The sequence below is a fragment of the Rattus norvegicus genome, chromosome 6 (genome assembly GCF_021556685.1).
Source record: "Rattus norvegicus strain SHRSP/BbbUtx chromosome 6, alternate assembly SHRSP_T2T, whole genome shotgun sequence".
NCBI lineage: Eukaryota > Metazoa > Chordata > Mammalia > Rodentia > Muridae > Rattus > Rattus norvegicus.
In genome coordinates this window covers 129,550,984-129,622,870 of record NC_141539.1, presented here as the reverse complement: position 1 = coordinate 129,622,870, position 71,887 = coordinate 129,550,984, and the positions used below count along the sequence as shown (strand labels likewise).

General features: G+C 48.0%; 1 long non-coding RNA gene across 1 annotated transcript; it reads left to right on the top strand.

Annotated features, from left to right (window-relative positions):
- Positions 1 to 30,077: 30,077 nt before the first annotated feature.
- LOC148005445 (uncharacterized) lies at positions 30,078 to 47,989 on the top strand. Its single transcript, XR_015622551.1, has 4 exons — positions 30,078 to 30,340; positions 30,808 to 30,908; positions 45,040 to 45,115; positions 47,137 to 47,989. It is a non-coding gene; the product is annotated as an uncharacterized LOC148005445 (long non-coding RNA).
- Positions 47,990 to 71,887: the final 23,898 nt, after the last annotated feature.

Here is a 71,887-nt window from a genome sequence, read left to right as displayed (position 1 = left end):
TTAGCTGGGTCTTGAGGTAGAACTATTCCCAGTTTTCTAGGAAACTGCCAAATTAATTTCCAAAGTGGTTGTACAAATTAGCACTCCCACCAGCGATGTTCCCCTGGCTCTGCATCCTGACCAGCATGTGCTGTCATGTGGAGTTTTGACCTTATCCTTTCCGATGGGTGTGAGGTGGAATCTCTGAGTTGTTTGGTTTGCATTTCTCTGATGACTAAGGATGTTGAACATTTCTTTAAGTGCTTCTCAGCCATTAGAGGTGACTCTGTTGAGAATTCTCTGTTTAGATATTTACCCCATTCTTAATTGGGTTACTTGGTTTGTTGATGTCTAGTTTTTTGAGTTCTTTATATATATTGGATGTCAGCCCTCTATCAGATGTGGAGTTGGTCAAGATCTTTTCCCACTCTGTGAGCTGCCATGTTGTCCTTTTGACAGTGTCTTTTGCCTTATCAAAGTTTTTTAGTTTCACAAAGTCCCATTTATTAATTATTGGTCTTAATGCCTGGGTTATTGGTATTCTGTTCAGGAAGTTGTCTCCTGTGCAAATGCATTCAAAGATTCTTCCCCACTTTCTCTAGTGTAGAGTTAGTGTATCCCGTTTTATGTTGAGATCTTTGATCAACTTGGACTTGAGTTTTGTGCAGGGTGATAGATATGGATTTGTTCACATTCTTCTACCTGGAGACATCAGCTAGACTAGTATCATTTGTTGAAGACTTCTTTTTTCTGTTGTATAGTTTTTGTTTTTGTTGTTGTTGGTGGTGGTGGGGTGTGTGTGTGTGTGTGTGTGTGTGTGTGTGTGTGTGAAAAATCAAGTGTCCATAGGTGTGTGGGTTTATTTCTGGGTCTTCAATTCAATTCCACTGATCAACCTGTCTGTTTCTGTACCAATATCATGTGATTCTTATTACTATTTTCTGTAGTATAGCCTGAAATCAGGAATAGTGATTCCTTCTTTTATCGTTCAGGATTTTTTTTTATCTATCTGCAGTTTTTATTTTCCCATATGAAGTTGAATATTGTTCTTTCAAGCTCTGTAAAGAATGGTGTTGGAATTTTGATGGAAATCGTGCTGAATCTGTAGGTTGCCTTTGGTAAGATGGCCATTTTCACTGTGAATCCTACTGATCCATGAGGATGGAAGGTCTCTTCCAATATCTTCTTCAATTTCTTTCCTCAAAGAATTGAAGTTATTGTCATGCACATCTTTCAGTTGCTTGGTTAGTGAGTTATACAAGATATTATATATTATTTGTGGCTATTGTGAAGTATGTTGTTTCCCTAATTTATCATTTGTATATGGGAGGGCTACTGGCTTCTTTGAGTTGATTTTGTATCCAGCCACTTTGCTGAAGGTGTTTATCAGCTGTAGGAGTTCCCTGGTAGAAATTTTGGGTTCACTTATATATACTATCATATCATCTGCGAATGGTGACATCTTGACTTCTTCCTTTTCAATTTGTATCCTCTTGGTCTCTTTTAGTTGTCTTTGCTCTAGCTAAAACTTTAAGTACGTTATTGAATGGATAGAGTGAGAGTGGACAGCCTTGACTTGTCCATGATTTTAGGGGAAATGCTTTAAGTTTCTCTCCATTTAATTTGACGTTGGTTATTGTCTTAATGTAAATTGCCTTTATTATGTTTAGGCATGTGCCTTGAATCCCTGAACTCTCCAAGACTTTTATCATGAAGGGAGTTGGATTTTGTCAAAGGCTTTTCCAGCATCTAATGACATAATCGTGTATGTGTATGTGTGTGTGTGTGTGTGTGTGTGTGTGTGTGTGTGTGTGTGTGTGTGGTGTCTTTCAGTTTGCTTATATGATGGATTACATTGACAGATTTATTTGTATGTTGAACCATCCCTGCACTTCTGGGATAAAACCTACTTGATCACGGTGGATGATGTTTTTGATGTGTTCCTGGATTTGGTTTGTGAGTATTTTATTGAGTATTTTGCATCACTCTTCTTAAGGAAGATTGGTCTGTAATTCTCTTTCTTGCTTGAGTCTTTGTGCAATTTAGATATCAAGGTGACTGTGGCTACATAAAATGAACTTTGTAGTGTTTCCTCTGTTTCTCTTTTGTGGAATAGTTTGAGGAGTATTGGTATTAGCTCTTATTTGAAGGTCTGGTAGAATTCTCTGCACTAAAACAACCTGGTCCTGAGCTTGTTGTTGTTGTTGGGAGAATTTTAAAACCTGCTTCTATTTCCTTAGAGGTTATAGATCTATTTAAATTGTTTACTGAACTTGATTTAGCTTTGGTAAGTGGTATTTATCAAGAAAACAGCCCATTTCATTTAGAAATTCCAGTGTTGTGGAGTACAGGTTTTTTGAAGTGAAGTAAGATGTAGTGATTCTTTGGATTTCCTCATGTCTGCTGTTACGCCCCTCTTTTAGTTTCTGGTTTTGTTAATATGGATATTGTCTCTCTGTCTTTTAGTTGGTTTGGCTAAGGGCTTGTCTATCTTGTTGATTTTTTTCAGCCCACCGACTCTTTGTTTCATTGATTCTTTGGCTTGTTCTCCTCGTTTCTAATTGATTGGTTTCTGCCCTGAGTTTGATTATTTCCTGGCATCTACTCCTCTACGGTGTGTTTGCTTCTTTTTGCTCTAGAGCGTTCAGGCGTGCTATTAAAGTCACTAGTATGAGAGCTTACTAATTTCATCGTGAAGGTCCTTAGTGCTATGAAATTTCCTGTTAGCACTGCTGTCATTGTGTCCCATAAGTCTGGGTACTTCGCGCCTTCATTTTCATTTAATTCTAGAAATTCGTTAATTTCTTTCTTTATTTCTTCCTTGACCCAGTGGTCATCAAGTAGAGAGTTAATTGGTTTCCATGAGTTTGTAGCCAGTTTTCTCTTTCTTTCTCTTTATTTTCTCCCTCTCCTAAGTCCCTGACTGTGGATTCTAAACCTCAGAAGATGTGGATTCTTCCATACGTAGAACTGGATGGGGAGAGCGCTCTGTGAATCAATCCTCCTCTCTACATGGGTTGCGTAGACAGAGGTGGGTCTGACCACACAGGGTGTCCTAACCAAAGACCCCTGCAAATTGGCTTTCCTTGGGAAAAGGGCCTTTGCTGATGTGAATGATAATGAGATAGTATCGTCCTATATTATCTGGGGTGGTGTCCCCTGAATCTAATGACCAGTGTCCTTATAGGATATCTGAGAAAAATACGCACAGAGGAGGCCCTGTGATCATGGAGGCAGAGCTTGGAGCCATGCCAGCATGGGCCAATGATCACCCGGGGTCATCAGGAGCTAGACAAGGCTAGGTAGAGCACCATGACCTCCTCAGGGAAACATGGTTTGCCAACACCTTGATTTCCGGCATCCCTGCCTGCTACTCTAAGACGCCAAGTTTGTGCTTGTGCAGAGCAACCATGAGAACTGAACTTAAAGTTCCAGATCCCAGCTTGGCATCTGCTACCCCCAAATCTCCTGCCAAGGCCCCTCTACAAGGGCGTCACCACCAGATGAGGCCTTTCCTGGTCCTTCTCGTGGGTGAGGTTGTGGTAGCGCCCCCAGCCCAGCCCAGCTGCACTGTGTGGGTGTCCTTGGGCTCCTCCTGCCCTCCCTCTCTTTCCCCACACACAGTCAATTCCTGCTTTCACCCTGGGCAACCCTATCATCAGAGAATTACGGAGGCACTAGTATAATTTCAAAGAAACCAGAACTTCCTTGGATGCTAGGGATCTCGGGGAGAACCTGCCACCCACACGAATTCTGCTGAGCACGGGCTAGCCCAGACACTGGGGAGGACAGGGGCTGAGCATGGGCTAGCCCAGACACTGGGGAGGACAGGGGCTGTATGGCCACTGTCTTTGGACTGTGGGTCTTCAGGAGGCATCTGGGTGATCCTTACACAGGAAGTTCCCAGCCCTCAGACATACATCGAAGTCTCCTGGGGAGACATTTTCCAGTGACGATCGGTAGCTTTTATTTAAGCCACCAAACACTTTGAATGTACACTGACTTAAAGGGACTCTCAAAGCATGGTCCCTGGATGCCACCAGGGAATATGGCAGCCATGATATATTCTCAGGTCCCATGCAGGAGTCTTGGGCTAGATATTCTGGGCAGGGCCCTGAGGCTGCTTGAATGGAGTCTTTGTGAGCTGGCTCTGTCTGGTGAGGATGGAAGGTTCCTTTTCATTCATCACTTTTGAAGTGGTGTGAATGGGTTCATGAGAGGTGGCCCTTCAAGTGCCTTGGTTAATTGTGACTTTATTCATACTGTGACGTTGCCGTCTTTCCGGTAGATCCTCCCCGTACTTCCTTGCTCAGCATTCATTACATGGCGGCACTGACATGTGGTGGAAGTCCGTGGCTGTCCCTCTTCTGAAGGCCATGTACGTATTCGTTTCGGAAAATGCATTAAGTTCTTCTGATTTCGTAAACAGATTTAAATGTTACATCCCAGAGAAATAATGGCCACTCTGTCCCGCTACAGAACATAGGCTGCAGGGTCATACTGTCAGAGGCCAAGCATTGTATGTGTGCCTCATGACAGCCTTCAGAAGCTGTTCTCTACCCATTCCTCAGAGGAGTAAATGGAGGCCTCTAGAGAATGAAACGGCTCACCCAGGACCACGGTTAGGGAGCAAGAGTGCCTGTAAGAGAAGCCAAGATTGACTTCGAAGTTCCCACTCAGTCCCACCAGGATGCTCTCACAGCTGCTGTGCTACTGTGCAGGGAGCCCACAAGGATTCTGGCTATTTAATCAGCTGCAATTTGCTCTGCCTCCAAGCTTCCCAGTGCTCCCCAGCTCTGACTCTGTCAGACTCAACAGTATCGTTAGACACAACCTGTCCTCTCTGGGGTCTCATCTTGACCTAGAGGCTTACCTGGGACCCCCTAAATCCCTTCCTCTTTGCCCAGATCACCAGCCTAAAACAGACAGAAGCTTGGCTTCTGCGGTGACTCAGCCCTGTGTGTGCCCTGGGCCCTACTTGTTGACGGGGACACATTGGACTCTTTTCTGTCACAATCCTCCAAATCTGGAGCCAATTGAAAGCACAGATCGCCCTGAGCAGACCTCAAGGCACACCGTACAGGCCCGTGGGTCAGGGGGCTGCTGTCGGGTCTGGAGCCCCTGAGCCAGCCGGAGGACGGCATTCCCTGTCACCTAGCTGCCCCTGTAATTGCCATGGGCTCTTTTGTTATTAAGCAGACCCTGCCCAAACAAAAGGGACACTGTTTCTTTTATGAGTAATGTGTTAAGTCGCCCTGGCAAAAAGGAAGAAAAAAAAATGTAGGTCCAGTGTAGGGAGCAAGACAGCCTAAGATTTATTACGATGGCTGGGAATTATTCCGCTTTCACAGCACTTAAACTGTCTAATTATTTACAACTGTTTCCAATTTGGCCCTTGCTGTTAACGAAGGGGTGTGAGTGGGTCTTCCCCTTCTTCAGTCACCTGAAGCCTCCCCAGGCACCACACAGAGGGCCCTGGCTGTGGAAACCTCCACGCAGCTGCTTTCTGCTTCTATCCAAGAGGAAGGGGACGCTGGGGAGACCACAGTTCCTTCCCAGCTAGTGAGAGATGCTGACTAAAGAGACCCCCAGAAGGCAGCTGATCTCTCCGTCTCCTCTGTGAATCCAGGGGACCCCTGATCCCTTGGGTGCCCTTGGGAACAACATCAGGAATGTCTTTGGGGGGAGGTGGAATCAGCGGGACCAGTGGGTCTCTCCATTCCTTGTTGGGGCCTGACACAGAAGTGAGGGAGTCAGACTTTCCTCCTCCGTCCCCCAGCACCTTCCCACCCTGTTCCATACAGCAGCCTTTGAGACTCTTCCCCTGCGCTCTGACACAACCTGGAGTTTTCTTTTCTCTCTTATCTACAATTTTTGAGCCAGGTTGGTGATTATAACCGGTTTGTTTGACAAGCAATACGTAGATGCCTGCTGTGTTCATGGTGTGGGTCCGGACAGCAGGGTTTTAAAATGGGTTCATCGTGTTCTATCCCCCTTTAGATCATAAGCTGTGAGATGCCGTATCTCGGTTTAACATCTCAGCTAGACCTAGCAGATGGGCTAGTATCCAGCAGGTGCTCAATAAATGCATGAATCACAGGTTGTCCTGGCTTGGAGACTTTGATGAGACTTTGATATAGTCCTTAGGACTATATCTCTTAAGGAGCCTAGCTTTGAAGAGACTTGAAGATCCAGGGTGGGGGGAATACCCAGGAGGGCTCCTACCCACTCAGAGAAGAAGGGGGAGGGGTTTGGGGGAAGGATTGTGGGAGGAGCTGACTGAGAGGAGGGCAGTGAGTGGGATGTAAAGTGAATAAGTAAAAATATGAAATAATTAATGTTTAAAAAGATGAAAAAAGCTTTTAAAAATGAGACTTACATCCCTTAGATGAAAACACTTGACCTTTGCTTCCTGTTGCAAAAGCATCCCTGGTGAACAACAGGGTGGTGAGGCCACTTGCAAGCTGAGGCATAGCTAGCTCCCTGCACCTCAGCAACCGTGCCTAGGTGTTGCGGTAAATATTTAAAAATGCCTGAACCTGGGCTGGAGAGACGGCTCAGCCGTTAAAGGCTAGGCTCACAACCAAAAATGCCTGAACCTTTTATCCCACGCTAACGCTGGCACCATTGGGCCACATGGCACTTCGGGGCACTTTTATCTCAGCGGCTCCACACTGCCCCCAAGTACTCTCAGACTAGGCAGCGCTCGAGCTGTCTCAACATGGCACTTTGCCATGCTGGTACCTAGAATCAGAATTAGTTCCAGCATCAACCTAAAATCAGGGCTCTCCCTGCCACACACTCTACCCACACTCCCAACAACCACCCCCTGGTAGTTAAGGTAAAAACTCCCAACTGCCCAGTGAAATCAGGACTCAATAAACTGCATCTTAACAATCAGATTTATGTGTTAAATTCTCAATCCACACAATATATCCACACAATAAACTCACTACCAATTGATAAGGATATAAACCTCCCACCTAGATAAGATAAATTTTGCTACAGAAAACCGTTCCCTTACCACATACCTAGGGCCATTCAAGACCACCCGGGTCTGGGTCGTCCTTTTTGGTCTCCATCTTGATTGTCCCACTTTCCCTTCTCTCTCACCTTACAAAAAAAAAACTTTGACCCGCCTTACTTTTTTACTGTCCAATCATGGCCTTGACCTAACTTGTGCCAGCCTTCACCTGCATATACACATCAACCTACACCTAGGTTTTGCAGGACATAACCTGGTAGGTATTTGGTTTTGCCCCTCATGAGCTCTGTGCCGTGGTCTTTACTGTCAGCCCAAGCCTTTGCTCTCATCTGCTTGGTAGCCCGGGCTCCGAGTGGGCCTCGCATGGCTCCCACTTCTCTCCGGCAGCCATCTTACTCTCCACCGTTCTCTCTGCTCGCTTTAGTCTCACTCAGCACAGCGTGACCTCCAGATTCCAACTCTCCATTCGCCTAGATCACGCATCTAACACAGCCACAGCGTCTGAACAACAGGACTCGTGGGACCTAACTCAGAGTCACCCCAGTTAGATCTCAGGGGTTCCAGGAGCCCTCCTCCCCTGTGTCATGCTGAGTCTTGCTAGGCTCAGGGGATCGGAGAGCCTCCTCTGTCTTGCTTGGGGGACCTGCTCTATGGAAAGTTTAAACCGCTCACCCTACTTTCCAGGTCTGTTTGGTTAATCCAAAATCCAGGGAATACCTCAGCGTGACTAGATTGGATCTCTGTTTATACCTTGGTCCCTCACCCACGGTTCCAAACTGTCCATTCTTAAGAATACACTCTTATGGGTTCGGTCCCCAGCTCCGAAAAAAAAGAACCAAAAAAAAAAAAAAAAAAGAATACACTCTTAGCCTGGCTGCAGACTAATCTCAGAGAGTTCCGCTTAAGAAACCTCAGACTCAGTTGTTTGACTCTTGGTCCAGTTCTGGCCTCACCTCACACTGGACAAAGGCCACTGCTGGCCCAAATTTAATTCTATTTAATATCTAAGTTGATTTATCTATTTAATTAATTTCTATTTAATATCTAAGTTGATTTAGGTAACTTCATAAAATGAAATGGGTGTAGCTCAAGGCCCCTCCCCCATGCCTCCCCCATCACCTTTAAGCCTCTCACCTCCCAGCTTAGTCCTTCTGACCCCCTGCCTCCAACTTGCAACCGTACCCAAAGCCAGAACGGTTTCTAAGTGGATCTCCGCGATGCTCTCCTTAACTGAGACAGAATAATTTTTATTTCCACGGTCTGTATGCTTTTGTTTCTGCCCCACCAAGTCAGGATATGTCCTTATAAGACAGAAAAAAAGTTAGTTGTTAAGCTTTTCTGGTTGTCTGTCCCCACCTGCAGATACACACAAGCTGGCTGCGGCCTTACAGATCATTGGGTTCAGTTTTACAGAGATCCACAATGTCTTTTGGACATGGATACAGTGGAAAATTGTCACATGCTATTTTACTTCGTGGCTCTGGAGAGGGGATTTGGCTTGCCCACTTTGGACCCAAGCATGTTTGTCTTACAGTTTCCTCCAAAGCCTCTGTCCTGACTCTGTGAAAGGGAACAGGAAAAGAACAAAACATCCCAGGGAAAAGACAGAGTGTGTCTGAGAGCAGCTAAGAGCAAAACTATTTCCAATAAAGGTTACGAAAGAGGTGATTCCATAGTACTTAATTTGTTTTTAATCAAGAGAGATTTATATATAAAAACTAAAATAGCAAAGTGCAATTACGGATGTCTTAGTTTGGATTTCCATGGCTGGGAAGAGACACCATGACCACAGGAACTCTTAATAAGGAAAACATTTCACTGGGGCTGGCTTACGGTTTTAGAGGTTTTAGTCCATTGTCATCATGGCGGGAAGCATGGCGGCATGCAGGCGGACAGTGTTGGAGAAGGAGCTGAGAGTTTTATATCTGGATCCGCAGGCAACCAGGAGAACAAGCCACTGGCCTTAGTCTGAGCTTCTGAGACCTTAAAACCCAACCTCCTCCAACCAGCCAAACCTACTCCCAGAAGGCCACACCTCCTAATAGTGCCACTTCCAATGACACACTTGGGCCATTTTTATTCAAACCACCATGACAGATGTCTGGCTCTTTGACCCCCCCCCAAACCTCCACTTCTTGGTTCTTTATATCAAAAAATTTGTCCATTCAAGGTCTTGGGATATTATAACTAAATATAAAATATAAATATAAAAACTATAACTAAATTATAGTTAAAAGTCTACACACAAGTAGGTAATCTTAATTTATTTCGGCATGCCACGTATGCAACTTGGATTCTACTCTTGCTTAGGAAGACAGAAACAGTAAGTGTGTTTGAGAAAAATGTTTAAATGCATGCAAAATATAAGGTTATGTGTCCGTTCGGTTTTGATGGGGAAAGGTTGTAAGGGTCCACCTCTAATCTGTGAGATGTAGGGATACCACAGGGACTCATGCCTCAAGGGAGATGGAGTCACCTTGAACAAAAGCAATCATGTGGCTTGCTCCTGTCTTGGTTGATGACCTCATCAAGATGGGAACAACTGTGTGGTTGACTGGGAGCCTGGGACTCAGTTCAGGCATTTAGTGCTTTAATTGCGGAGTTCTGGTGTGGGTTTTTGTGTTGTTTTGGGGTGGTGGTGGAGCGGTTCTGTGTCTTTGACTGGGAAAGGAGAAATTTGCCTCAGTTACATTCCTAAGGGACCTGATGGTTGGTGACATAAGACACACCATGGGCCACATGAGAGACCAAAAGGACAGTGAGTGGCTGCAGTATTGGTGCCTGAAAACATTGTCAACAACAGCAACAGTAAAACCACATACATTGAGGGACGCATTCTCTGGACTTTCTGCCTGGGGCATTTGAGCCACGTCTCTCAGTTCGGGATGTTTTAATAGTTCGATCGCTGTCAGGGAGATGCCATCAGATGTCTCACATGAGGAGGTGCTTCTGGAAATGACATCCTGGCATGGCTTCTCAGTTTCAAGCCCTCTGTGAGCCTATGGTCTCCACTGTGTGCAAACAGTGTGGCACAGAACTAGTGCCAGCATGCTGGGGACATGGACAAGAGCAAAGCCAAGGGCCTGGCTCTGGGGGCCACCTGCCTGCCGGGCAGAGTATGAGGTAACGAAAAGAACCCTTGGTAAAGACAGACAAAGAGTGTCAGGGTGAAGGCTGGGGAGGCAAGCAGGTGAATTTTCAGATTGGAAGAGGTGCATCTGTGGAGCAGAGACTCAGAAAGGGACAGAAGGAGCTGAGGAACCCAGCCATTACTTTCAGATATGGTGACATTCCAGTTTCCCCAGGATCCTTTCTGTCCATATTCCCTGAAAAGCCCCCACCCCCTACTGAGCACCAGCTTCCTCTGTCCTGTCTGCCCTGTTCCTTGCTGTGCGGTTGGGAGTGAGTCTACCCCAGCTCTATGCCCAGAGGGAGGGCAAAGGAACCAGGAAAGGGTGCTGGCTGGAGGTGGCCTAGGACAGCTCCCTGTGATAAAAAAGTGAAGTGGAGAGGAGACAAAGATGAGCCAGGCCTTTGGAGTGTTGCCAGTCTGAGGGTCTGTGGTGCTGAGTATCTTCCTGTTGACCTCATCTGCACCCTGCTGGCTTTAGGCCAGGTCAGGGTTTATCCAGAAGGTGCCTACAGTCAATTCCGAGAAGAATGCCATCCAATTTGGCTCCCATGGCGGTGTGCCTTCGGTTTTGGTGTGGTCATGCTCCGAGAAGCCCAGCGATAAAGCAAACTATTGAGGTAGCATTTAAACTAGTGTTTTCTAAACTTAGGTGGCAGTAAAGGTCATGCCTCTGTGGGTCATCCTGTCAACTACCACAGAAACACTTCTAGGCAGGGCACGAAGGAGACAGGGTTGACAGACAGGGGTGCTCGCTCATGACGTCCAGGGGGAATGACTAAATGTTTATACTTGTATCCCTTTAAATCTCAGCCTATGTTAGAGTCACCGTTACATATAAGACAGAGTTTTTACAGTTCTAAGTCATCTGTGGAAAAAGAGCACAGATGACAGAGTTTTGAGTGCTATTTTTCCCTCTGTTATTGTTGTGGTTTTGTAGTGCTCAGCAAAAAGCCAAATCTTTACCCACTGCCATCCCTCTGCAACCCAGATTTTTAGGTCCAGGAGACAGTGAGTTCCCCGAAAAGGTAGCCTAGGTGAGCCAAGGGGAGAGAAGACAGGAACTCCTCCCAAGACCCTCCCCAGTGCCCAGTAACCAACTGTAAGTTAAGGCCTCTTAGGGTGGGGTGTAGTTTGTGTATCTATGTGTGATACAGAGTCTGACATAAAGGAAGGATGCATGGGCGTTTTGAAGAGAGAACCAACAAATGAACCTCCTATTTCCTCTCTCTCTGTGTGTGTGTGTGTGTGTGTGTGTGTGTATGTATAAGTGTGTGTGTGTGTAGTGTATGTGAGTGTGTGTGTATGTGTGTAGGTGTGTGTAGTGTATGTATGAATGTGTGTATGTATATGTATGTGTGTATGTGTGTATAGTATATGTCTGTAAGTGTGTGTGTATGTGTGTATTTGAATGTGTGTGCATGTGTAGTGTATGTCTGTATGTGTGTGTGTGTGCATTTATGTGAAGTGCACTCATGGTCATACATGTGGAGGTCAGAAAACAATCTCAGCTGTCATTCTCTGATGCTGAACACCATGGTTTTTTGTTTTTTGTTTGTTTGTTTGTTTGTTTGTTTGTTTTGAGACAGGGTAGGTATCTTATTGGTAGTAAGATAGCTTACTTAGCTTAGCTTCCCTGGGCAGCGAGCCCCTGGGATCTACCTGCCTCCATTTCCCTAGTGCTGGGATTGCAAGCTCACATCACCAAGCCCAGCAATTTTTTTTTAAAAATGTGGGTTTGGGGAATGAACTTAGGTCCTTGTTCAAGAACTTTATTGACAGCCATTTCTCTCCAGTTCCTCTGGCTTCCTTTTACGTCCTTGTCCCTTTGTTCACCTAAGAAATATTTACAGCACCCCTACTGTGTGCCATTTTGATGTTAGAAGTGACTGATTCAAAGCCCCTTCCTCACCGATCTCCCAGTTCTGTCATTTGTCATACTTCATCTGAGGGATCCCTTCCGGTTCTGCATTCTACAGCTCTAACAGCCTGCCATCCTCTAATCCTCAAACTCCGTGTTACTTCAAGAAACCCCATTTGGCCACTCTGCTCCCCGGCCCCAGCCATCTGCCTTTATTTTAGAGCCTCAATTGGACCAGTTATCTAAATGGGAATCTTCTCAGTTCATTGATTTGTGAATGTGTATCAAGCGTCGATGAAGAGGTCACCCCGAAGAAATTTGTAGATTCGGTTCAAGGTCAATTGAAGTTAACTATATTAAACCAAGATCTTATCTTTCCCCATGAAATATTAGCCATTCTTTTTGAGAGAAAAAGAAACTAAAGAATTAGGCCCAAATAGTTCACATAAAGCAAAAAAAGGTGGCAGGAGGGGGGACTTGATTGCAGCATGCATTTGCCCGTGCGCACACGTGGGAGCTTTCCTAATCACGAACAGGAGGGAAGCGTGGGGGTCATGCGGAGGCTACGCTGTTTACAGACTTCGCTGAAGGCAAAGTTCACAGCATGTAGCCACAGAACATGGAGCTCCACTCTCCCAAGACCCACTGGACACCAAGGTCAGAGAGCAGTCCCGTGTGGGCCCTGTCAGGTCCTGGACCTCTATTCTCCTGAGGCTGGCACAACCAGGAGGGGCACAAGCTCCTTGCCTGAGAAAATAGCTCAGTGGCCTTGGCTGGAGGGAGCTGTGTGCTGTGGTAGACCCATTGGCTTAGTCTCTTTTGAGATGCCGTCACAGACTAGCACAGATTGGCCACTGGTCGTAAGCAGAATCTTATGTGGCTCACGGTGCTGGGAGGGTGGAGAGGGTGGGAGTTCCTCACCGCATCATAACGAGTGCCACAGCATGGCAGAAGGCATCAGCAGGGCGGAAAGAGAAGGAAGGAGACAGGAAAGAAAGGAGAGGAGGAGGAATCTATTCTTTTATGAACAGCCCATTCCGATGGGACCTAATCCGGTTGCGCCATAAATCCCTCAAGGGCAAATCCCTCATGGCCCCTGCAAGATCCCACCCCCTAACCTGTTAAATTGGAGATAAAGATTTCAGCGCATGGGCTTTAGGGAGTCACTGAAACTACGAGCAAACTGCTGGTGAAACGCCACCCAGTTGAGCACAACTTCTGTCAGCGCGCGCGCGTACACACACACACACACACACACACACACACACACACACACACACACACACACACACACACCCCCTGTGCACCCCCTCCCATGTGGGCGTGGGCTCTACTGGTCTTGGTTTCTGTAATTGTGAATGAAGGGGTTTGTGGTTCACGCTCTCGAATGAAACTGTTTGGATTCCCAGTTATGTTCACGGTGGTCAATTTTAAATGTTATTAATGATACGAATAGCACATGATGGCGTTCTCTACTAGGGCGCTGCCGCTCTAAATGTGACTGCGTCACTGTCAAGCCTGAATTTAATCTGACCCTTCAACCCAGTCTTGCTCCCCAGCCCGCCCTTCCTGTGGTGACCAATCTGGTCTTGCGTCAGTGAGTGTATGCGCATGCGTGGGCTTGTGCTCTGATCTGTGAGTGCCGGCGGCTTTGGGCTCCTGTCTCTGATTTTAGTATTCTCTGGCCTGATTATTCATTAATAACATTCTTGGGAGAGCTTTCTCTGATGTAATTTTTGTTATTATTACTAATTTAGTAATTATATATTATTATATTAGTAATTTAAATTATTACTTTGTAGTCAACTGCCTAGTTTATCCCAGGTTTTCTGGTCATTTTCCTGTGGTCTCTGAGTTTTTTGTTTTTTTTTTTTTTTGTTTTGTTTTTGTTTTTTTTTTAATTTTTATTTCTTTGTATAGGAGCTAATGGTTAATCTTTCTTCTTCTTCTTCTTCTTCTTCTTCTTCTTCTTCTTCTTCTTCTTCTTCTTCTTCTTCTTCTTCTCCCTCTCCCTCTCCTTCTCCTTCTCCTTCCTCTTCCTCTTCCTCCTCCTCCTCCTCCTTCTCCCTCCCTCTCTCCCTCCCTCTCTCCCTCACTCTCTCCCTCCCTCTCTCCCTCCCTCTCTCTCTTCTCCTCTCTTCTTTTAAGTTCCGGGGACAGAACTTGCCCTTGCTTCTGTTTGGCAAGCATTCCATCTCTGAACTGTAGCTTCATCTAAATCTTGAATCGTAGCCCAAGCTGGCCTTGAACTTGTGATCCTTCTGCCTCAGCCTTCTGAGAGCCGAGATGACAGGCCCACACCACTATGTCTAGCATAATTTGTTTAACTCACATGTAGTAGCAATTTGATACCTTGTAGAAGTAAGTAGTGTGGTGGTTCATTTTTTAAAATAATATTTTAATTAATTCTTTGAGAATTTCACAGTTGAATACAACATACTTTGATCATATTTGCCCTCCCACTCCTACCCCTAACTCCTCTCAGATCTAACCTTTCCATCCCCTTCATGCAGTGGAAGTAGGAGAGCGAAGCCTGGGGCCACTGCCATCTGCCTGTGACCTGAATATAAAAACTCCCAGAACACTCACCATGGTCTTTATTGTAGTTACAGCTTCAGAGCAAAGTGACCGCCTATGACTCAGAAGGCTTGCTGGGAACTGTGTGTTCTTAGACACAAAGTTAGGAGTCTGGGGACCTGGTTCAGTTGGTAGAGTGCTTGCCCGCCAGCATGAGGACCTGAGTTCAGTTTCCCAGAATTCACATGAAAGTCTGGTGTGGCAGCACAACCCTCTATCAGCACTGGGGAGGATCCCTGCAGGCTTGCTGGACAGTTAGTCTAGCCAATCAGTGAGAGACCCTGTTGAGAAAAAATTAAGGAAGAGAGTAGTGGAAGTCACCCGATGTTAACCTCTGGCCTGCACACACACACACACACACAAACACACACACACACATACTCACACACACAGGCATATACACACCAGCACATGCACACACCCACAATACACACATGCACACACACTCACACTCACACACTCACATTCACACCCACACAGGCATACATACACTAGCACATGCACACACATGCACTCACACACACGTATCACATGCATGCACACACGCATGTGCACACTTGCACATACACACACATGCACACACTCTCACACTCACATACACACACTCACATTCACACCCACACAGGCATACATACACTAGCACATGCGCACACACATGCACTCACACACACATATACACACATGCATGCACACACACATGTGCACACTTGCACATACACACATACACACACGCATGTGCACACACACACATGCACACTCGCGCACACACACAGGCACGAAGCAAAGACTCATGACATAAAATACAAGGTGATGGTGTCTCTGAGAGTCTGATGTGCCTTAAAGTGGACAGGCAGCATCCAAGGACATTGCAGCAGGCTTGCCCGCCATTGCTCTTTTCTGAGCCAGCCTACCCGCCCTCTGCAGATATCGGACTTTAGCTCCTTGGGCTTTCTGACATCGATTTGATATCAGTGACTCTCCAGGGAGCTTCCAGGTCCTCAGTACCCAGCTGAGGCTGCTGAAGCACCGGCCTTCACAAACTGAGCAGCAACTGGGTTCTCAGCCTCCTCAGTTTGCAGCAGTCACCATTGGACTACCCAGCCTCTGTCATATAAGCCAATACCTCTCTTTGACAATGTGGATTCAACCCGTTGATGTGTCCCTCAGGGTGGAGCAACGCTTTCCCAGCGGCCCCCACTCTCTTCTGGAAACCACTTCTTAGCTCCAAGTTGGGCACAGGATGCCTGCATGTACCCCCATTAGTTTTGCTCCGGTGTGACACGCAAGACGCCTTTAAACTGGCTCAGAAGAAAGAGATCAAAGCAAGAGATTGGAGGGTTGCAGGCACCAGTCTGAGGCCTGCATCTTTAAGCTAGGTAACCCCACAGCGATTATCCGGACGTAATTACCAGTTGGAGGGCTGATGAAAGAGTGTGAGACCACCAGTGTTCATGCACCTCCAGAGCACGCCTGGAAGACCATGGAATTTGTACTGAGCAGTCTGCCGGCGCTGGCCCGTTTCCTTCCCGTTTCCTCGGATAATTCTATAATGAGCCACTGCGTTCTTGTCTCCTAAAGCACACGTGTGCGTGTCCTGCTCAGGGTGACAGGAAGAGGCGAGGTTGGGTTTGTGCTCTGGCACTGATGACAAGTACCAGTGATCCAGGGACAATGGCCTCTGGCACTGATGACAAGTACCAGTGATCCAGGGACAATGGCCTCTGGCTGCATTTCTCTTTCCTCCTTCCTCCTGCCTCTCAGACTGGATCCTCCTTCTGCATCTGTCTCCAGGCTGGCACTAGGCAGGACTTTCCCTGTTATCGGCTGTGTTCTCAGGCCACACTGGCTTGAGTAGAAATGACTCAAGGCTGCTGTGGCTAGGGACATGATAGGTACCAGAACTGAATCGGGGACCTACACGCATGCATGCACGCACACAAGCATGCACACACTTCCCCTTTTCATTCCTCCCTTCATTTCTCTTTCTCATGCCTCCTTCCTCACATATGCCTACTTTTAATGTCTTTTGGAAGCAGATAGCCCTCACATCGGTTCCACGTCTTAGACTCAAGAATAAAGGGTACTTCTCCCCAGCAACAGACTCAGAAATCCCAGGGCAAGACTCTGGTCAGCGACTCTTCAGTCACATGGCCTCCTTTGAGCCAGTCATTGCATCCAGAGGGAGGAGGGTCTGTGATTGGCTGGGCCTGAATCACATGGTTACTCTGTTGCCTTAAGGAGGATAGAGAAACTTTAGCTTTACTTTTCTTTCCAGATATCTGCTCTGGGATCTCCTGGTTCCAGCAAGCTTGATACATGTACACCTCCCGTCTCTGTTTCTTCACCCTGCCAGGCATCTTGCCTCATTGGCTTCTCATAAGTAACACAGAAAACAGACACTATAGAGTCCGTTCTACAGATGAGAAACAGAATCTGAGGACCTCGGTGAGGCCAGCAAGGGTGGATACGTGCTAAATGACAAAAGGATGAGGAAAATGTGCTCAGCTTTCCAGGGGACACTTTGGGAGGTGAAGCCTTGCTGCGGGAAGTCTGTCATTGGGGGCGTGGTCTGGGGTGGCTAGAAGTATGCCTTTCAAGAATATGGCCCCTGGTGTAGGTTGGGTCTCCTCTTTTCTGGGCATCAGGGTATGAGCATGCTGGGAGAGGGAGAAAGATGTTGTTTTCCCACCACAAGCAGATATGGTTGCTGAGGATGAGTGTGCCTTTAGGATGTAGTCATCTGCAGTCCCTCCCTCTAGTCCTTGTGGTACTATTCCATCCTCAAGAAGACGTACGGTTCCCTTTTTCCTGGCCTGGCCTTGTTTGATCAGTAGAAGATGGCAGAAATGACACTGGGTAGGACCCGGGAGGAGCCTAAGGATGCTAAGACACTGAGTTATGAACAAGAGCCCTTGGCTGCTGTAAAGAAATGCAAATTACACAGCTAGGGGAGGGTGGGGAACACCCTGTGGAAGAAGGCTTGTCGCTATACACACAGACACATCTCAGAGACCGGTGATCCCAATGGAGACCTGTAGGAGGAGCAGGGTGGTCCAACTGAGCCCTGCCAAGATCTGTGTGCAGAACTGTGAACACTTAGCTATGTTGCTTGGTGCCACTGTGTTTTGTAGTGCTTTGCTCTGGAACAACACACAACAGATCCTGGTGTTTCAGGGCACTTTGCCTTCCACATTCCACAACCTACATTCCTCCTGTGTTCTGTGCCTGGCCCTGGTCAAACTTGCCTCTCTCTCATCATGTCTGAAGAAAACATGTCCCTATTACCCGCCTTTGACATCAGTAATGCATGGAAGGGAAATGCCTCAGGCCTCAGGGATGAGGTGCTTCACTCAGGGAGAAATAGAATGAACTGAAGGGGCACACCTGAAGTTCTTGCTACAGAGACCATACACCCTGTACTGGCTGGTTTTGTGTGTCAACCTGACACAAGCTGGAGTTATCACAGAGAAAGGAGCCTCCCTTGAGGAAATGCCTCCATGAGATCCAGCTGTGAGGGCATTTTCTCAATTAGTGATCAAGGGGGGAAGGGCCCATTGTGGGTGGTGCCATCCCCTGGGCTGGTGGTCTTAAATTCTATAAGAAAGCAAGCTGAGCAAGCCAGGGGAAGCAAGCTGGTAAGTAACATCCCTCCATGGCCTCTGCATCAGCTCCTGCTTCCTGTCCTGTATGAGTTTCAATCCTGACTTCCTTTGGTGATGATCAGCACTGTGGAAGTGTGAGCTGAATAAACCCTTTCCTCCCCAACTTGCTTCTTGATCATGATGTTTGTGTAGGAATAGAAACCCTGACTAAGACACACCCTTTCCTAGGTGGTAGCTTGGGGGAGTGTGGAAGGAAACTACATAGGCTTGGTCATTATGATGCTATTGATGATTAGCCATTATTGAAGATACATATTCTGGATGCAGAGTTGTGTCTTCTCTCTAGGTGTGGTGGTCCATCTTCACTGTCAGCTTGGCTAGATTTAGACTCACCTGGGAGACACAATCCTGCTGTGTACATGAAGGTGCTTTCCAGAGGTTTAACTGAGGTAGGAAGACTCAGCTTGAGTGTGGGCAGCACTGTCCCATGGGCTGAGGTTCTAGACGGAATAAGAAGGAAGAAGTGAGCTGAATCCCAGCATCCCTCTCTTTCTGCTCTGACTGCAGACGCCATGTGGACAGCCCCATCTCTCTGCCAGCATGGCCTCCCACCATGATGAACTCTATGCTCTATGAGCCAAAATAAACTCTTCCTATTTTTTTGCTTTTGACACAATCAGAAAGTAACTAATGCCCTAGGGATGCTGGTAAAATACAGACATGTCTAAAAACCAAGCAGGCAGAAGAGCCCATTTAGTGCTACTGTCCTGCCATTGGTTGTTGAGGTTTGATATGAGAAGTGCACCCTCCTCCCATAGGCCCATGTGTTTGAACACTTGGTCCCCCACTAGTGGCACTGTTCGGGAAAGTTTATGGAACCTGTAGTGTAAAAGTATCTTTTATTTGCCAGATGTAATTGTCATCTCAGAGGGCTTACTGCTGAATAAGCTCACCCTTTCTAGTTCTTTCTGAACCCTGTCTGTCTGGTTCAACGCAACTGTTCTGGCCCAAAACCTCTCCATGCTGACTGATTCAACCTGGCATCTCTTGGCTTCTCACTGAATTGATCTGCTTGGCTCATACTAACTTCGAGAACCTATTCTAATCCTCTGACTCCTTCTCATTCTCTGGCTCTATCTGTCTTTACCTGTGTGTATCTTGTCCTGTCTCTGTCAAACTGTCCAGGTAAAACTGCCATACACTCTCCTCACCTCTCTGCTCTTCTAAGTAGCTTCTCTTTCCTGTGCTGTTCTTGTGAGATCTCGATGTATCCTCTTTCTGACTCATTCTATCAAATCTTTCTCTGACTCATCACTTTGTCTGCCCCTCAATTAGATGTCACTTTCAAACATGCCTGCTTCCTTCTATAAACTAACCTTGCTTTCATTGTTAGAGATTAAAAGCATATATTAAGGCCGTGTCTGCATTCCAGCCAGATCATACAGACCTAGAAGGTTTATTGAATGTGATCCTTTGTCAGACCAGCCATGTTGGTGAATTAAAATTCCTTTACATGTAAGAGATAGAGCTTTGCTGGGAGAAGTACCTCACTGGGGGGCAAGCTGTACCCCCACTTCCTGTTACCTCTCTCTATGTCTTATGTGTGGATGAATTGTGATCAGTCAGCTTCTTGCTCCTGCTGCCCTGTCTTCTCTGCTGTGGTGGAAAGCATGGCAGTTCCCCTGCAAGACAAAGTAAATTCTTTCTGCCTTTTTTTGTTGGGGGGGTGGGATGGGGGATTTCATTAGAACAGCAGAGAAGGAACTAATGCGGGACATTACCAGTTTGGAATGTTGTTTCTTAGCCTTTTCCTCTAAGTGTGTATGCACTAAGTACACACACACACACACACACACACACACACACACACACACACACACACAATAGCTGCTGAATGAGAAGGGGATCTTTTGAAAATCAGGGCCATCTCTTTTGTGTGACAGTAACTTCCCTCAGGAGCAACGTAGTGCATACCTGCAGCTCTTGCTAGAGGGACCATGACAGCACTGGGTATTTTAGAAGACACCTGACTGAAGAAATGAAATCATACTTTGCATGCGATGGATGGGGGTGTTGTTCTGGATGATCTATGTGCTAGCCATCCTGTTTGTCTGCTCCCACCACACTGCTACCCAAACTTTTTGCTTTTATAAGCAGATGAATCCCTGCTGGGTCAGCTGCCCAGAACACCTAAGGCTGGCTTCTAAGTTCCATTCATTTGTTGCCTGTGGGTTAGCCGTGTCACCCGCTTCAAGCCTCTGCTTCTGCATCAGGTCAGGTGTAAGCTCTGCTGGATACTGCTGAGAGGTACGGACACATCTGATCCTAAGATACACCTATGATCCCCCTAACAGCTGAGAAAACAGCCTGTGAGTGTGTGGTGAGCTATCCTTTTACCCTTCCTGAGGTGCACCTGCTCACTAATCATCAAATCAGGTTGGACTCTGTGTCTGGGAACCAGACTCAGGTCTGTGCTGCCTGCTCATGCATGGGGCAGTGCCAAGCGTGTCTTAACGCTGATTTTACAAACCTCGGCCCAGTTCCCCACGGAACACATGCTCACCCCTCCACTAAGGCTGGGCTCCTGGATGCAATCTGGAATTGTAATTAACCTGGTGCAAATGACTGGAGAGGCAAAGTGACCATCCAAGGTCGCATGGTGGGGAGGGGTGAGGACAGAATTTAGTATGAATGTAGACATGCATGTGTCTGCGTGCACAGGCTTACATTTGTGTGTGCACGTGTGGAGGCTGTAAGAGTCTTCCTTCCTATCACCCTCCAGCTTATTTTTCCAGGCCAGGTCTCTCACTAAACCTAGAGTTCAGTGACTGGCCAGTATGGCTGGCTGGTGAGCCCCAGAAATCTGCCTGTCTCCGTATCTTGCAGCACTGGGATTCCTGGTGGTTGCTACCATAGTCAGATTTTATGAGGCTTGAGCACGGGCCCTCACACCTGTGCAGCGAGCACTGTACCTGCTGAACCATCTCATCAGACGCACAGGTACAGAACTGAACGTCAGTTCTGTCACTTTCAAGCAGAATAATTAATTCCCTGGCTCGCAGCTGTGAGGGTCGCTTGGCAGAATGCTCTGTAACGTCATGTACCTGTCCCAGCTTCCTTCCAGGGCGACAGTGGCTGGCGTCCCTCCTTGTGGCTCTAAGCCCACTTTATCCGTCCATGTGTCTGTCTCTGGGTCTCCGTCTCCCTTGCACACAGCTATTTCCTTTTTCTTCCTCTTACAGAATGGAAAAGCAGGGCTACGCTGACCCTGGAGTCTGTAAATGCTCCGGCTGGGCTCCTTCCGAGCCGCGGGCTTCTGGACACAATCTTGAATCATAATTAAGCCGTTAGAGGAAAGCTCGCTGCTGGCAACGGTCGGGAGAAATAGTTTCCATCGCGCGGTATCTGGAATTGGAATTGGTTAGAAGGTGCTTTCTCGCTGCCTCGGTGCCTAATGGGCAGGATCACAAATGTTATTAATCTAAGCGAGCCGTGCGAGACCCGGGCCCGGGCGCAGAGGGAAGTTATTTGATTTTTAAGAAAGAAAACCAGGCAGAGAACATTCTGTATTTGGAACGTTCTGGATTCCCCTGAACAGGCTGTTGGGAGAGAAATATGTCTGTGGTATGTGATACAGGATTTAATGAAATTACAAGATGCATCAGGCCGCTCAGGCCAAGGTGAAAAGAGGAGGCCCCTCACACACTCTGCTTGGCATTCTCTATGGCCTCGGGGACCCAAGACTTGAGTGTTCTTAGGGACAGAAAAGGAGGGCAGCTGTTGTAATGGCAGTCAGTACTGGGGCTGCTTGTATGCTGGAGTTAATTCTGTCACTTCACAGCCAGTACTGCTGCTGGGCTCTGGTGATGCCAGCCATCTTGTTTGTTTATTTGTTTGTTTAAAAAAATAAAAGCTAGAGAGAGAGAGAGAGAGAGAGAGAGAGAGAGAGAGAAAAGGAGAACAAGGAAGAAAGAAAGGTATCTCCCCTTTTCTATTACACATAGAGGTAAGAGGAGATGTGGCAGTCTTGTGACTGTGAACCAACGTGTTATTTCAGATGGCTCTGCAAAATGGTGTCACAATTACTAGCCTGCTTAGTAAAGACTCATTTTATTAATATCTGAGCGCTGAGGGTGGCAGAACAGAGGATCAAATAAAACCTTGGTCGTGATGTCGCTGCTGAGTCAGCAACCTGGGTTGACCAGGCAGATAGAGACATGGTATAGCAGAATTAGGCTCTGCTTGGGGTGTGCTCACTCTGGTTTGCAGCTGAATGTCTGCCCTGCTGTTTATTCCCGCCTTCTTCAGGTACAGTTCTGATATGCACTTGGGTAAGTTGTTGGTTAGAACCAAAATTATCTTTTCCGTCCTTCCCCAGCCCTTTGAAGCTATGGTGGTAAAAATTGACATTCAGGCCATGGATGTAAAGATCATGCATGAGACTTGTAAGAAGACCCCTTTGTTCTGCTTCTAGGGATTGAGGTGCAAAAGCCGGAACCCCAGTAGCTGCCTTTGACCACAGAGATGAAGGAGTCCTATGGGGAGGTTCATGGATGGAGGAGACCAGCCCTGAGGGCCTTGTCATCCACCAACCGCAGTTCTGCCTGCCTCAGGACCTCCTCTCTGGCAAGAAATTAAACTCTTCTCTGTTTAACCCATTTCTTCCCTCCCACCCCCACACCGCATAGGACATTGGCTGCCTGGGGGCCACCCTAGCCCCAATGGTCAGAGCTGGGGTTGGGGAGAATTGAGCTGGGTGTGGAGAGGGACAGAGTATGGATTTAAATCTGAGGTGTTCCTCACACTTGGGTATTGGAAGCTTGGTCCCCAGCTGAAGGGCTTTCAGGAGGTGATTAGATCCTGGGGGCTCTGTCCTAATGAAGGGATGGATTCCTTTGGATTCATAATGTGATGTCCTTCTGGGGCCTAAAGGGTGGAGGAAGTATGGGCTACTGGGTAGGGCTATCCTTGGGAGCTATATCTTATCTTCCTAGATCTCCTGTTTCTCTTCCTGTCCACCACGATCTGAGTAGCAGCCCCGGAGACCTGAGCATTGTCAGCTGAGCCTTGAGGGACTCTGCTCTGGTTGCAGGGGCAGGGCCCACAGCAGGTATTGTGGTTCAGGGCTCCACACCCAGCTAGGGGCTCCCTCTGCACACACAGGACTGACTGCTCAGCTCCACCGTGGGCACAGCCAGCACCCTCTGAGCCAGGAGCGAGGCTGGGTACCACACCACTGGTCTGCCTCCTCATTCCCTTCTGCTGAGGCTAAGGGAGCCGAGGGCTCTATGTGGCTGAGTGTGATGTCATCACAGGGAGGAAACCTCGTGGCACCTGAGTCCTGAGATGAGAAAAGCCATCAGGAGGCCACCAGCCCTTGCATAGACATGGGATGCTAGGGACATGGGATGGATCTGGAGGGCACCTGACCACTGAAGTCTGGGTACCTCCTGTCACTGCCACTTCAACAAGTCCTGAGTATCACTCTTCCTGACACTTTCATCAGCTGTGAGCCACCAGTTGGACTGGTAGGAATCCTGCAAACCCACTTACTGGGGTCCTGGTAGGGCAGAGACATAAGCAGAGTGCTAGGCTTGTGCACAGTGGGTCTTCTTCCTAACCCCTGTGATGAACATTTGTCCCTCACCTACCCAGTGACTCCCACAGTAGTAGATATAAAACACCTACTGTGTGAAGGGTTCTATTGTAGGCCCTGGGGACTCCATAGGGCAAATAGGTGAACAGAATCTGCCTTTCAGAGACAGTCTGCTGGGAAGAGACTGGCTGCATCACTGATGGGTTCCTGCATCTAGATGTGGCCTCAGGAGGGCAGTCCTCGGAGGGCAGGCTGTGATTTCCACATCCTGCCTACTGAAAGGTGAGGTGTTCTGCGACTGAGGAAGCAGAGCCCCAAGGGGGGACAAGAAGCATCCTCTCCTGCCCCTGGAGCCTCGGAAACTCCTGGAGACCTCAGTGTCTCAAGGAGGGAGGAAGCTGAATAGTCCCTACCTGCTTTCCTAAAGCAATGGCTGGACCAAATGCCCTTGAACCTGAGCCACAGGAGTGGCTCTCCATAGTCAATGCCGACTCACAGACTAAGTAAGCGGCTCCCATGACAGGCCGGCTGATCTTTCTACAGCCCCTCAGGAGACGTACAGCTCTGTGAAGAGATACAGGGAGCCCTAATTGCCTTCTACCACATAGGGTGCAGGAGAGCCCTGTCCCCTGAGTATCCCAGCTTCAGCCTGGCTCTCCGGCATCTCCAAAGCCTGCTGTTGGCACAGAAAGGACCGGGTGTACAGCAGAGACCATCCTGCCTTAGAACAGTGACCCAGGAACTATTTACGATGTGAACTGGCAGCCTCTGGGCGTCCCACCTCTCCACTTGATGCTCGATTCGCTCAGAGTGTTCCGTCGCCTAAGTCCGCCCATCCTTAAGGACTGAGCTGGAAACTCTTAGACTTGTTCAGCTGTGGGTGCTGACCTCCCCAAGACACCTTCGTGCATGCATCACAACACGCATCTCTCAGAGTCCCCATCTTCCTCCAGGGCTGAGAGGCAAGCATGACTGCAGAGTGTCCGAAGCCCTACTGTGTGCCCATTTGCATGAGATAAGTCTGTAAACATCAGGCTGTTCCAGAGTCACCTCCTCAGAGCCTCATGTGACCTCTGACCCCTCTGGTGGTGGATAAGATACACTCCACTGTGTCTTTTGGGGGGGAAAGCGAATGTTCTAGAACGTGTTCAAATGTGGATTTGTGTGTGTGTGTGTGTGTGTGTGTGTGTGTGTGTGTGTGTGTGTGTGGCTGGAGTTTGGGGTTCAGGCGGTTGGTGACTTGGTGGGCAGGCTCAGCCTCGAGCAGCAGTATGGCCTTTGGCATGTTTTGATATGTAGGTGCTTTCCAGTGGGTGGGTGTTTAGTGATTGGAAGTCAGTTTACTGTACAAAGTGGTCTTCGTAGTCTTCGCAGGCTGGGGTTTGGAGACGGTGGTCACTGACCTCCACTGCATGCAGGAACCACACCAGGTCTGCCCAGCCTGGACAATCTGGACAGCTACCAGCTCACCCACCGCGGTCCCAGCCTGACAAACCCCATCAAGGTGGCCTTTCCCTTTAATACAGTTCCTCATACTGTGGTGACCCCCACATAGCATTATTTTCATTGCTACTTCATAACTGTGATTTTGATACTGTTATGAATCATAACGTCATTTATCTGTGTTTTCTGATGGTCTAGGCAACCCTTGTGAAAAGTTCATTTGCCCTCCAAGGGGTCGTGACCTACAGGTTGAGAAATGCTGTCCTAAGGAAATTACAGCTTAGAACAGTGGTGGAACTCAGTGCTCAGGCAAGTTTAAACTGGCAATAAAGTTCTTCCAGAAGCCTTGACCTTCCAAAGGCACAAGAGCTTCCTGCAGAAGGGTCAAACAAGCCCGGAATGGAGGGGAAATGGAATCAAAGTCTGGTGGGGAGAGGGTCCCTGATTGGGTCTCCGAGGTAGGAGGACGTCCCAGCCTCGAGGCCACGGAAGCCTTATCTGCCCATGTCCCTGTCCCACGACAGGCCCCTCAGCCTCACCCAGCTGAGTCTGTACAGCATCAACAGCAACACCGCCTGTCCACTGAGCCTGCTGCCTGTCACCAGGCCCATCCCCGACACGTCTGGACACCCGTCTGGCAGGAAGCGGCCCCCGTCCAGCTCCGTTTCCTCACGCTCAAGTCAGGATCTGAGGCTAAATCTCCAGTTGACATGACACTAGAGATAATGCTTCTTGGTCCCTCCCAGGGTTATCCGGCCGCCAAACTTCCCCTGACTTCCCTGCTCTACTCTGAAGTATGTCCCTGGGGTGAGGACACATGGATGGTGGGGATCCTGTGGCGCCACCAGGGTCTGTGTTACAGAGAGAGGGATCATTACTTGGTATCCTGACCTGAGCCAGACATTGGTACCTCCTACGGCTCCGGGGAAAAGAAACCAGGAAGACAAGACACAGCGGAGCGAAAGACCAAGCCAGTGGGCCCTGCCTGCTGAGTGCAGTGGCTACAATGGCAGAGGGATGGGAAAAGGGAGAGGGTAAATCTCGGAGCCTCAGTGAGCATCACCCAGGCATGCAATCTGTCACTTAGCACATGTTAATAAAGGCACAGGGCTAGGCTTGTCACCAGCCCTGTGACAATGACAGCTCCTGCTGGTGACTTTCTGTGCCGGGCACCCAGATGATACCACTCACACATGAACTCACGCAATCTGATCAGAAGGTTCATTTTAACCATTTGACAGATGAGAAAATGAAGCCCAGAGAGGTTAAGCGACCGTCTAAGACCACACAGCGAGTGGGCAGCAGGTGTTGGACTAACTGTGTGACAGAGTTAGTGACAGAGATCTTGGCTGTGGACTGCAGTTAGACTCGGCTCATCCAAGAGATGGGCTGAGCAGTTTCATGAAGGGCAGATGTGAAGATGGCTGCCTTGGCTTCCTAGGACTGGGAGAAGCTGAGTCCTGCCCAAATGCCGTCACAGCCTGGTCCTCCCCCACCGCCATGCGATCGCATGCTTGATTGGGACAGTCTCTGGTTGGTTTGGTTTGCCTGGATTTCTTGCTCGCACTTTTGGAGACTCAAACCCTTCAAGATTCTCCGAGGAAGAGGTCAACAGTCGCCCAGACTGACTGCAGCAGTTTTCCGACAGGTTCTAACAATCCATTGCTGCGCTCCAGAACCCTGCTGAGGGGTCTTGTGCTCTCTGAGTCCATGCTCATCGCTCATTGTAGGCCTTTAGGAATTCTTTAAAAGCTCATTTAAGGAAATAAGGAGACCATCGAGGACTCCCAGGTCACTTTGCAGCTACTGGACACATAAGAAAGACCTGCTAGGATGAGCTCTACCTTACTAATGCTGACGGCTCCTGTAAGTGGGTGAAACTATGTAAAGTCTTTAAAGCTTTTATTTATCTTTGTTTATTTGCATGTGGGGGAGTGGATATGTATAACTTAGTCATATGTGTGTGTATATATATATATGTATATATATATTATGTATTCATCTGTACGTGTGTGTACCATGTGTATGCATGTGTAGTGTGTGTGCCCTGTCCTATTGCTCTCTGCCTAATTCTCTTAAAATGTATGTATGTGTATATGTGTGTATCTGATGTGTGTGTATGTATGCATGCATGTGTTGGTGTGTGTGTATATATCTATATATACATGTATGTTTGTATATATGCATATACATGTGTATGTTCCATGTGTATGCATGTATAGTATATGTGCCATGATATGCAAGTGTAGTGTGTGTGTACCATGTATGTATGTGCAGTATATGTGCCATGATATGCATGTGTAGTGTGTGTGTGTACCATGTGTATGAATGTGTAGTATGTGTGTACCATGTGTATGAATGTGTAGTATGTGTGTACCATGTGTATGTATGTGTAGTGTGTGCACCATGTGTATGCATGTGTAGTGTGTGCACCATGTGTATGCATGTATAGTGTGTGCACCATGTGTATGCATGTGTAGTGCATGTGCATATGAGTGAGTATATTTCTGATGACTAATTCTCACTTACAATGATAGCTTTAGCTACTTGTCTGCACTCTGGGTGGCAGCACGAACCCCTTTAGAAAGTGATTCTACTGCAAGACCGAAATTGGAAATAAATGCACACGTAATACCCCAAAGTGCTCAACACAGTGCTTCTATAAAGAAAGGCACAAGAGTTATGGAACTACACAGTCTCCTTGGTGGAAGGTTATACAGACATGAAAAGCTGAGTGAAAGTGAAGGTGGCCAATTACTGGTTAATTATTCGATCTCCCGTCTCAAGACTGCTTGTGACTGTCAGAAATTCACCTTCCCTGGGAGTAAACTCTGTTCCGACTCGAATTCCCTCACCCAAACCACTGCCTGGAACCAGCATGAGGGACTCCTGGTGGGCAGGGCCAGGACAGTCTGAGCAATGGAATCATGAGTTGTTAGGTTGTAGCCTGAGGTATAAAATAAACACTGAGGACTGAAGAAGAATGAAATATAGCATCCTGGGTGAGGGGTCAAGGTCAGGGCATCAGACAGGCTGTGTCTACAGCGGGCGGTGAGAGAAGGGCTCCTGTTTCAGCTTCTCTTCCTCCTCACGAGTGAGGGATTGGATTAATTCCAATGGGAACGCCACACTGAACACACCATCACTACCCCTTAAAATGGCTATGGACTGACAGAAGGAAGGGAAGAAGGAAGGAGGAGAGGGAGGAAAGGAGAGAGAGAAAGATAGAAGAAAAGAAGGAGGGAGGTAGAGAAGAGGGAGGGAAGGAAGAAGGGAGGGAGAGAGGTGAGGAGGGAGGGAAATGGAAGGGATAGAGAGAAAGAGGGAGGGGAAGAGGGAGAGAGATGGAGGGAGGGAAGGAGGGATGACAGGAAGGAGAGGGCTAGAGAGAAAAAGGGGGAAGAAAAGAGTGGAGGGAGGGAAGGATGGAGGGAAGGAGGAAAAGAGGGAAGGAGAGAGGGAGGATGGAAGGAAAGAAAATTGAGAAGCTGTCAGAGTCACAGAGCAGGGCAACCCAAGGAGGCGTGTGACAACCACACATAGGTGGTCTCTAGATGGGGTCCTGGAGAAAAGGATGTTAACGGGGAAATGAGGAAGCCTGGATGAAGCCTGGAGTTTGGTCACAGCAGGGCCCCATGCTGGTTTCTTGGTTATACCCAAATGCCCCAGGCTAACATGAAATGCTAGCTCTGGGAAAGTGGACCAGGGGCATCAGGGGAACTTTCTACACCAACTCTATAGCTCTAAAAAGTTCGTAGTAACTTCCCCTTCTCCTAAAGGTGCTTTGTGAAAGACTGAATTAGGCTGGCACCTTTAGGGAGGCTTTTTCCAGGACTCAGAGCTAAGCAAGCGCCAGGTTCTGCAGAAACGTGGGACTCTATTCACTGATAGGGAAAGCATCCACAGTGCTTATGTGTCTGTGCCTCACCCATCTGAAAGCCACACACTTCTCAACTCCAGTGGCTTTCTCCACAGCAGTGAAGCCACCAGAAAACAAAGCTCCTCCTCACGGTGAGGCCCAGGCCTCTGCTTCCCTATCTGAGCTGGTTGAACGGATCCTGGCTCTAAGCCTCACTGGGTGAGTATAGGCTCCAGGAGGGCTGCTGGGCCTCTGTAAAAAGGGTGTAAGGTGCCACCCTCTGCAGCTGCGGTGAGGATGAAATCTAAATGTTCTGAGGGCTGGGGGATAGGATTTTGCATGTCCTGCACCCTCCCTTCACTCTAGGCAGGCAGAGAAGTAGGCCTTGACACCTGTTCAGCAGCTGAGCGCTAAGCCTGGGGCAGAGGCCTGCAGCTCCTGGGGACCCCCTTGGCGAGGTATGGTGTAGAGAAGATCATTGTTTGCTTTATTCCAAACTTCCACAAGGCTGCTGACAACCACATCCAGGTGCCCTGTGGGATGGAAACTGGATGTCCCCTGAGTATATCTCTTCGTGTCCGTAAACCCCACAAGCATTTTCTTGGTCTTCTTGCATAACTCTTTTTATCCTTCCGGGTTGGAAAAAAAAAAAAAAAAAAAAGTGAGTTGGAAATGTGTCACCTCTCCATAGCAAGTCACCTGATGGATGTGTGTGTTGGATGGCGGGGGGGTGTCACAATCTGGTCCCTGTGGTCATATTGGCTTGGGCCCAATGGCTCCTTAGTGCTCAGGCCTCAGTCTGGTCCTGAGCCAAGGGGGCTGCTCTTGCTCAGAGTGCTGAGGAGTGTTCTTTCTGCCAGGAATGAATGATGTGGTGAAATGGAGTGTTTCAGAGCCAGAGTGGAGCCAAGGGAGGAGCACCACCCTCCATTAGGGATGAAGCCAGAGGGCAATAGAGACTTAAAGTTGACCGAAGGGCAGGGTCCACCCTATTAGCTCACACCAGGAAGTATTGGTTCCCGAGCCCCTTGTTCAGTAATGTCTTGTCTCTATGAGGTCACCAAAGCTCTCAGAACGCCCTTTGACATATTTCGAGAGTGACTGTGGAGTGTACAGTTCTGAGTGGGATGTTGCTGTCTGGGAGGACCCCAGCGCAATGTGTTGGTTGTCCTCAGCGAGCGCTCAAACCCGCCTTTGCCACTCTCTGAGGAGGAGGATTGCTCTGCTCACCCAGACCTCAAGAGAACCTGTGTGGAAGGGCTCTGTCCTACACCCTGAGGCTACAGCATACACAGAGGGCTTTTGGAGGTCAGTGGACTCAGCCAGATCCCCAGGATCATAAGGGTAGTGGCAGAACCTCGGTGGCCCCTCCCTCGGGCAGCCTCTTTATGCAGTGTCTCTCACTGACTCTCACCGTAGCCTCAAAAGCAGGCACCTCTTTTCCTCCTTCCATGGGAAAGGAAACTGTAGTGCAGAGAGAGTGAGTACCCAAGGCCACTTCCTATAGAAGAGCATGACCTTGAACTTGTCAACTCTGTAAACTCAAGCTGGTAGGCCAGAGGGACACAGCGATGTCAGAGGAGCTGTGACACAGAGCAGGAATGTTTTGCTCCGTGTTGCTTGGGAGGCTTGGATCCTCAGGGTTCCACAGGAATCCCAGCCAGGAGAAGGCAGGAGTGTCAGGGTGGAAAACTGAGCCAGGCCTGGATGGGTGTGGCACACCAATATCAAGCCGCATGTCTGGTCATGATTTGAGTATCGAATGTCCTCCACAGCCCCACATTCCGAATGCTTGGTTCTCATCCAGTGGAGCCATTTCAGAAGGCTCTGGAAATCTGGAGGCGGGAGACTTGATGGAGGAAGTCAGTCAACAGAGGTGGGTTCTCTGGAGGGGCATCTTATACCTGACCCCTTTCCTGTTTCTTTCTCTACTTCCTGTCTGCCACGAGGAAGGTTTTGTGTCACACACTCCTGTTGTCATGATATTTCCCTCAGGCAGTTACGCACTAAGCCCTCTGAGACCATGAGCCAAAATAAGTCCGCCTTCTCTGTCTTAGTAAGGGTTACTATTGCTGTGATTGAAACACCATGACCAAAAAGCAAGTTGAGGAGGAAAGGGTTTATTTGGCTCACACTTCCATATCATTGTTTATCACTGAAGGAAGCCAGGACAGGAACTCAAGCAGGACAGGAACCTGCAGGCAGGAGCTGATGCAGAGGCCACAGAGGGGTGCTGCTTACTGGCTTGCTCCCCCGGCTTGCTCAGCTTGCTCTCTTATACAACTCAGGACCACCAACCCAGGGGTGGCACCACCCCTGTCATAACATGGACAAGGCCCTCCCCAATCTATCACTAATTAAGAAAATGCCCTACAGGCTTGCCTGCAGCCTGATCTTATGGAGGCATTATCTTAATTGAGGTTCCCCCTTCTCCGATGACTTTAGCTTGTGTCAAGTTGACAAAAAACTAGCCAGCACATTCCCTCAAGCAGTATCTGTCAGGTAGTTGAATACAGCGGTTGCCAGTAACCAATGCCAACAGTGACTTTGAGTCTGTGACCCACAGGCCTTGGGGCAGGCCTGAGACCCTGTCTAGATGAAAGCAAGCCAGCCTTTACCTTTCTCATTGAGCTGACTTTGGAATTGATGGTGCAACAGCAATGGTGGGTAGAACTGCCAAGTGCCCAGGTGTGAGGCAAGGGGGGCACTGGAATGGAGCAGCAGCCAGCGTATCCTCCACTGCCTCTAGACGGTCGGCCAGCAACCGGAGAAGCCATCTTGACTGTCCTCGGGGCCCTCCCCTTTTCTGATTTTATTAAACCCCACCTCTTGGTGACCTATCGTTGTACCATTCCATGTGAGGAACTAGAAATAACATGTGCAGGACCCAAAGGTATGGGCTAAATTCTATACCACCAATTTCAAATGGTAAAGCCCTGGCTAATTTTCCCCAGCCCAAGACATAGGGACAGGACCTTATTTGGAGAAAGTATTTTATAGGGGTAATTAAGCTACAATGAGGTCATTAGAGCAGACCCTAGTCCAGTGTGACTTGTGTCTTTATTTTATTTTTATAAAGGGGGACATTTGGGTACAGACAGCACAGGGGAATAGCACTGTATTATGCTCTGGGCAGACATCAGGTGAGGTTCTGCATAAGCAATGACTTTAGCAAACTCTTTGGTATCAGGACAGGAGCTTGGGATCAATTCCACCCAGGCTCAGAAGGGACTGCCCTTAAACTGGAGCCTGCCCTCTGAGGGTACTGTGGCTCCCCCTCCCTTAGTCTTTCACTTCCTAGCTCAAGATGTGACTGCCCACTCAGACACATGCTCCTGTCATTGTCATCGACCTGGAGGCCAAACCAAGGAGACCATTTGAATCTCTAAACTGTGGGCTACATAGACCACACTTTACTTTGTAGTAATCTGCACCGGCCATTTGTCACAGCCGAGCAAAGATGATTAACAGAGCCCTGGATTCTTGTAGCTAATGCTGCTCAGTAGCTCTCCTATGCCTTGCCCTCCGTAGACTTTTGTTTGACTTGGATCTAAATGCATCTGCACATTCTTTCTGGCAAAGACAGTGTTGCTATTACTTTGACCAAAGACAAATCCTTTCATTTCTTGACTTTGTTTCCCCTAAGGAGTTGATAGTGATGGATTAGCCAGGAGAAACCAGCAGGGACAATTCAAACTCTACCTGGAAATGCAGAAGTAGGAAAGGCGACCATGTCATTTTTGTGTTAAGATGACCAACACTCCAGCTTTCTCAGCACTGCTGATTTTGGAAATCTCACAGCCTCTGCCCTAGGCATGGAGCAACTGATCAACCTACCTTGTACCCAGCTCAGAACCTTCTAGTTTTTAAATGGCCAAGGACCTTCCTTTCTGGAGCTTTAAAAAAGTACCAAAGGGGTCTGTTTTCTAGTGTGAGAGAACTCAAGAGAGCACATGTGAGGACTACTGTCTTGTTTGGCAAACTGGAGAAACTGAAGAGTTGATACTTTCTGGGGACTGTTAGGCCAACTAGCATCTGCAGACATCCTGCATGCCTTAACCATAGACATCCTCTACATGAGGCTCGGCCAGGCATGAGCAGACCAAAGAAATGCTAGGGACAAAGAATATATAGATTTACAATGGATGGACACAGAACTGGCTGCCATCCCAGGGCATAACAGGGAGTGGTCAGGGGGCCAGGCCACTCCAAATGATCCACTTGGAATAAAGGGTCCCCCAGAAGGGCCCAGCCCATCTGTGCCAAGCATAATGGAACTCACATGACCTGTGAGCTATTGCATTGTCTCAGACAGCTTCTGTGGTGTCCCTGAGGCTGCCCCAGGGGCCTGTGGTAGGCCTATTGAAAAGGGCTGTTCTACAGGAGGAGACTGCCTCTACCCCATGTTGAAGACCGCAACTCCTTTCTGTACCGGAACTTTAAAGTAGCTTGGGGTCTTGCCTTCAACTCTGTCTGCCTCCTGTGCCTCCCCAAAATATCTCTCTAGGCCCCCGATGTCTGCAAAAAGGCTGTAGGGGGAGGCTTCACCTGCAAAAATTCCCCATATAGAAGGGTGGGAGATGTAACTCAATGGTAGCATAGTTGATCTGCACACACAAGGCTGTGGGTACGATTCCCAGCCCTGCCAACAACAAGCTCATTAAAGGAATTCCAGCGTGTCCTAGCCATGGACATTGTTTTACTTTTTAATCCTAAACAAACCAGAGAAAAACACTCTGGCAAGGAATTTCCTCCCTAAAGCCTGAAATGTCCCCCTTGGAGGTTCTGCCTGTTTTGAGCCATGATAGTAATTCAGATTCCCTCTCCACAGCTCCCTCAGCCTGGGTGTTTGTTGCAGCCTGCCATGACCTCAACTGCTTTCTCCTCTATGTGTAAGGTCAGAAATGAAAAGAACAGACAGAGAAGAGAAGAGGAGAGGAGAGGAGGGGAGGGGAGGGGAGGGGAAGGGAAGGGAAGGGAAGAGAAGAGAAGAGAAGAGAAGGAAGAGAAGAGAAGAGAAGAGAAGAGAAATGCCCTGACACCACATTATGAGACAACCTCCAAAGATGTTGTTGAGTTCATTATTACCCACCTACTGCTGAGCATGGGGTTGACTCTCAAGAGTGGCTTTTCCCCTCAAGATTTCCTTGGGGGAAAAAAGCTAATTCTTTCCTTTGCTAGTGATTATCTATTGGAGATAGGATCTTGGTTAGGGATGGGGGTGTGGGTCCACTTTTCCTCTCAGCTCTAGGGCTCTCTCTGGTGCAGACCCATGCAGGCCCTGTGCATGCTACCACAGTCTCTGTGAGTTCAGATGTGTATTGGTTGGGCTGTGTTTTGAAGGTCTTGTTTCTTGGGTCTTCCATCCCGTCTGGCTTTTACACTTTTTCAGTCTCTTCTTCAAGGTTTCCTGAGCTCTGATGCAGAGAGAATTGATGGAAACATCCCATTGAGGGTAATGTGTTCCAACATCTTTCGCCCTCTGCACATTGTCTAGTTCCGAGTCTCTGTATTTGTTCCAATCTTCTGCAGAAGGAAGCCTGTCTAATGATGGCTGAACAAGGCGTGTATCTAGGTGCCTAGCAGAATACCATTAGGAGTCGTTTTATTGTGATTTTCCTTTAACAACAGTAGGGTTTGGTTTTCCCCTAGTTCCTGGGTCTATCTAGTCTTAGTTCTTGGCCACCAAAGCAGTGTTGGCTATGGTTTCCATCTGCTGGAGTGGGCCTTGATTCCAATCATATATTGGTTGGTTACTTGCACAAGCTATGTGCAGCATTATCTTGCAAGCAGACCACCATGGTAGATTGAAGGGTTTGTAGCTGGGTTGGTATTTACCTCTCTCTTTTGGTAGTGTGCAGAGGACCCTTCCTGACAGTAGGGGTGAAGCTGTAGATAGGCACGAGCTTAACTTCTCTGTGTTCACTGAGGTTGATAAATGTTGTCTTCAGCAATGGGACTGTACCAGCAGTAGTTGGAGAGTAACCAACATAGCCTGGATTGTTTGGTATTTCAATGACATGTAGCCCATTCTAAGTACTGGGGGCTTCAGTTGGTGACAAGAGATATCTAGTTAGGGCTGTGTCTCCTACTATTTGGTGATTCCACTTGCATTGCCTTCATATATGTATGCATTTTAGGAAGCTCTACTGTGCCAGGTTTTTATAGATCCCTCAAATGGTCCTTAGTATTAGCTGTCCTTCCCTGTCTTCCCTTCTTGCTTGGTCCTCTCATCTCAGCCCCCCATCTTATCTATCTATAACTGTCTATTCTCCCTCCTTTTCCCTCCAGGTCTCTTACTCTGTACCTGATTTTACTAAAAATGCTTTGAGTTTCTCTCCATTTAGGTTGATGTTTGCTATGAACTTGTTGTATGTAGATTGCCTTTACTATGTTTAGGGATGTCCCATTCATGAAGGGGTATTGGACTTTGTCAAAAGCCTTTTCTGCATCTAATGAAATAATTATGTAGGTTTTGTCCTCCAGTTTGATTATATGATGGATTAAATTTATCAATTTACATATGTTAAACTATCACTGCACGTCTGGGATGAAGCCTACTTGATCATGATGCATAATGTTTTAAAATTTGCTCTTAGATTTGTTTTGCAAGTATTTTATTGAGAAAATTTGCATCAATTTTCATAAGGAAAATTAATTTCTTATTCACTTTTTTTGTTAGGTCTTTTTGTGTTTGAGGTATGGAAACTGTAGTTTCAAAGATGAATCGGTTAATGTTTCTTCTGTTTCTATTTTGTGAAATAATTTGAGGAGTATTGGTGTTAATTCTTTCTTGAAAGCTAGGCAGAATTCTCTGCTAAAACCACCTGGTCCTGGGCTTCACTTGGATGGGAGACTTTTAATGACTGCCTCTATTTCTGTACTAGGTATATGTCTGGTTGAATTGCTTATTGAATCTTGATTTAACTTTGGTGTGTGGTATATACTGAGAAAATTATCCATTTCTTTTATAGTTTTGCATTTTGTTTTTTGAAGTACATCCTTATAATCCTTTGAATTTCAATTGCATGTTTTTATGCCTCTCCTTTTGTCTCTAATTTTATTTGGCTGACTTTGTCAAGATTATTGATTTTTCTCAAAGAGCCAGCTTCTTTTTCATTGAGTCTTTATACATTTTTTGCTTCTATTTTACTGATTTTACTCTTTAGTTTGATTATTTATTGCTGTCTACTCCTTTTGGGCATTATTTCTTCTTTTTGTTCTAGAGCTTTCAGGTGTGCTGTTGTTACTAAATGAAATCAATCTCTCTCTCTCTCTCTCTCTCTCTCTCTCTCTCTCTCTCTCACTTAATGTTATGAACTTGCCTTGTAAAACAACCTGCACTATGTTCTATAAGTTTGGGTATGTTGTGCTCTAGTTTTCAATCCGTTCTGAAAAGTATTTAGTTTTTTTCCCTACTTTCTGTCTTGACCCATTTTTGTTGTTGTTGTTGTTGTTCAGTGTTGTTCAGTTTCCGTGAGTTTGTAAGCTTTCTGTTATTTCTGTTGTTGTTGATATCCAGCTTTAAGCTGTGGTGGTCAGATAGGTTGCAGGGAGTTAACCTCAGTTTCCTTGTATTTGTTGAGACTTGCTTTGTGGTCAGTTTGGAGAAAGTTCCATGAGGTTCTGAGAAGAAGGTATATTCTTTTGTATTTGGGTGAAATGTTCTGTAAATATCTGTTAGATCTATTTGGTTTACAACGTCAGTTTGCTTCAGCATCTCTGTTTAGTTTTTGTCTGGGTGATCTGTTTATTGGCTAGAATTGGGTATCGAAGTCACCTACTATTACTGTGTGATATATGACTTAAGTTGTAGCAGTGTTTATTTTGTGAATGTGGCTGTGCTTGTATTTTGTGCATAGATGTGAAGACATGCAATATCCTCTTGGATTTCCCCTGGATAAATATGTCGTGTCCTTCTCTATCTCTTCTGATTAGTTTTAGTTTGAATTCTATTTGGTCAGATATTAAAATGGCTTCACTAGCTTGTTTCTTGGGTCCATTTGCTTGGAATATCTTTTCTAGCCCTTTACTCTGAGGTTATATTTCTTCTTGGTGCGGAAGGATGAATCCTGTTTTTTAACCCTTAGTCTGTGTCTTTTTATTGGGTAATTGAGACCACTGATGGTGAGAGTTATAAGTGAATGGTGCTTATTGATTCCCATAATTTTGTTGTTGAGGTGTGAGGGTTTTACTCCTGTCTTTTGATTTTTGTGGTCTGATATTTATTACTTGTGTTTTTTTGGGCATAGTAAATTTCTTCCGGTTGAAAATTTCCTTCAAATGTCTTCCATGGGGCTGCATTTGTAGGTAGATATTGCTTAAATTTGGTTTTATCATGGAATCTTTTTCTCCATCTATTGTGATTGCAAGTTTTGCTGGGTATAGTAGTCTGAGCCCTTCTGTCTTTGGGGTCTCCAATGAGAACTCAGCTGTTATTCTAATTGTTTTGCCTGTATATGTTACTTGGTCTTTTTCCCTTGTAGCTTTTGATCTTTTTTCTTTGTTCTATACATTTAGTGTTTTGATTATTATGTGCTGAGCAGACTTTCCTTTCTGATCCAGTCTATTTGGCATTCTCTATGCTTCTTGTACATTGAAAAGTACCTCTTTCTTTAGGTTGGGGAAATTTTCTTGTATAATTTTATTGAAAATATTTTCTGTCCCTTTGACCTGAGTATCTTCTCTTTCTTCTATCCTATTCTTCCTATATTTTGCATTTTTATATTGTCCAACATTTTTTTCTGTCCAATGTATCCATTCTTCAATCGTGTCTTCAGCACCTGAGATTCTCTCTCCTATCTCTTATATTCTGTTGGTGAGGCTTGCCTCTGAGCTTCCCATTTGAGTTCATAAGTTTTTCATTTAGTTTTCCCACAGCTTGGTTTTTCTTTATTGGTTTTATTTCTACTCTTATGTCTTGAGCTGTTTTCTTCATTTCATTCCACTGTCTGTGTTTTTATAGATTTTACTTTGGATTTATTCACATCCCTTTAAAGGCCCTCTAACATATTTATAATAGTAATTTTGAGGTCCCTGTATTGTGTCTCAGCTGTGTTGCAGTTCTGAGGCCTGCTGTGGTGGGGTTGCTGGACTGTAGTGGAGACATATTGTCTTGGCTATTATTGATTGTGTTTTTATGCTGGTGTCTAGGCATCTCGGTTTGGGATGGTTGTGATTTTAGGAGCTGGTTTCTGGTCTTGTCTTTGATGGGTGGGCATTCCATTTCTTGGTTTCTGTGGCCCTCTCTGGTTCTTTGGAGAGTGTGGTGGCTGTGGGTTGCCTGCAGGGAATGCTTCTGAAATCCTGTCAGGTGTGGTCACTGGGGGTTCCAGGTGGAATGTGTCTCTAGGTATTGGGAGCTGACACTTAGGAATGGGGATGGACTAGAAGGGGGCACTCTGGTGGGGGAAACCAGGATGTGCCACCAGGATCTTAGTAGATCTTGGTGGGGGTGGGGGTGGGGGTGGCAGGTGCCGGGAGGAAGCAAGTTGGAAGAGAGGTGGTGTGCTACAGAGCTGGCAATGAGACTTGGGGATCGGACTTGGGGGAGAGGGGGAAGAGTGAAGATGGCCTACCTGCTTCCCTCATCTGTTTGGTTTGTATCTTTGCATCCAAGACCTGAATTCAGCAGGTCTGGATCTTGTACTTATAGAAGTTTCAACTAAGTGATGGCACCCATGGTCAATGTATGAACTGTGTCAAGTCAAGGAGGATGTATTCTCGGAGATCTGGGTCTGCCCCAGCTGCTGCTGTTACCAGTTCTAACCTCTGAGCTAGCACTGTATGGCCCAACAAGGCACCCTCAGGCCTGAAATAGGGGCAGCCAGAGGGCTCTGAGAATTAAGTAGCTTTTAGCACAAACATTTAACCTCAGTTCAATTTCCACGATCCCCATGGTAGAAGGGGAGAATTCTTGGAAGTCGTTCTCTGAGTCCTCTGACACAAGCACTTCAACCTTTGGAATGTGCATCCATGCATGTGTGCACACACATACACACACATTCACATGCATGCACACACACACATGTACACACACACACACACACACATGCATGCATGCACACATGCCTGAACAAGCACACACATATATTCACACAATAAAGAAATAAATACCTAGACAAAGAGATAACAGGAAATAACTGCACCTCCATGCAAAATAATGCACAATGCAAAGCTGGGAAAATTAAAAAGCTCTCCATTCGTTGGTATTGAGATCCCTTTGATATACCGAGGCTTGCTGGAGGGCTGAGATGCTCAGAAGATGACAGAGCAGAACTCAGGTCATCACAGAGAATCAGAGATTTGCTCCAGCTGGTCCCACCATCTCCCTGGACTTGACCTCACTCCCATCCGCCCAACCCCCTCAGTCAAACTTCACAGGTTCCTTTACCTTTGAAAACCTGCCAGCCACTCTAAGCACAGGTCACCCCAGGGCCTTTGCACACAGCCTCCTCCAGATACCTGAACTTCTCAGCCTTTCATTAGCTTAGTGTCTTTGTCCACATAGCACCTTCTAGGGAGGCCTAGCCTGACGACCAAGGTTGTAGTTGTCCCCCTCCTAGCATCCCACAGGGCCCTTCCTTCCTTGCTTTCTTCTTTTCTTATAGTGCGTATCACTTCATAATGTGCTGTAACAACCCCTGCCATTTGTATTGTAGTGTGCTGTTTGCTTTAGTGTATACAATCTCACCCACCATGTGGGTATTTTGTCTGCTTGTTTATTTGGCTTGTGTGTCTGGCACTGTTTTCTTCTCCTGTGGCTGTGTCTCTTATGCCTGCAAGAATGTTTGGAACCTAGGAGAAGCCCAGTATGAGCCTGTGAGGGAAATAAGAGTTCCTCTCCCTCTCCCTCTCCCTCTCCCTCTCCCTCTCCCTCTCCCTCTCCCTCTCCCTCTCCCTCTCCCTCCCCCTCCCCTCCCCCTCTCCCTCTCCCTCCCTTTCCCCTTACCCCACCCCTCTCTCTCTCTCTCTCTCTCCTCCATCTCCCTCCCTCTCCCCCTCCCCCTCCCCCTCCCCCTCTCCCTCTCCCTCCCTTTCCCCTTACCCCACCTCTCTCTCTCTCTCTCTCTCCTCCATCTCCCTCTCCCTCTTCCTCCCTCTCCCTCTCCCTCTCCCTCTCTCTCTCTCCCTCTCTCTCTCCTCCATCTCCCTCTCCCTCTTCCTCCCCCTCTCCCTCTCCCTCTTCCTCCCTCTTTCTCTCCCTCTCCCTCTCTCTCTCTCCTCCATCTCCCTCTCCCTCCCCCTCCCCCTCTCCCTCTCCCTCTTCCTCCCTCTCCCTCTTTCTCTCTCTCTCCTCCATCTCCCTCTCCCTCCCCCTCTCCCTCTCCCCCCCTCTCCCTCCCCCTCCCCCTCTCCCTCTCTCCTTCCCTCTCCCTCCCTCTCCCTCTCCCTCTCCCTCCCTCTCCCTCTCCCTCTCCCTCCCTCTCCCTTACCCCACCTCTCTCTCTCTCTCTCTCTCTCTCTCTCTCTCCTCCATCTCCCTCTCCCTCCCCCTCCCCCTCTCCCTCTCCCTCCCTCTCCCTTACCCCACCTCCCTCTCTCTCTCTCTCTCTCTCTCTCTCTCTCTCTCTCTCTCTCTCTCTCCTCCATCTCCCTCTCTCTGTATCATATGTGTATACGGATGCACATGCATGCTAATGAGTAAAGGTTACTTGGGTGTCATGTCTCAGGGGCCTTCCACCTTGTTTGCTGGGGATAGGGTCTCTCATTGGCCTGGAACTGTGCCCACTGGCAAGGCTGACTGGCATGTAAGCTCCCCAGACCTGCCAGACCTCCCAACCTACCACACTGAGATTACAGCACACATCAACACACTCTTTTTCATGTAAGTTCTGGGAACCAAACTTGGGTCGTCGATGCTTAGGCGGCAGGCGGCAGGCGCACGCACACTGAGCCATCTCTCCTGTACTGGGTTTTTGTGGACTTGCAGAGATGCTAGAAGGACCCTGCATCCACTCTTCCCTAAGAAGTAAAGGGGAAGCACGAGTGTTGACAAGATGTCCCCTGGGCTTCTCTGTCACTCTCCACGTTCCCCACCCCTTTGGAAGCAGCCTGGTATCTGCCTGCCTCAGATTCCTATCAACCACTAACCAAATGAGGGCATGTAAATAGGAGAGAGGGCCTGCGTTAGGTCACAAACTGGTTCCCATCCCAGGAGACCCACCCAATGAGCCCTTCTGTCTGCAATGGCTTGACTGAGCACGGTGCAGCAAGAGGATAACACATACATTCCAGACTGGCCACCGTTCTCTAGTTTATTTCCTAGAGGGACATGCTCACACAATGCAATGCTCACACTATAGCTTCTCTGGGTTACAGAGATCAGTGACTCACACCCTCAACCACCTCATTCTCAGAAGGACCAAAAACGACAGGAATGGGTAGGTGAGGTGAGGAAGGGAAGGGAGAAGCTGGGACCCTTACTTTATCCAAAACCTGACAGAATCCATCTGCCTTGAAGAGAGGCTGCAGCCTCCACATGGTCCCAGGCAGACTTATCTACTCTGAGATAGATCTGCTTTGGTGGGAGAGACAAGGTTGACCAGAAGGCTGATTAACATCCCATTAATTCTGCCGTATTGGACTGTCCCCAACAAATACAATTGGGTCTAAAGAGGAATCTGTGACTAAAATATCTCTATCCTATCTGTCATGTGAGAATGCAGCCAGAACTCCTGTGGTGGGCAGGGGCTGCAGGGGAGGAGGCCCTCAGGTCCAGAGAGCTGCTGGGATCAGCTCAGATGAGAAATAGCTGAATTTTCCAGATAAAGCACTTTTGCTTTGGACCAGTTCTGTCCACAGAAAAGGAGGCAAGGGTAGACACTCCCAGCTGCAGACCCCAGCCCAGACTCCTGGCACTGTCCTGCAGCTATGGGGCCCCATGCTGAGTGACCCCATGAACCCCAGTGACTTGAGGTGGCTCTAACAGAGCCTGGATTACACGGAACTTGGAGAAGTTCACTTGGCTGATCCCCAAGCCTTCTTTTTGGTTGTCCCTAGATCCTTAGGGAAAACATGGGCTGAACTTGGCTGGGCCTGTTTTGAAAGTGTGCTTTTCTTCGATGAAGCCTCAGGAGGTCAGCACAAAGCAAATCTCATCACAACTGGATCTGACGAAGTTCGGCAACCTCCTGGCTGCTGGGCTTTTTCTGTCATGGCGGGCTCCAGAGTACAGTGGGATCCAATTCTCCCTGCTGGGACTTGCTATTCACGGCACAGGATGGGCCAAAGTCTGGCTTCTGAAGTAAGAACAATGGGGTGGCACAGAACCCTGGGCTTACCGAAAGGGCAGAAGAAGAAAGAGAAGTTGAGGTACTTTAAAAAAAAAGTAACAATTCTCTTGCTATTTTCCCTACCCTTTGCCTTCTCCCAGCTGCAATCCAGACTAAGCCAGAACCCATCATCCATCCCTGGCAAGAAGTGTGTGCACAGCACAGTGGGGGAGGCCACAGCTGGCCACAGCTGGTGCTCTTCTCTGAGCCCTTGTGGATTGCGGTTGGCTGTGTTTCAGACTTCTATCCCTCTCGTGAGCTCCTGGGTGAAGCTCGGCAGAGCACCCACAGAAAGCCGGTTCCTACCAGTTCAAGGCATCAGTCACTTCAAACATGTCACCTATACTTTTTGTCTTTGTTTACCAAGTTATTATGTGGGGCCAAACAAAGACTTAGATCAGATTGGCAAAGGGTAGTGTGCCCCTAGGTGCACCAGGAGGGCGGGGACTGTCACCAGCAGCACTGCTGTTGCTTGTCACTATGTAAATGAGTGACTGCCTAGTGTACTTGGCTAGCTCCAGCCCAGCGAGAGACCCTGGCTTACAAGAAAGACAGACAACACCCGATAAAACACCAACAGCACCAATGTCTCCTTGCATTTCTCTGTTGCTCTCAATGTTCCCCACCCCTGAGGAAGCACCCTGGTGTCTGCCTGCCATGGATTTCTATCAAACCACCGACCAAATGAAGACTTGCAATAGGAGGGAGGGGCCTGGTTAGGTCTCAAGCAGCAGGAGGGCAGGACCTGGGTGAAGTGAGGCCCGTGTCAAGCAGTCTGGGCTATCCTGAAACTATGTAGTGACTGACTTAAAGTCCTCCTCCTTTTGCCTCCATCTTCGTAGCTGAGGTTACAGACATGTACCACTGCGCTCTGTTTTCTGTGGTGCTGAGGATGAAACCTAGGGAGGTCTGCGTGCCAGACCCTTCCGACTGCGTTGCATCCCTAGCCCGGTTTTATTTCCTGACGGTAAAAACTTATCTTTGAACCTGCACACGCCTGGTGCACGAAGCTGGACCAGGGAAGAGTTTCTTGGATGGAAGCAAAGAGGGGGATGGCTGATTCCGATACGCCTTCTCCATGTTCGCTCGCCAGTGGCAGCTCCTCTCCAGACCCAGTCTTAGCATGGGGGCAGATGGGAGGAGGCCGGAGGAGGGATAGAAGAATCCAAAGAGTGTGGTCCATAGGGCAGATCTTGAGGCCATTCTGTGAGTAGTGGGACCACACTGGCTTCACTCAGCGTAGTAGGCACTGTGCCCAGAGCACACAAAAATGTTTTATTAGCAATCATGTGTGCCAAGCATTCGTGTGTGCATGTGCGTGCGTGCGGGTGTGAGTGAGTGTGTGTGTGTGTGTGTGTGTGTGTGTGTGTGTGTGTGTGTGTGTTTACATGTGAAGGCCAGAGGACAATGCCTGGTGCTGTTGGCATATTTTGAGTGTTGTCTGCCTTTCGTTAAGCCAGGGTCTCTAACTGGGCTGGAGCTGGCCATGTACACTAGGCAGTCTGGCTGGTGAATCCCAGGATCTGCCTGTTTCCACCTCCCCAATCCTGGGATTGGAAGCATGTGTCATAATGCTCAGTGCTCTCTCTGTGAGTGTTCTTCTTTCCCCCCTCCTCCTCTCCCTCTGCTCTCTCTTCCCCTCCTCCCTCCCTCCTCACCCCCTGCATTGTAGAGGATTAAGCTCCAGTCCTAGAACCTTCCTGGCTAAGTCACCACTTTAGCCCTGGTTGGGTTTTTTTTTTTTTTAAGTCAAAAAGAAAGTGTGAGCACCATAGTGCGCACACACACACACACACACACACACACACACACACACACACACGAGCGCGCACAAACCTGCACGCATACCAGTCCAAATCGTCCCACTTTACACCAGTGCACGTGTAAAACATAAGTATTTTAGCGGAGAAGGTGCCCAGAAGAGTAATAAGGAGGCTCAGAACAGGAAGCAGGAGGTGGGTGTGGATGGAGGGGAGATGGCCACCTGGTGAACGATGGTGGTGCCCATAGCCTTGTTGTCTCTGCTCCCCTCTTACTTAATCATGGCTGAGATAACCCAATCCTGGCTTTGCTGTGGCTTACCACACTATCTCAGCTTTTCTGCCACAGAACTTTCTAGAAAGCCGAAGGGTGTACAAGTGTATGCAAGCTGCAGCAAGGGTAGCTTCAGAGTGCAGATGTTTGCATCCTAGAAGAGCCTCTCCCAGGGCATGAGTCACTGAGTTCAATTCCTCGCCATAGTCTACATCTATGTGGGATCTCCTGGGAGTGAGCCCAGGCTGTTCTTAATAATAGTGACAATGGCCACCCTGTGATGATAGCCACCCTTTGGTTTTCCTTTCTTTGTCACCCCACTCCTCTCCCTCATCCACTAAACCATTAGTTTGCTCCCATGTCCCGGTGTCTTATGTTAGGGCTCTGACTTTGGGCAAGTCAAGTCCCTCAGCCTTAAAGGCAGTGATATGTGAGATGTCTCTTTCAAGGTCCCCTAGTGGGAGGACTGTCAGCCCTGTGCCTTTCCCAAGTGGGAGAACAGAGACTTGTCCAAAGAGCAGCATCTGGCTGTGGTCAGGCCAGTGTTGCTCATGGCCTGCACCAATGCTACACCATGCTGGGTACCACCTCCTGCAGGGGAAGCGCAGAGGCCTTGCCACAGTCAGTGACTCCCAATCGTGTGACAAGAGGTGGTCTCAGTGACCTCCATCCTGCTTCAAGGAACTTTCTTCTCTCTAGGTGCTTAGGTGGAAGATGAGGAAACAGGGACGCCTCCTGGGGACATTTATGCCTACTCAGGAGAGGGCCAGCCCTGGTAAGGAGTGGGGAGAGATCCCAGCCTGACCTTCCCACTCACTCCATCTGTCCTACACTCCTCATCCAGCCCTTGGAGAGGAGGTCCTCTTTGCATATCCCCGAGCATTGGGTTTCCTTGGTGCCTTTGATGGCTGTGTCTGGATGCCACTCCTAGGATGCAAGCAAACTAATAGATACAGGGCTAAGTCCTTCTTATACCTGAGGAGAATAGGCTGGCCATATATTTCCAGTGAGCAGAGACACTTCTAGGCATAGTGAAAAGGAAGGCTTGTGGGAGCCAGTGCTCATGTGGGCAGAGGTGCATGGTCTCCACATCATGGGGCTCAGTGTAAGAAGAAAGGAAGCAGAGGAATGGGATGGTCACAAGGAAGACTGTTCTGTGGGTCACATAAGTGTTCCCAGAGCCACCGGCAGGCAGTATCTTGAAGAATAGGCAGAGGCAACCACAAAGAAAATGGCATGTGAGAATACATTTAAGGAGTGGGATGACAGGACACGTGTCAGATGAGACCCATAAGACCTAACCAGGAAAAGCACTGGATGGGCCTCAGCCTACTCCATTGCTTCCACTTGCTGCTGGTGCGGATTTGTCCGGCCCTTTGGTTTTATGAGAGGCCTCAACGATCTCTGAGGGTCTTGACCATCAACAGTCCTTATGTTCAGGGCCTTCTAAGTCTCTCTTCCTGCCTCTGTCCATGTGTGGCAGGTCTGTGTGCTGAAGCTCATGACCAATACCTTTGTTTGCTCCTAAGTGTTCTGGTTCAGACCCTAACTCATGGGAAAGACTCGTCCATGTCTCCTCAAAAGGTTGTCAGCCTCCCTAAGGCTGAACCCCGGAAATTCTGCCCTTTCTAGAAGGCCCAGGGCTTGCTCTCTCTCTCTCCCCTCATAAGAAACCTTCAACCCAAGACACACACAGACACACAGACTTGTAATATTCGTGTGCATGCACACACAGGAACATACACTGCACAGGCACACACACACACACACACAATACACATCTAGAGAGACATGACATACCACACCACATGCAATCACTTCGGGGTGCATCCACATCATCACAGACATGTTGTGATAGCTGTTTCTTCCTGTAGTCTTGCCGCAGCTCTGGGCAGAGAGCCTAAACTGGGAAATTGTTCTGATTGCTTTTATTGTTCTGATTGCTCCAGGCCAATGTGGGCAGTGCCTTCTGGTATCGGCCTTGTTATTGTGGCCGATTCTTTCCTGATCACAGAGCCATAATGCCCAGACTTCATTGTGGATTAAGGACACCTTAATCCACAATCCTTAATTCATAATCCCAGGAACCTTCCAGATTGGGATTGAAGAGACACCAAGACTAGAGGATCAAACAACTTAGAGGGTTCCTCAGTATGAGACAGCTGTTTTAATAAGTTATATATGTCTGTGTCTATATATTTATGCATTGGCTCTATTCCCCCTATAGAATCCTAATACACACACACACGCATCATATATCATGTGAATACAGAAATCTACACTTTACATATCACATGCATCTATACAAAGACCCCCCATAGACACTCATATTTACGCAAACACACACAGTCACACCTCCAAGAGCACACATAGATCCACATTCCCACAGACATACCATATACTACACATGCCTCATAGACACAAACGACCACACATACACTCACACAGACCTGTATGCCACGTATCACATGGATTCACACACACACACACACACACACACACACACACACACACACATATATATATATATCAAACATACCACATAGGCATTTATGCAATACATTATGGTATACATGAACATACACAGACTCAGACACACAGACACAAATATGCCATGTATATCCTACAGACATGCATGGACACACACATATATATATATACAACATACCTGTCCCAGAGTCTCTCTCTCTCTATTGCCTTTAATGTCTGTATTTGTAAGCAGTAACATAGTTTTAAAGTTTAGATTTTTATGAAAAGTTTTCTTCTTTGCTGCTTAACAAGACTCCTTTTTTTCAGGCTACCTGGACCGTGAAATGGTGCTCCTTAAAAATTCTTGACCTGATGACTTAGTGAGCAAGCCACCAAGGTGACCTCTCTGCAGGGTTGTGGCAAGCTTTCTCATCCTGATTTTACCAGGGGAACCTGTTGCAGCACTAGGGGGACTCCACTCAGAGGAAATGTCTGGGCCCCACTCTTGGATGCCCTGAAGACCTAATCTGGCTGCCTAAGACTAAGTGTGCCTAGCTCTCCTGACCATCCAGACTGGCTGCAGTTTCCACACTGACCATGACCAGGCCCCTAGCTGCCCTTCAACTCCTCCAGTAAATGTAAGCCGTCAACATAGTCATTGCTTGATTAAAGTTCAGGGGTTTAATAGATCATTAAAAAAAATCAAATTACGCCTACCACAGGCCCAGCCACCTGGCCCGTTGCCCCTGGTGCGGCAGTGCTCGGCCTGGCCCGCCAAGGCCAGGCCGGCCTGAGGTTCCTGCCTATTCCCGGAGGACGCCTGCAGCCAGCGGGCCGGCATTCTCAGCTGCATTTAATCTGCCCTGAGACAGGCTGGCGATGAGGAGAGGCGAGGGGCAAGGCACGGGAGGCTTTGTTCGCTGGGTAACCTGGAGCAGGGCCAGCCTGGAGGCGCTCCCTGGGCAGCAGAAGTCTGTTCCAATTAATCGTGTTTAACCATTCTAATCACACTTTAGCACATTAATCCTATTTTCAATCCAAAACACATCTGAAGCAGCGGCATGTGGGCCTTTTTACGGGAACCGCAAATCAGATGTAACGGGGAGGCGCGGGGCCCTCGTTCGCTCTGCACTTTCACTGAACTTAAACTTAATAAAATATGGGACTGGCTTGTGGTTGGATTTACTGCATGATGTTGGTGTCTCGCATATAAAAGATCCCCCTTAAGTGACTTAAAGACCTGTCAGAGAGCGCAGTGAAAATTTGATTAGAAAGTAACTCGGGCTGCGCCTTCACCCCCTCCTGCTAACAATACCAGGATGGGTGTGATCACTGGGTGGGTCGGGAACCAATCTGGCCCTTGGAGCTTCTGGTCATGTCTACCCAAGGTTGTAGCGATCCGCAGGGAGGCTCCCTCGATGGTGCTGAGTGGCCTCATAAAGGGGTTTATGGAGGTGTAATCGTGAAAACTTGATAAACCTCAAGCACTCCATCCCTGATGTCAAGTGTCTCAAAGGCTTTGGGGGTGAGACTGGTGTGGGGCGCACCTGCCAGCAGCCAGGCCCACAGCAGGAAGAGAGGGTGTTCCTAGCTACCCACAGCCAGGCAGGGGAAGTCACACACAGCCCAGTACCTGGATTTTTCTCTAGGGAGCTGAGTCCCAAAGACAACTGGCTTACTGCCTGAAGGCAGAACTGCGAAGCGCGCGCGGGGTGGGGATGGGGGCTGGGGGTGAGGGAGGAAAAAAAAAAAGGCCAGCATCCGGTTTCCTCTGCCACTGCCAGGAGCCACTGGAACTCGCAGCTCTCAACTTGTAGTAATGTCTTCTTTGTTTCTATCCTCAGCCCAGTCCTAGTCAGAAGCCTTGAGAAGGACCATTTATGTATGCAAGGAAACCTTGCTCCAGTTTTATCCAGGAACAGACACTGTGTTTGTCAGTCCTGCTGGGTGCCCTGGCCTGGGAGGGAAGAGTTCTGGCTTCAAAGCTCAGCTCCAGCCCTTTCTGGCTCTATGCCTGTGCCTCAGTTTCTGCAAAATCAAAATGGGGTGCCAGGAGTACCTGCCTCATGGATTTTGTTCATTTGAGACAGGGTTAGCCTGATCACTATGTAGCCCAGGCTAGCTTTGAAGTCACTTTGATCCTCCTATCTCAGCCTCCTGAGTGCTGAGATAGTAGGTGTGAATGGTCATGTTTGATTTTCTTTCTTTCTTTTTTCTGTGTGGTAATTAAATTTAGTAGTGAGTCCCATGCCTGGAATATTGTAAGTGCTATAAAAACTAGTGGCTACCAGCTTCCTCAAACCTGTCAATGATGATGGTGGTGGTGGTGATGATGATGATGGTGGTGGAGGTGGTGGTGATGGTGGTGGTGGTGGTGATGGTGGTGGTGGTGGTGATGATGGTGGTGGTGGTGGTGATGATGATGATGGTGGTGGAGGTGGTGGTGATGGTGGTGGTGGTGGTGGTGATGATGGTGGTGGTGGTGGTGATGATGATGATGGTGGTGGAGGTGGTGATGATGGTGGTGGTGGTGGTGATGATGATGGTGGTGGAGGTGGTGGTGATGGTGGTGGTGGTGGTGATGGTGGTGGTGATGGTGGTGGTGGTGGTGATTATGGTGGTGGTGGTAGTGATGGTGGCAGTGGTGATGATGGTGGTGGTGGTGGTCTTGGTGATGATGATGTTCATGGCAAAAATGTCTGTTTATTATAGAGAGTTGACTCCCAGCAAACAGGACTATGAGCAGATTAGAAACGGTTGTGTCCAAATGCATAGCATTGACTTAATTAGAAGGATGTCATCTTTAGTACTGGATATTAAGGCAGGCATGTAATTCATTTGTTTAAATAGAAATAAAAATTTATTTTAAAAGAGTGGAAGCAATTAAGTAAAAAAAATCTGAGCTAATATGGTTAACTGTATTTAGATGTAAAATTTGGCTCAGGGTTTCTGGAAATGGGCAGAAAAGGAAAGATGAGCTTCGCCATCTTTATCCGTTTATTCGGGCCGTCGCCTGGGCCAGCGTTCACTGAGGGGCATACTCCGTGCCAGAAACGGCTTTTGGCAAGTGTGAAGAGAACGATTATTGATTCCGCAGGTCTGCCGTCCTACCATGTTGGCTCTAGAATGATCTTTCAAGGGCGTAGAGACACATTCCTCCAGGCAGATCTTTAAGTGGACCCTTAATCCTGGGCATGGTCCCCAGCCGTGCCTTCTGACATGGGTATGGCTTTAAAATCAATCCACAGAGATACAACCCTGAGCCTTCTTTCTGTCCTAAACAGTTCACAGTTTGGGAGAGCAACAGAAAGAAACACATCACAAGAAGCAAATCCCACGCCCAAGCCAGTACTCGTCGGACTTGAGGTGGGAGTTATCAGTTCACACTGAATGAAGTGCGCAATGGCTCATAACCTGGTGGAAATTCGGGGGAAAAAGATGTTGCAATGAACTTGGATGGGATCCAGGATTAGGGACCGATGTTTGGTTTTCTAAGTAAACATGTCTAGCTTTTTATTTTACAAATAACAATCTGGAAAGGTGCATTAGGGAACCTAAATGCAAAATAGAAATGAGTTTACCCAGGTAAGTAAGGTTTTATTAAACAATTTAATTCATTCCAGCTCCTTTGGAAGAAGCTGGGTTATGGTTAATGTTCTGAGCCAGACAGAAAGTGCATTCACGGGGCCACCTGCATTCAATATACAACCGTCAGGAAGCCACTCACCAGTCTCTTTCTGGAGAGGAGCGAGCTGAAGTGAGGTTTATTTGGGTAAATGCATCAACAATATTGGCCAATGAATATTCAAGGCAAGGAAAACCTTGGACTGAAATGTCAGCACCTGAGAACGCAGACAGGATTTCAGAGTCTAGGACATCTAACCGTTCCAGCCACTTCCAAGGCGGGGAATGTAGGAAAGATATTTCCCATGTGATACAGGAAACACACACACACACACATACATACACACACAAAACTAGAATTAAGGCACAGGTCCATGTAGACACTGTTTAAGGAAAAAAAAACTTATGAAATAAGTCTGCAACAGCCAGGCTCAAACCAGGAAATTCTCAGAACAAGCCTAATTGTTTTTATGAGCACGTAAAAAAAAATCCTCTGTTTCTATAATTGCTCTTTATTGGGAAAACTAGATGAGTTTGAATTGCAGCTTTTGCTCTCTGCTTCCTATCACTAGTATCCCCGGGTTTGGGGTAGGTGTTTCCCAAGTCCTCTGGCAAAGGAAAGGTGATTGCTTTCATACGAAGGGCTTCTGGCAAATGTTCAGGTAATCACCCATGATTCCAAGCGCTTGCCAAGGCTCCGTCACGATGCAGGCTCTGCACGTTGGTTAGTGAGGGTACAGGTTCAGTATCACTTCCCTGAGTGTGTCCTTCTCGATCTGCCACTGTTCTAAGTCATTATTTCTTTCCTCAGTGGTGTGTGTGTGTGTGTGTGTGTGTGTGTGTGTGTGTGTGTGTGTGTGCGCTGTATATGAATGGATGAGGAGGCCAGAGGACACTAGGTGTCCTACCCTGGCACTCTCTGCCCCATTTTTTTGAGATGGTATTTTACTGAATCTGGAGTTAGCTTGGCGGCCAGCAAGCCTCTGTGATCCTCTTGCCTCTGCTCCCCTCCCCTTACCTTATCCGCAAGCCCTGGGTTAGGCCATACACAGCTCCTACGTGGATTCTAAACGTGGGATCTCCTGCTTGCATAGCCAGACCTTCATATCCACTGAGCATCCTGCACCCCTTGCTTCATGCTTTGAAATGGTACCTTCTCTCTGGGCTTTTAATGATAGTTCTTGAATCTTTTGCAAGACTAGCCCTCAGCACTTGGGCCAGGAAAGTGGGCGGAGTGCAACTTGGGAATGCACATGAGGCAGCTGCGCTATAACAGTGTATGGCTCCTTGAAAACTACACATGGGGCAGTTAGGTGGTCCAGTGAGCAAAGACACTTGCCATCAAACCTGACTACCTGAGCTTCTGGGACACACATGGGAGAAGGAGAGACCTCAGCCCATGGACCGCCACACGGGCACCTTGGCATGCAAACACACTCCCACATAGATGTGCAAAATAAACACATAAGATGTTGCACACACATGCATGTGAGCCTGCAGTGTGGCATCTGTTGGACCCACGGGGCGGGGGAAGCCAGATGTGAACTGGGATTGTGTACCCACTGATAATGGTAGCTTATTCACAATGACCGAAAGGGGAAATCAACCCAACTGACCATAGATGGATGAACAAGGAAACAAGACATGGTCTTTCTACACCGTCGAGTGTCTCTTGGCCTAAGAACAGCAGAGGGTGTCAATAAATGCTATGACTCGGGTGAACACTGTGCTGAGTGAAATAAGCCAGGCACAGAGACAGATAGTGTAGGATTCCATGATGCGTCTCTGGGCTGAGGAGGCCGGCAGTCCTTCTTGCTTGGTGAGCTCAGAATGAGCCTGGGGAGGACGGTGATGATGTACCATGGACAGTGACTTGCCCTGGAGAGCGTTTGCATCTTCAACATTCCCCAAGCTGTGCATTTACAGAGAGTCATAAAAATCAATGCCATGCTATGCATCAGATGTGTGTGTATGCACATGCATGCGCTTGTGTGTACGCATGAGCACGCAAACATGCACGCACATGCGTGCGAGCGCGCGCGCGCACACACACACACACACACACGAGAGAGAGAGAGAGAGAGAGAGAGAGAGAGAGAGAGAGAGAGTGTCACTCTGAGAAAATGAAGTTTCTCAAATCTCTTTTCTTCCTTCTCACCTTCTTTTCCTGCCTTCTCTTTCCCCTTTTCAGTGTGGTTCATGCATAGTGTGTGCATATATGTGTGCATGTGTTTGTGTGTGCATCTGGAAGCTAGAAGGCATTGGGTGCCTTTATCTTTTGCTTTTTTCCTTACTCCCTCTGGAGACAAGGTCTCTCACTGAATTAGAAGGTGGCCAATTTGGCCAGGTGGGCTGACTGAAGAGTTTGTAGTAGTCCTCCTGTTTCTGATCCTCAATGCTAGAGTTATTGGTGTGTGTTGATGCCCAACTTTTACACGGGTGCCTGAGATTTGAACTTAGATCCTCGTGCTTGCCTGGCAAGTGCTCTAACCCATTTCCTCAGCCCCTCCTTTCTTCTTGAGAAGATCTCAGTGTGCATCCTCAATCTCTCAGTTATAGGCGCATACCCCTATGCCAGTTTTCAAAAAAGTATCATTCATTGGGATGTGAGAAATGACCAGGTCAGAACTCAGGCCACACAAACAGAGGAGGACAGCCATGGGACAGATACCTGGATCTCCATGAAAGCAAACAGCATGGGGCCCTGCAGTGGCAGCAGGGCCACCATAACAGCATGTCAATCCAAGGTCCGTAAAGCAATTGCCTTCTCAGCACTTCATCCTTACCTTTGAATGCTCCTGTGAGATCCACAATATTGTCGCCCACGCCGGTATGCACTTTGCTGGGCAGGAGAGCAATCTGAATTTGTACACAAGGATAAACCAGAGGTGGTGGTGGCAGAGTACAGGGAGACATCACCCTCAATGCTCCACTGTTGTTGTAAAAATATAAAAATAAAAAAGGGTATGGTTGTCTTTTACTTCACTTGGTCCACACCGCGGTGCCCCAAGATATCTGCTAGATATCTTGGTGGAAACATATCCCAGCTGCACACTTTCCTACACTCAAACACTCACATAAAAGAACACACAACACAATAATCTTAGATCCAACTGATAAGATATAATTGCCCACTTAAACATACAAAGCCTGGTACCATCCATCCCTTGAGAACATTGATAACAACCTGTAAATACACAGAGCGGAATCTTAACATCTCTGCCATGGCTTCTCACCCTCTCCTCTCCTGTCTCCTTTCTCTTCCTCTTCCTTCAAACTTCTCTCCCGCCCATTCTTCCTTCTCCTCCAATGACAGGCCTCCTTCTATTCTGTACCTGCCCCTCACCTGTACTTTACAAATTCAATGAGGAAAGAGTTCTGGTGAAGTCACCTGATTCCTGAGTATGAGACTAGGCAGCTGTCCTTGGGGCAGTGGAATCAGTATCAAAATACAGAAAACTTCAGGGCAAACCACAACATTCCACATTTTTTTTCAATCTCTTCTTGCTGGAGTGCCTGCCACCCAAACAACACACATCATCCCCCCCACCCCTCCACACTGTGTGCAGGGGCGGGGCAGCCCTGCATCACCATCTCTCCAAGGGTGGCATCTTGGTTGTATCATTTGCATGCTCAGGCATGCAGCTCCCAGCCTGTGCTCAGCAAGTGGTCAGTGTGTAATGAGAAAATTCCTCCCAGCAAACTAATGTATCATGTGTGTTCAGAGCTTGCACTGCAAGTGGGATCTGTGCAGACGACAGGACTGTCCACCCGAGAGGCTGGATCCACCTCTTCACAGCCGACTGCACGGGCTGGAGAGAAGGCTTGGGAATCCGGCTATGCTGCGTGCTAGTGCTATGCTTCTTCGTTAGTAAAATAGGAATCTTAGGGAAGCTTTCTCCAGCACTGGTTCTGAAGGATGAAGGGAGGGGATGGACGTCAAGGTGTCAGCATAAAATAGCAACCAAATAAATGATAACCCGATCATGTAATAACAAAAGAAATCATGACCGTAGCCGGGTATGCACGCCTTTAATAGCAGCACTCTGGCGGCAGAGGCAAAGCCCTGTGAGTGAAGGTTAGCCTGGTCTATATAGCAAGTTCGGGCTGACGCTGTCTCAAAAAAACTTTTTTTTTTTAAAAAAAATCTCAATAAGCATTGCAGAGGGCAACGGTGTGGAGCGACATAAACTTAGTCCATGAGTGTCCAGGAAGGCTTCCTGGAGGAGGGGACCCTGGGCTGGACCTTGGAGATAAAGATTGGTCTGGGGACAGGGTAGGAAAAGAGGTGTTAGACTGAATGCAGAAGTGACTTCTGTCCCCATTGGTCAGGAGGAAGGAGAGCAGGGACCCTATTTCTCCCCCCATGAAGCAGGCACCACTTGGGAGGGTGCAGGAAGCTGACCAAGAAGCCCATGGACTGGATGGCTGACATGGGAAAGCAAGACAGAGTTAGTGTCCCTTCGAGATCTGTGAGCTCCACACCTAAGGACCAGAAGAGCAGCAGGCGTCTGTGGCCCCAGCAAGGACCAGGCTCTGCCTGCTGGGGGGAGGGCAGAGAGGGTTAGGTCTAGCACAGCCCTGGCAGCTAAGCAGGGACCCACAGGGGACAAAATGACAGCTGCCAAGGTGGGTATTGCAGGAGCTTCTGGAATCCCCAGGGTGGGATGCAAGGTGTCATCCTGGACTCCCCTCCCACAGCCAGACCACAGAGCAGTGGGGCTGCCATCAGGAGTGGTTGTCCCCCACAGCAAAGGAGGAGTCAGAGAGGCATTCAAAACTGAGTGTTGGGGTTGGGGATTTGGCTCAGTGGTAGAGCGCTTACCTAGGAAGCGCAAGGTCCTGGGTTCGGTCCCCAGCCCCAGAAAAAAACAAAAAACAAAAAACAAAAAACTGAGTGTCCCCGAAGGCCAAGTGACACTGGATTCAAACTGAGCCTCAGTTCCCCTGTTTGTAAAATTGGGGTTAATATCCACTATCTGCTCCTGGGAAAAGGAAAAACACACACACACACACACACACACACACACACACACACACACACATATATGAATGCTTAGTGTTCCTTAAGATTCCACAGGGCTTGGTGCTACCCAGAATGACTACCTAATGCTTGCAGAATGACTCGAACAACCTGACAAACGGACCCTTCATATATCTAGGACTAAGGACCACTATCCCAGTAGGAAGAGCTTCACACACATCTGCCGATTTCCTTCCTGAATGCCTGGCAAGGGAAAAGATGACTGTGCTTTGTGAGTGAGGAAAGGGAAGGGTCAGTATGCAAGGTCTCTGCACTGACCGGTAGAGGAGCTCCACACCTCACTGTAGAGATAGAATCTGCACCCTTCCTTTGTTGGGCAGACCAGGCCATCCTCCCCCTGCAAAATCTCAGGACTTGGAGCAGGTGGTATAGGTTAAAGGGAAGGCTAGATGCAACTTCTCATCCAGAATGCAGGCATCTGCCCCTCTGCTCCTCTGCCAGTCCTGAGAAGACACCTGCCTCCTGGTCTTCTCTGTACTTCCCCGAGTCCCCAGAATCCTCGAAGATGGCATGTAGGTGCTCTTCTTTCCTGGATCCAGAAAGCCCAGCCCAGTGCCTGGAACATTCAGTACAGGCACCGTCAATCAATGAAGAACAGACGGATGAATGGATGGATGAATGAATGAATGAATGAATGAATGCATGACTGCAGAGACAAACAAGCCTACCTTTGAGACACTCTTGATCTGCAAAGGGAGAGTCGAGCTCTATGCTTAGGAAGAGGCAGCCAAGGGGTAGCTTCTGGCAGAACAACTTTGGGAGGCTCCTCCAAGCACTGAGGTGGACAGAAGGCAGCAATGTAGGCAGAGCCTGTGTTCTACGCTGTGCCCTGGACAGATGCACAGGGCCTCATCCTGGCCAGACTGGTTGTCCCTTGCTGCTGGCTTAAAGCTTAGGACTGGCATTCTTATTTGACTTGGAGTTCCTAGAAGAGAGAGGGGCTCTGTGCTTCTCTCTTCCCCTCCCACAGATGTCTACAGAGGCACATGTGCACAAGGCCAGTTTTTCCCAAGGACATGGGGTCCTCTTGGGAGGAAATACTGCATCCAAGGTTCTTACCGCTGGACAGAGCCTGGTTAGCAAATTGGATGAGGTCCCTGCTTTGAGCATAAACACAGAAGAGACCCTAAAAATGCAGTCATCAACAAAAATCATATTTCCATGCAAAATCAAAATTAAAGGCCAAAACTCTAATATAGAATATTTGTATTTTCAAGGTCAAGAGCAGAAATGTACAAAGCTGTATTGGTACGGAGACAGAGGGGGGGGATGTGTTCCTCTGGGCATGGTTCACAGAGCTTTTAACGGGGATTTGGTTCCCCAAACACTAAACTGATTGAAAACTTTACGGAAAAATTTAAAAGTCGGTGTGTTAAAACTCATAATATTTTAATATCATAATTTAAGTTTGAATATTTTATTGCTATCCCAAACCAAGTTTAATTTATTGGCCTTAAACGATACACATTGGTTGATTGATTGATTGATAGCAGAAATATAGCCTTCATGTCTAATTTTGCTTGCAATTGGGAGAATTGCCAAGTTTTGCAAGTTCTCCCAACTATGAAACAGCAGGCTATGACTGGACTCCTGAAGCAGGAGTCACATCCTCAGCCATTGTGGTTACCGTGTCCTTTGCAGCTGGGGTACAGAGCTCTACCCCTGCCGAAGGTTGCCAGGCATAAGGGATATATTGAATAGACTCTCCAGACAGCTTCACTCATTCACAGAGGAGCACCAAAGCAGGTTTGCGAGACAAGACTAGGCTAACATCTCAGTGACGTTTGTGCTCAGAAGCACGTAAGGGGAATTCGCACCTGTGCCTGTGCCTCAGGAAGACTTGTCCCTCCGGTCTGCCTCCTAGCCTCAGCTTGTCCAAGACCCTACTGGGGACACCGTAGGAGACAAAGAGGAGCACCGGACAGAGAGTGTGAATCTGGGCTTCTCTTCCTTCTACCTCTGCTTCTGAGGCCTTGAGCAGTGCGCCTCCCAGGCCTGAGGTGGACTCAGCTCTCATCAGAGGAAGTCAGACCGGGCCGAGTCCATGGGTTTGGCTTTTTGTTTAGAAAGGGAAAAGGGGAAAATATACATCAAATGTCCAACAGATGTGTCAGAGAGTCAAATATTTTGGAGCTGGAGATGAAAACAATTGCAAGTAATTATTTGGAGGTAGGGAAGACCGGATAGCGCGAAGGAGCATGCTCGGCTGGTTACCATGCCGACCCCTCCCCCACAGTCCGGCGTAGCTTAAATATTTGTTCACTATTTATTTTGAATGGATTCCTTTAACATATTAGTGGGTCCTCTTGATTGTAAAAATAATAAACCAAGTAACTTCATAATCAAGAGAGGTCCTTAAGGATTTGAAAAGGGCTTGTCTCTTTCCCCTGGTGCTTTGACAAGCCAGAGCAGTGCGTGTTCTTCGTGGTAAACTTTCCGCACTTTCCTCGTGTGCCCGGCCTCCTGCCTACCTGCCTCGCAAATGACCTTTGACAGTGTGTCTGAGAAAAGTTTAGAAATTCTTGTCTAAGCTCTGTGTTTGTTCAGCGCTTTGAAGTTGCAGGACCAGAAGACGATAGTTCGCTGAAGAGAATGAGGGAAATGTCAGTGCCATGTTAGGCCGTGGGGATACCGGATCTGCATCTCTGGTAGAGCGGCCAGTGATTGCTTAGGTAACCCAGCTCCTGAGCCTGGTCAGCTCTCTCCATCTCTCCTCTAGAGCTGCAGACTAAACAGCTGATCGCGCACCCTTCCTTACTAAGAGCTAGCAGATGGACTTGACTACTCGCCTGCCAATAGCCTCACAGAGAGCTGTCTCTGGTCCAGTGGGCTGAGGCCAAGTGGCTGTGGTAGTTGATTCTGTGCCTCAGCGGTGCCTTGGGCCAATCAGTCAAAGCAGGGGAGATTCGCTGGTGAGCATTTGCCTATGAGGTGAGACATGAGTCGAGTCCAGTCCAGTCAGCCGAGGTCAAAGTGGACACTGGGTGTTTCTCTGAAGTGGATTGGGAGATGGCAGAAACACCCTTCTCAACCATTTAGAAAGGACAGTTGGGTATGGAGATGCACACCTTTAATTCTAGCCCTCAGGAGGCAGAGACAGGTGGATCTCTGTGAGTTTGAGGCCAGCCTGATCTACAAAGCTAGACCAGGAGAGCCAAGGCTCTGAAACAGAGAAACCCTGTCTTTAAAAAAAATCATCATCAACAAAACAAAAAACAAAACAGAAGGAAAGAAAAGAAAAAAGTTAGGAAGGGAGGGAGGGAGGGAGGAAGGGAGGGAGGGAGGGAGGGAGGGAGGGAGGGGGGAAGATGCTTCCAGCCTTTTCTTCACCTTCCCTGAGAGCAGACACCACTGAGAAGAATGTGTGTTTGGAGGTAGGGAAGGGTGGTCATAAAATTCTTTATTTGTTTGAGTTATTTTGAGACGCCCTTGCTATGAGCAAACTGTTCTAGAACTCATATATAGCCTAAGCTAGCAAGCTAACACCAACCTTCTTGCTTCAGTCTCAGGCATCCTGGCATGACGGGTGTGTGCCACTACCCAGGACTCTCACTGAGCTCTCAGTTCATCCATCCCCCTGTGGTAGGCTCTCCCTCGTTCTCTTAGCTCTGACACCCTTCCTTTACCTCCACTCCAGGGTTTCTGGGGAGGCTGGCTCACTGGTCCCCACATAATATGCCATTAGGCGCTTTGGAACTTTCTTCATTAGGGCTTTAGTAACTTCCTGCTGGCTGTCCGTTCACCCAGGTTTCTAAAGTGTGGATAGCTCCAGATGGCTGTGCCTTTTGTGTATAAGCTCTTCTTGATATCTGGCATTGTCCTATTTCAAAGATGCCACTTGCTTCTTGTGAGGTCCTCATTGGTTGTCAGGAAGTGACTGAGCCAGCTTGACTGGCGCAAGGCATGCTGGGAAGGTGAGCTAGCCCTCTGGAGCTTAAGGTGGGATCAGCACAGACGCAGGGCACCGATGGGAACATTATAGGGATGAGGTTGGGAAGCGAGGAGCTCTGTGGGAAGAGAGGAGAGGTGCAGAAGGAGTGCAGCTTCAGCTGCAGACACTCAAGAATGTTTCTGGGGAAAGATGAAGGGGTCGTAGAGAGCCTGGGGAAGGACGGAGGCCGACAAGTTAAGACTGGACTTTGCTCGGATTAGCTGGGAGAGAAAAGAGGAGGACAGGGGTTCGCCGGGAAGCGCCTGGTTACCTCTGCTATTGACAAGGGGAAATGGAGGATTTGAGGCCCAGTGGAATTGTTCCTGGGGTAGAAGCAGCTGCAGCTATAGCAGATGGTGAGGAGCTGCAAGGAACGAACTGCAGGGGACAGACTTTAGTGCAGCTGGGGAGGACGGTCAGCTCTGCCCACTGAGCTATAGGGGCTCAGGATGGAGAGAAGACAATCAGCGCCCAAGGAAATCTCAGATGATGGCAAAAGGGGATGCGGCAGGGGCGGGGGGAAGAGGGAGATGGCCAAGATGTAGCTGTGTAACTCTTTTGGAGGAAAAGGAGAAATGAAATCATAATTGCTTCGAGGCCACAAGAGCCCAAAGGACATGTCTGGGAGGGAAGTAAGGCCATTAAGAAGGAATGAAGCACGGGCTGCCATTCAAACTTTACGACTCTCATGTCGACTTGAGGGGGGCACGTACCCCAGTGGATATACCGAAGCTGTCACCCCAGAATAAGATCTTTTGGGAATATAAGGGGGTTTTGTTTGTTTGTTTTTGAGACAGGATTTCCGTGTAGACCAGGACAACCTCAAACTCAAACTCGCTGGGGTTACAAGTATGTTTTGCCATGCCTAGGGCCTTTATGGTAGAGATGAGTTAGAATGGAATCATTAGCCTGAGCCCCAACTCAGAATATAGGTGTTATCGCAGGTGGGTGTTTGAAGCCCCAAGCTCAAAGAGAAGCTGCCCACTGAGAAGATAATCTTGTGAATTGCTTAGATTTAGACACCCAAAGAACACCAAGATGGCCTACAGGTTGAGAGGGATGGTGAGGGGGGCTCCCCTGCAGGTCTGAGGGAAGTGTGGACGTGCCCACACCATGGTGCATTCCGGGCTTCCAACTCAGAAGTATAAAATTTTGTTTTTGAACCTTCCCGGCTTATGGTGTTTTGTTACAGCAGCTTTAGGAAGTGAACGGAAATATTTGGGAAGTAGAGTGGAGGTGGGGGAGAGGGAGGAGGAGCGGGAGGGAGGAAGTCCAGCACAGCCACCTAGGGTCAGTCAGGTCCTGGGAGTAAGGCAAACCATGAGGGAGTCTCCAGTCTTGGAAGAGACACATCAGAAAGTACCCCATCAGCCTCTCCCATCCCTGCTGCAACACACCCAAATGCTCCGCTCTTGCATTTGTGCCGGGAGTCCCAGCTTTTGTACAGTGGGAGTCCATCTCTGAGCCTCCTATGGTTCCAAGACCAGGAGCTATGTCTCCCTCTAGCCGATCAAGGCTTAACCTGAATGCAGCTGTCCATCTGTCCTGTCCTTCCTGCTTACTGGATTGACAGACACTGCTTTGGAAGAGCACTTCTGTGACCTCACCCTAAGCCCTGCCAGCCAGCCTTACGGTCCTCTGTCCCTCCCCTGTTCTCCTTACTGCCGACTGCCAGGGCTGGCTGTTATCTGCTTCTCTGTGCCCAGCACCAACTTGCACACCAGGGCTGGCCTGAGGAGTCCCCTCTGTCTGTCAGTTAGGCTGCATCAGAGCCAGGAAGCTCAGACAATGCCGTTTTTATCCTTCTCAAAACTACTTTAAGTGTCTCATTAAGTAATCGCGTGCTTCATATTGTCGGGAAATGGTCTCTGAATACCAGAGTGGGAGAGAGCATTTTTCAGCTACAGGAAATGATACAATCTTTTCTCCAGCCTCAAACTCCATTCTAAATGCAGAAACAGAATATTCCCAATCCATAAAAAAAATTGATAGATAATGCAGATGTTCCTTGCTTTTTACAAAATAGATGGTCTCGGCAATATTGGGTGTAAATCAAATTTCTTAAAATCGAATTATGTGGAAAATGTCCTGTGGGAATGTGCTTTTAAAAGAATCCTGCAATGCATTCATTGGTAAATCAAAGAGACACTCATTCGCTTGGTCACCCAGTTATTTATTTATTCCAGAGGTGCTCAGACCTGGCCAAACATCAAAATTACCTGGGGAGCCCTTAAAATATATATACAGTGAGGTCCCACCTCTGGGGAGTCTTTTTTAATTGGTCTGGGGTGGGGCCTAAGCCTGGGTATTTTTTAAAACTCCCAGAAGATTCCGATGCTCAGCCAGGCTCAGGAACCGCTGGTTTATTCAATAAACATTTATTAAGAAAACTCCAAGTTAGACCTGAGCTAAGTGACTCTTAATAAGACCCAGCCTGCTTCCTCCCAGGGGCTTAGCGCTGAGTGGCCAATAGAGATACATTAACAGACAATTTCCCTCCAAACACGTAGTCTGGGGCTAATATACTGACATTCGTCTATTTGATAACTTCAGAGGTTTTTTTTTTTTTTTCCATACAGTTGATTGGATTTTGTGTGTGTGTGTGTGTGTGTGTGTGTGTGTGTGTGTGTGTGTTTTAGCCAAGACACGGATAAGTACCATATTTAACGTTACTTTGTCTGACACAGATATTACGGCCCCAGATTTCTTCTGGTTAACATGTATTTGCCGGCTGCATCTTTCTCTGTGTCTTTCTGTGGCTTTGCAGCTTAGATATATCCCTGAGTATTAGATAATTAGCCTTAACATTTCAATTCAAAGGAATCCAAGTCTTGGGGCTGGAGATGTGGCTGAGCTGGCAGAGCGCTTGCCTCGCAAGCACAGAGCCCTGGGTTGAGACTCCCGAGTTGCACAAGTGTGTGCTAGTCTGTGCTTGTAGCTGTAGCGCTCAGGAGAGGACAGCGGGAGAGTCAGAAAATCTAGGCTATCCTAAGGTGCACAGTAAGTTTGAGACCAGCTTGTGTTACTTGAGACTTTATCTAAAAGGGCGTAGGGTGCTAGAAAGATGGTGCAGTGGTTAAGAGAGCGTTGTTCTTGCAGAGGACGCCTGTTCTCAGCACCCATGTGGTATCTACAACCATCCCCAACTCCAGTTCCTGGAGATTCGAATTTCTCCTCAGGCTTCCATAGACGCCAGTCAAGTGCCTGATACAGAGATAGATACATGTGGGCTAAGCATTCATACACGCAAGCATAGATGGGTTTGATGAATTTCATATCACACTGAGAGAGAGAGAGAGAGAGAGAGAGAGAGAGAGAGAGAGAGAGAGAGAGAGAGATCTGTTGCCATCTGGGGCTGTCTCTGTATTTCCTCCTTGCTGAGATAACTTCTAGTATGGTAACTGTCCCTCCCCGGCTCATATGCTTAACATTTGGCCTCCAGCTGGTGGCATTATTTTGGGAGAGGCTGTGGAAGCAGTCAGAGGTGAGACCAAGGAAGTAGAGAGAGTAGGTCACTGGGGACATCTTGTCCCTCATTCCTTGCTGTCGCCTGCTTCCTTCCCATCTGCCCTGATGAAACCTCTTTACCACATTCCTCATGGCTATGAGCTTCTGCCCAGCCCTGGCCAACAACTGTGTGCCAAAATCTTGGAAACTGTGAGCCATGCTCAACCTAATCAACCTTTCCTTTTTTGTGTTTCCTCTCTTAGGCGTTTTGATCAGGGAACAATAAACACAATTAAAGCAACTTCCAACTTAAAAGGCATTTTGATCTCTTAGTTTCACACTGTGGACATTCAGGCTTAATTGCACAGTCACTAGCGTCTTTCCCGGTCCCCCTCCTAACTAGGGTGAGCATTTTTCTTCTTGGTCAGGTCCTTCATTAACCTCACCAATCCCTTCTACAGGTTTCTGAAAGTCGAGGGTCTTTGATTTCTAAAAATTATGAAATATTAGCACGTTTGGTTGTGGGGGGGTGTATCAAAGAATTGCATGTGCTGTCCTTCTAAAATCAGAAGGATTTTGGTTCCCTTGCTGGGGTTCTCTCTCTCTGCTGCTCTCATTTGGAATCCTGATTCTTTACATAAACACAGACAAGCCGCTAGACAGCATTCACACCTTGGGAGTGACACAGCTTCCCGGAGGCTTTCCAAATTCTCTTCAGAACCATTCCTTCAAGCATGCACGCTGCTTCCTCCGATATAACGACACACACACACACATACACACACACACACACACACTCGTGTGCTTCCACCCGGAAACATGGTGTTTTGTGGCACGTTGTCTCTTCCCTAGGCTCTGGGGCCCATCACATGGGTCTTCTGAAGTCACCTGTATGCTGGATTCCTTGTTTGCTTTGTTATCCTGAGTGAGCCAGCGTCTTGGGGAGCCCTGGGAGTGGGAAGCCTCTTCATCTATAATCTCTTTATGGGTTGTTAATTGGAAACTAAACAGAATGTAGGAGAGTGTGAACGGTCTCTGCCAGCGTGGGGAAGCGGATGTGTGTATGCGGGAAACCGGAAAGCGGTAACGGGGCTTACTTCTAGGTGGGGAAAGAGGCTGTTCTTGCAACATTCCTTCATAGGGCAAACCTTTCCTCCATTCAGGCATCCATCACATTCCATTTTAAAAACCACTGCTTTGAAACCAAATAGCAGCATCAAATACTTTGCTCTTGGACAGGCGTTTTTTCCTCCCCTACCTGTTTTAATTCTGATGATGGTTTCTTTTTAACTCCTTCTAGCATAGTGCAAACCATGAAGTCTGAGCCTTCCCTCATACTCTCGACTTTTCTTTTCTTTTTTTTTTAAAGATTTATTTATTCATTTATTATATATAAGTACACTGTAGCTGTCTTCAGACACACCGGAAGAGGGCATCAGATCACATTACAGATGGTTGTGAGCCACCATGTGGTTGCTGGGAATTGAACTCAGGACCTCTGGAAGAGCAGTCGGGTGCTCTTAACCGCTGAGCCATCTCTCCAGCCCTCGACTTTTCTTTTTATGTGTTTGATTTTTAATCATGTATTATATGTATTATATGTATATTTTAATCATGTATTATAGGTGATGTGTCCAGATGTGTGTAGCTGCACAGAATCCAGACGTGGATATCAAATTGCCCTGGAGTTCAAGTTGGTAGGCAGTTGTGAGCTGCCACATGGATGCTAGGAACTGAACTTGGGTCCCTGGCCAGTGTACTTAACCACCGAGCTGCTTCTCAGCCCTGCTCTTACCTCTAACGCCTTCCATCATTCTGCCGCCTGGAGTTTTGAGTCTTTGAGACTGTGCTCAATGTTCTGGAAGACTCTGCTCTAGTGAGGCAGCGCTGAGGCCTTAGTCTCCAGACCAGTCCACAGGTCTCAGCCTCCTGTTGGGCACTGGACCAGAAGACTGAGTCAGCATTGGCACCGTCTGGATCCAGAAGGCACTTGGTCTTCTGGGGCACCCATTGCAGATAGGAGGCCAAGGCCACCGTCGGCTTTTCAGGTGCCAGGACCAGAGCCAGGAGGGCTAGGGTGAATCAGAAGGAGTTAAGTCACTGAGAGGAATGCACAGCATCAGAGTCCAAGCTGTGCAGAGAGCCCCGGAAGGCAGTCTGCAGCAGGCAGATTCCAAGACCACAAGGACAATCTGTGCACTGCTGAGCTGACTGTCGCCGGGAGGCTGGGAGAACAAGACAGAGCATGCGTGTCAAGCATGGATGCTTGGAGTGTAGGAGCCTTGCATAGTGCTCTCTCTCTCTCTCTCTCTCTCTCTCTCTCTTCCTCTCCCTCTCTTCTCCTTTCTCCCTTCCTCCCTCCCTCCCTTCCTCCCTCCCTCCCTCTTTCCCATCCTCCCTCCCTTCCTCATTATCCTCCTCTTCCTCTTCAGCCTCCTCTTTCTTCATTGTGAATTTTATTACTATTTTATTCCTGAAAAAAACCTCCACATTATATAATTATATTTCCAGTGTAAAAAGTTAAATGTTTCCAATAAAGCTAGTCATTTTTAACCCTTCTGCTGCCTGCCCTGTTCTGTTCTCCTCTTTGGAATGAAGCAAGGACATTAGCTTGTCACCAATGCTAAGGAGTCTGGACCTTGAACTTTCCCCTGCACATTATAGACTTGAAGGAGATTCCCAAAGAAATGCACAGCATGGCTGGATGTGTGCCCGCTTGCACGCATGCATGTGCCTGCACATGAGTGCATTTCGAGGGTTGCGTTTTGTAAATGATTTTGCTCTGAGGGTAGATTGCTCAGCAGCCTGCCTTGCTGGCGCGCGTGTAGTCCTGAGCCGGTTTCTACTCGAGTCCTTAGAGCCTTGCTTATCTCTTCAGTGTCGCCCAGTATTGCCTGGTGTCGAGTGACACAAGCTCTTGTGGCCCATCTGATATCTTCTGTGGTAGAAAGATCCGACTAAATTGCTGTGTTTGTCACCTTGGGCTGCTAGGACAGAACACCACAGACCAAGCAGCTCAAACAACAGACATTTGTTTTCTTACAGCTCTGGAGGCTGAGGTCAAAACCAAGGTAGATCCCATCTCTGGTGGCAGCTGCTTTGTACATATCTCTGTTTGCAAAATTCTCTCAGTGTTTACGGGAGGGAGGGGAAACATTCTCTCCTTCGACAGAAGTTTAGGCTCCCACATATGCGTTGGCCATTGGTACACCCAGCTTGTAGCACCTGAGGGGTCACGTGGGAATCCTAGAAGAGCATCCATCCCCCTTTGCCTCTAGTCACCTATTTGTTCCTCTGCCTGGTCAACAACAGTCAGCCATGGTAGCTCAGAAACCGCTCAGGACAGAGATGGCGTTGATGGGCTGGTTGACCTTGGGCCAGAAGTGTTTTGTGTGTGTGGGAGAGAAGACACAAGAACTTTGAGCTTCATCCTCTTGGCCGTCATAGCACTGTCTGTGAGCAGCTCAGGGATTCTTCTTAGCCCAGGGAGGTAGATGTAACTATTTGTCTAGGATCGCTCCTGGCTGTGCTGTGGGGGAGCTGGTGAGACCTGAGAGCTTTGGGCAGGTGTGCGCGTTCCCAGCTAGGGTGGCGGGGAGCAGGCAGAGAAGTAGAGAGAGCAGCAGGCTTGGCATTGTCCGTGCTCTGCGCATGGGAGAGCTGGGTGAGACCCAGAGCCTGTGCCCGTGAGGGTTCCAGAGAAGGTGAGGCGCGCTGGCAGGCTTGGCACTGTCCCGGCTTCGTGGGTGGGAGAGCTCGGTGAGATCCATAGTCTGCCTGGGCGGGTAAGGGTTCCAGAGAAGGGGAGGCGCTGGCGAGCTTGACTCTGCAATGCAGGCTTTGCGGTGATTGGCTGTTCTCTCATGGCTGTCTTCAACCTCTCTGGCTATCAGGCCTTCCCCGGGTCTGTGTAGGTGTTTCTTAGAGCAAAGTTTTCTGCTTGCTATCTATTTGTTCTGTGATTTTAAATCTCTGTTATTACCTCCTCGCCCTTAAATAGAAATAGTGGGAGCAGAGAGATGGCTCTGTTGGGGGTGGGAGGTGGGATGCTAGCCATTCAGCCATTCTAACCTACACTCAGATTTGAACCACGAACCCATGTGGAAAGCCAGATGTGGTGGCACCTATCTGCCAATCCCAGCACTCCCTCTGGTCAGGGAGAGCAGGAGAGGAGAACTGCCCAGGAACTCTTAGATTGACTACCCTGGAATATGCATCATCGCAGCAGGAAGAGAGAGACCCTGCCTGAACAAGGTAGGAAAAGCAAGGATAAGAATCAGTTCCTGAAAGTTGCTCTTCACAGACAGATTCCTGGTGCACCACTCTGCTTAGTCCTGCAGACTGGTTGTGCTTATACACTGATATGTCTCAGTGTGTCTGTCCATCTGTCTCTCTCCCTCTATCAGAACTAAAATAAATTAATAAACTTTTAAATAAATAGGATGTTTAATCCACAGGATTAGAGAGAGGGTGAAATCAAATAACACCCTTATAGATTACAACACATTTTTCCGTGGCAGGCATGAGAGCAGTTGTTTCCAGGTAGCAATTGTCTCTGTGGTGGGCATTTAATCCCACCCCTCAGGTCTCATCATACCTAGTTATGGGAACATCAGGCACTCTGTTTTACAACATCTCTGCACGCCTCCCCTCCTTAAAAGAGAGGCGCCCGATGCTTTTCAAGGACCTGCCAAGGGTCCTGATGAGGAAGAGGAAGAGGAGGAAGGGAACCTCAGACTCTGGCCCATCTGGTGTAGAGCCTCTGTGTTTTATCTGTAAAAGCTTTAACTGCAGTCTGCCCTTTCCTCTCCATCACCGACTAGGGGCAGCTGAGGGAAGTGGGGCTGGGAGTCTTGCTTCTCTTCAGACCCAATAAAAATGAACTTAGGAGTCCCAGCTGCAGCCCATATGACTACTGTCTCTGAGGAAGCTGCAGGGAAGTTTGCACAAACGGGTGTTATCTGGGTGCCGCTACAAGGTGGGAGGTCTGGAAACAGGCGTTTGGCAGTCTAAGGGGTGGGCAGCAAGCAGAAACAGCTGGGTGAGCACCCTGTCTGGGTCCGAACGCACCCTGGAATTCTGGGTTTGAAACCTTGGGGAGGTAAGTTAGGGTGTTCACAGGACTGAGTAGCAGGATGCCCTAAAGAGTTATAGGGCATTGTCTGTCAACCACTGATGCCATGTTCAATATTGGTACCTGTCAATCAAATCAACCCCAAATTAAGCATCATTCTTACCCTCTCAAGGAACCCTCCTTGACTAGCTTGCTTAGGAGTGCAGAATGAACCCTGGCCTACCACCCTACTTACCACTACATACTGATCCCTGGTCCACCACCCTGCTTAGCACTACATACTGATCCCTGGTCCACCACCCTGCTTAGTACTACCTACTGATCCCTGATCCTCCACCCTGCTTAGAACTACCTACTGATCCCTGGTCCACCACCCTGCTTAGAACTACATATTGATCTCTGGTCCACCACCCTGCTTAGTATTGCATACTGATCCCTGGTCTACCACTCTGCTTAGTATTGCATACTGATCCCTGGTCCATCACCCTGAGTAGTACTACATACTGATCCCTAATCTACCACCCTGCTTAGTATTGCATACTGATCCCTGGTCCACCACCCTGCTTAGTACTACATACTGATCCCTGGTCCATTACCCTGATTAGTACTGCAGACTGATCCCTGATCCACCATCCTGCTGTATACTGCAGACTGATCCCTGATCCACCATCCTGCTAGGTGCTGCAGACTGATCCCTCGTCCTATCCTCCTGGTCTCCCCTATTCTATCCTAACTGTCTTCAAGTCACAGTTCTTAGGTGTGTGACAGGCAGTTGTACTCTCACTTACATTATGTTTCTTCTCTCTCCCCCTCATCATGTGAGCGATGTCTTGGTGTGTGTGGCAGGCAGTGGGAGGATTACCTATAAACTGACCATAACAAAGCCAGATTCCAAGATCTGGGAGAGGTGAGGGGAGAGGAAGACTGTGTTGGAAGGGAGAGAGGAGAAGAGGGCCCCTTTATCTGAGGCAAGCCTCAAAGCACAGCGGTTTTATGATTGCTGGTAAAGGGTAAAATGCAGTGGCGTTCACTACAGTTCTGTCTCAAAAAATTTTAAAGTCAGTGTTTGGCATTTCCACTCTGAACACTAAATCCTGTTCACTGTCAAACCATCCTCCATCCTGACATCGTCGCTTCCTGGATCTCTGACTATGGCGTTCATCTTTAGTTGTCAGTTTCCGTGCCTCCCGAACTTTTGACAGACATGCGAACGTTATCTTCTTATATTCAAACACATGGGTAGTTGATTTAGGTCACTGTTAACTCGCCATTCATCTCTGCCCTTGGGCTGGTTTTCCTCTAGATCTATGACCACAGACTGATCCCTGGTTTAATTTGGATCAGGGAGGCATCACTTTGTGGTACTAAGCGGGATGGTAGGCCAGGGATCTTTATAACATGAACACACACACACACACACACACACACACACACACACACACACACACACAGAGAGAGAGAGAGAGAGAGAGAGAGAGAGAGAGAGAGAGAGAGAGAGAGAAAGAGAGAAACTTCTAGAATGATGCTCTGTAATAAAGATTATGTTTCATGGGCTCCATTTTACCAGGAATTTAATTGTGTTCCCTACAATGTGCTAAACCCTGACATTGAACATGCCTGTGTCTGGAGATAAAGTAACTAAGACAAAAGGAAGGTTTGGAGGAGGGGTCCAAACCCAATGGGCCAGCAGGCATTATAAAGATGAGATCTCCGTTGTCTCTCTCTAATATGTCTGTCTGTCTCTCATCCCCTGAACCCCCTTCCTCGGAGCATACCAAGGAAAGGCCAGAGGAAGGCACAGTGTGATAATGGTGACTTGCAAATCTAGAAAAGAGGCTCAACCTGTAAAGACCATGTCTAGAGGTTAGGCATGGCCCCTGGTTGAGGGATGGGGTCACCCATCCATCTCAAAAATATTAACGCAGAATTGCTCCTGTCTAAAGGAAATGCAGGGACAAAGAGTGGAGCAGAGACTGAAGGACAGGCCATCCAGAGACTGCCTCACTGAGGGATCCATAAAATCTGCAGCCATCAAACCCAGACACTGTTGCTGATGCCAAGAAGAGCTTGCTGACAGGAGCCTCGTATAGCTGCCCCCTGAGAGGCTCTGTCAGAGCCTGACCAATACAGATGCGGATGCTCTCAGCCAACCATTGGATGGAGCGTGGGAACCCCAGTGGAGGAGCTAGAGAAAGGACTGAAGGAGATGAGGCATTTGCAACCCCATGGGAAGAAAGAACAACAACGTTAACCAACCAGACCACTTCCCCCAGAGCTCCCACAGACTAAACCACCAGCCAAAGAGTACACACGGAGGGAGAAATGACTCCAGCTGCATATGTAGCAGAGGTAGCTGACATCAATGGGAGGCTCGATGCCCCAGTGTAGGGGAATGCCAGGGCGGTGGAGTGGGAGTGGGAGTGGGTGAAGGGGTTAGGGGAGCACCCTCATAGAAGCAGGGGCGAGGGAGGATGATATAGAGAGTTTTCAGAGGGGAAACTGGGAAGGGGGACAACATTTGCAATGTAAATAAATAAAATAACCAATAAAAAATACGAAAAAGAAAAACGGAAGAAAAAAAACCAGGAAAAAAAAAACACAGGGGGAAAAAACAGCAGGGGGGGGGGGAGAGGCTGCCCCAGACACCAGAATTGCCAGAATTGCCTGGTGCCTAGACCTCTGGCCTTCCCAAACTGTGAGAAATAAATAACTTCCTTTCTGTTCATGCACGCAGCCTTGGAGCTTTGTTATAGCAGCCTGCAAAGATGAGTACTCACGTCATCCTCTTCCGTTATAGCAGCCTGCCAAGATGAGTACTCACGTCATCCTCTTCCGTTATGTGCGAGCAGCACAGGCTCTAAACGCCTTTCCCTACCTGGCTGATGGAAGTAAGTCTTTTGGCTTGTTCCGCATCTGAAAGTGTCTTCAGCCTGGCCCCACCCTCGGCTGGTAATTTCTCTAAGTATGTAATTTTAGGGGTGGGCTGGAAATCATCTGATTTGCAATGCTGGAAGGATTGCTTCATTGCCTGCTGCCGTCCAGTAGCTGGGAAGCAGGCACGTGCCCCTATGCATCTTCGCGTGGGATCTACCACCCTTTTTCCGGGAATGGTAAGATTGTTTGTGCCTATGTTTAGAACTCTTTTAGTCTCAAAAGTTTGTGTGCGGTGCTTGGTGGGGCCTTTTAATCCTACCTAAGTCAGGACTTCAGGAGGGGGATGGCATTTTGATATGGAAACTCATTCAATTGCATTCTGAAAGACTTCCTTACATCATTTGATAACTCTTGTCTTTTGCCAGCTCCTCTGGAATTCTAGTAATTTTATGTTAGACATCTTGGACAGATGCTAATCTCCTCTCCTGTTCTCTCATCAGGCCCTTGGTCTTCCCATGAATCTGGTAGATGACCTCGGCGGTGTCTCTCACCTCTTTATTGGGCTTTGATTCGCAGTTGGCTTCAGTGAACAGGAACCCTGTTAGTGCTATCGGTTCTGGGGAGGACTGTTGATCTCTCTGCGGATCTTCACTAGTATTTTTGATGAGTATTCTCTGCAGGTTCTTTCTCTGTTCACTGGTTAGAAGCTAAGTCTGCTCATTCCCTAAAATGTCTGGTGATTCTTGATCATTTATCTGTTCATGTTCAGTAACGAGGCTCTGAGAATCGAGGTGGGGCTGCAGGATGCAGGGCTGTCTGGGCCTTACTCACTGGTGGGCTGTAGAGAAATGGTTGTCTTGTTGAGAGACTCCCCCCAAGAAAGAATAGCTATAATTTATTCTCAGACTTCCCAGAAAGGTCCCCTCTAAGCTCCTCTATACAGAAGACGAATCGGGCATCTAGCTCTTGGAGGCCTAGGGGGAAGGGTCACAGATTTCATTACATAAGGTGATACTTCATACTCAATGCCTCCTTCCCAATAGAACACCCAACTTGTCACCCACTTGTCACCCACTTGGCATCC